Source organism: Mytilus trossulus, chromosome 10 (genome assembly GCF_036588685.1).
Source record: "Mytilus trossulus isolate FHL-02 chromosome 10, PNRI_Mtr1.1.1.hap1, whole genome shotgun sequence".
NCBI classification, from domain to species: Eukaryota; Metazoa; Mollusca; class Bivalvia; order Mytilida; family Mytilidae; genus Mytilus; species Mytilus trossulus.
Window position 1 is genome coordinate 76,624,828 of NC_086382.1, and position 70,820 is coordinate 76,695,647.

At 31.7% G+C, this 70,820-nt stretch overlaps 1 long non-coding RNA gene across 2 annotated transcripts; it reads right to left on the reverse strand.

Moving 5' to 3' along the window:
• Nucleotides 1–39,278: 39,278 nt before the first annotated feature.
• On the reverse strand, nt 39,279–59,195 carry LOC134686651 (uncharacterized). 2 transcript variants are annotated; one of them, XR_010101632.1, is made up of 3 exons: nt 59,114–59,195; nt 41,066–41,124; nt 39,279–40,034 (listed from the first exon to the last, which is right to left on the reverse strand). It is a non-coding gene; the product is annotated as an uncharacterized LOC134686651 (long non-coding RNA). The 2 variants fall into 2 exon arrangements; XR_010101633.1 differs by lacking the exon at nt 59,114–59,195 and adding an exon at nt 49,562–49,617.
• Between the last annotated feature and the right edge of the window lie 11,625 nt (nt 59,196–70,820).

Consider the following 70,820-nt stretch of genomic DNA (forward strand, 5'->3'; position numbering starts at 1 on the left):
ATATTGAATCGTAAACAAAATTCAGTAGTTTTCATACCTCAGACTGACTCATATAATAAGATAATTTGTCCGCAACAACCAAAACTGACCATATAAGCATTCTAGTATGTAAATCTATATAGCCTCATAGTAAATGAGTTATATTTTCATGTAAGGATTGATTGTATAATAAAATAGGTAGCAATATTTGAATATTATGACCAAAAAATTTTGTTCGCATCAATTAAGAGTGCCAGCATGTCCTTTTTGTATTCAAAATATGGAATTGTAAACAAAATTCAGCAGTTTTCATACCTCAGACCGACTCATATAATAAAATTATTTGTCCGCAACAACCTAAACTGACCATATAAGCATTTTATTATGTTAATCTATATAGCCACATAGAAAATGAGTTATATTTTCATGTAAGGATTGATTGTATAATAAAATAGGTAGCAATATTTGAATATTATGACTAAAAAATTTTGTTCGCATCAATTAAGAGTGCCAGCATGTCCTTTTTGTATTCAGAATATGGAATCGTAAACAAAATTCAGTAGTTTTCATACCTCAGACTGACTCGTATTATATAATTATTTGTCCGCAACAACCAAAACTGACCATATAAGCATTTTGTTATGTAAATCTATATAGCCTCATTGTAAATGAGTTATATTTTCATGTAAGGATTGATTGTATAATAAAATAGGTAGCAATATATGAATATTATGACTAAAATATTTTGTCCGCATCAATTTAGAGTGCCAGCATGTCCTTTTTTTATTCAAAATATTGAAATGTACCCAAAATTCAGTAGTTTTCATACCTCCGACTGACTCATATAATAAAATTATTTGTCCGCAACAACCTAAACTGACCATATAAGCATTTTATTATGTTAATCTATATAGCCACATAGAAAATGAGTTATATTTTCATGTAAGGATTGATTGTATAATAAAATAGGTAGCAATATTTGAATATTATGACTAAAAAATTTTGTTCACATCAATTAAGAGTGCCAGCATGTCCTTTTTGTATTCAAAATATGGAATCGTAAACAAAATTCAGTAGTTTTCATACCTCAGACTGACTCGTATTATATAATTATTTGTCCGCAACAACCAAAACTGACCATATAAGCATTTAGTTATGTAAATCTATATAGCCTCATAGTAAATGAGTTATATTTTCATGTAAGGATTGATTGTATAATAAAATAGGTAGCAATATATGAATATTATGACTAAAATATTTTGTCCGCATCAATTTAAAGTGCCAGCATATCCTTTTTTTATTCAAAATATTGAAATGTACCCAAAATTCAGTAGTTTTCATACGTCCGACTGACTCATATAATAAAATTAGTTGTCCGCAACAACCTAAACTGACCATATAAGCATTTTATTATGTTAATCTATATAGCCACATAGAAAATGAGTTATATTTTCATGTAAGGATTGATTGTATAATAAAATAGGTAGCAATATTTGAATATTATGACTAAAAAATTTTGTTCGCATCAATTAAGAGTGCCAGCATGTCCTTTTTGTATTCAAAATATGGAATTGTAAACAAAATTCAGTAGTTTTCATACCTCAGACTGACTCGTATTATATAATTATTTGTCCGCAACAACCAAAACTGAACATATAAGCATTTTATTATGTAAATCTATATAGCCTCATAGTAAATGAGTTATATTTTCATGTAAGGATTGATTGTATAATAAAATAGGTAGCAATATATGAATATTTTGAATAAAATATTTTGTCCGCATCAATTAAGAGTGCCAGGTTTCCTTTTTTTATTCAAAATATTGAAATGTACCCAAAATTCAGTAGTTTTCATACCTCAGACTGACTCATATAATAAAATTATTTGTCCGCAACAACCTAAACTGACCATATAAGCATTTTATTATGTTAATCTATATAGCCACATAGAAAATGAGTTATATTTTCATGTAATGATTGATTGTATAATAAAATAGGTAGCAATATTTGAATATTATGACTAAAAAAATGTGTTCGCATCAATTAAGAGTGCCAGCATGTCCTTTTTTTATTCAAAATATTGAGTCGTAAACAAAATTCAATAGTTTTTTTATATCTCAAACTGACTCATATAATAAAATTGTTTGCTCGCAACAACCAAAACTGACCATCAAAGGATTAAATTATATTATGTTAATCTATATAGCCTCCCCATATCCATTCTCAATTTTATCATAGTAAATGAGTTATATTTTCATGTAAGGATTGATTGTATAATAAAATAGGTAGCAATATTTGAATAGTATGACTAAAATATTTTGTTCACATCAATTTAGAGTGCCAGCATGTCATTTTTGTATTCAAAATATTGAATCGTAAACAAAATTCAGTAGTTTTCATACCTCAGACTGACTCATATAATAAAATTATTTGTCCGCAACAACCAAAACTGACCATATAAGCATTCTAGTATGTAAATCTATATAGCCTCATAGTAAATGAGTTATATTTTCATGTAAGGATTGATTGTATAATAAAATAGGTAGCAATATTTGAATATTATGACTAAAAAAATTTGTTCGCATCAATTAAGAGTGCCAGCATGTCATTTTTTTATTCAAAATATTGAATCGTAAACAAAATTCAATAGTTTTCATATCTCAGACTGACTCATATAATAAAATTGTTTGCCCGCAACAACCAAAACTGACCACATAAGGATTAAATTATATTATGTTAATCTATATAGCCTCCCCATTTCCATTCTCAATTTTATCAAAGTAAATGAGTTATATTTTCATGTAAGGATTGATTGTATAATAAAATAGGTAGCAATATTTGAATATTATGACTAAAAAAATTTGTTCGCATCAATTAAGAGTGCCAGCATGTCCTTTTTGTATTCAAAATATGGAATCATAAACAAAATTCAGCAGTTTTCATACCTCAGACTGACTCGTATTACAAAATTATTTGTCCGCAACAACCAAAACTGACCATATAAGCATTTTATTATGTAAATCTATATAGCCTCATAGTAAATGAGTTATATTTTCATGTAAGGATTGATTGTATAATAAAATAGGTAGCAATATATGAATATTATGACTAAAATATTTTGTCTGCATCAATTAAGAGTGCCAGCATGTCCTTTTTTTATTCAAAATATTGAAATGTACCCAAAATTCAGTAGTTTTCATACCTCAGACTGACTCATATAATAAAATTATTTGTCCGCAACAACCTAAACTGACCATATAAGCATTTTATTATGTTAATCTATATAGCCACATAGTAAATTAGTTATATTTTCATGTAAGGATTGATTGTATAATAAAATAGGTAGCAATATTTGAATACTATGACTAAAATATTTTGTTCACATCAATTTAGAGTGCCAGCATGTCCTTTTTTTATTCAAAATATATAATCGTAAACAAAATTCAGTAGTTTTCATACCTCAGACTGACTCGTATTATATAATTATTTGTCCGCAACAACCAAAACTGACCATATAAGCATTTTGTTATGTAAATCTATATAGCCTCATTGTAAATGAGTTATATTTTCATGTAAGGATTGATTGTATAATAAAATAGGTAGCAATATATGAATATTATGACTAAAATATTTTGTCCGCATCAATTTAGAGTGCCAGCATGTCCTTTTTTTATTCAAAATATTGAAATGTACCCAAAATTCAGTAGTTTTCATACCTCCGACTGACTCATATAATAAAATTATTTGTCCGCAACAACCTAAACTGACCATATAAGCATTTTATTATGTTAATCTATATAGCCACATAGAAAATGAGTTATATTTTCATGTAAGGATTGATTGTATAATAAAATAGGTAGCAATATTTGAATATTATGACTAAAAAATTTTGTTCACATCAATTAAGAGTGCCAGCATGTCCTTTTTGTATTCAAAATATGGAATCGTAAACAAAATTCAGTAGTTTTCATACCTCAGACTGACTCGTATTATATAATTATTTGTCCGCAACAACCAAAACTGACCATATAAGCATTTAGTTATGTAAATCTATATAGCCTCATAGTAAATGAGTTATATTTTCATGTAAGGATTGATTGTATAATAAAATAGGTAGCAATATATGAATATTATGACTAAAATATTTTGTCCGCATCAATTTAAAGTGCCAGCATATCCTTTTTTTATTCAAAATATTGAAATGTACCCAAAATTCAGTAGTTTTCATACGTCCGACTGACTCATATAATAAAATTAGTTGTCCGCAACAACCTAAACTGACCATATAAGCATTTTATTATGTTAATCTATATAGCCACATAGAAAATGAGTTATATTTTCATGTAAGGATTGATTGTATAATAAAATAGGTAGCAATATTTGAATATTATGACTAAAAAATTTTGTTCGCATCAATTAAGAGTGCCAGCATGTCCTCTTTTTATTCAAAATATTGAATTGTAAACAAAATTCAATAGTTTTCATATCTCAGACTGACTCTTATAATAAAATTGTTTGCCCGCAACAACCAAAACTGACCATATAAGGATTTAATTATATTATGTTAATCTATATAGCCTCCCCATTTCCATTCTCAATTTTATCATAGTAAATGAGTTATATTTTCATGTAAGGATTGATTGTATAATAAAATAGGTAGCAATATTTGAATATTATGACTAAAATATTTTGTTCGCATCAATTAAGAGTGCCAGCATGTCCTTTTTTTATTCAAAATATTGAATCGTAAACAAAATTCAATAGTTTTCATATCTCAGACTGACTCATATAATAAAATTGTTTGCCCGCAACAACCAAAACTGACCATATAAGGATTAAATTATATTATGTTAATCTATATAGCCTCCCCATTTCCATTCTCAATTTTATCATAGTAAATGAGTTATATTTTCATGTAAGGATTGATTGTATAATAAAATAGGTAGCAATATTTGAATATTATGACTAAAATATTTTTTTCACATCAATTTAGAGTGCCAGCATATCCTTTTTTTATTCAAAATATTGAATCGTAAACAAAATTCTGCAGTTTTCATACCTCAGACTGACTCATATAATAAAATTATTTGTCCGCAACAACCTAAACTGACCATATAAGCATTTTATTATGTTAATCTATATAGCCGCATAGTAAATGAGTTATATTTTCATGTAAGGATTGATTGTATAATAAAATAGGTAGCAATATTTGAATAATATGACTAAAATATTTTGTTCACATCAATTTAGAGTGCCAGCATGTCCTTTTTGTATTCAAAATATGGAATTGTAAACAAAATTCAGCAGTTTTCATACCTCAGACTGACTCATATAATAAAATTATTTGTCCGCAACAACCAAAACTGACCATGTAAGCATTTTGTTATGTAAATCTATATAGCCGCATAGTAAATGAGTTATATTTTCATGTAAGGATTGATTGTATAAGAAAATAGGTAGCAATATTTGAATATTATGACTAAAAAATTTTGTTCGATCAATTAATTTTTAGAGTGCCAGCATGTCCTTTTTTATTCAAAATATTGAATCGTAAACAAAATTCAGTAGTTTTCATACCTTAGACTGACTCATATAATAAAATTTTTTGTCCGCAACGACCAAAACTGACCATATAAGCATTCTAGTATGTAAATCTATATAGCCGCATAATAAATGAGTTATATTTTCATATAAGGATTGATTGTATAATAAAATAGGTAGCAATATTTGAATATTATTACTAAAAACATTTGTTTGCATCAATTTAGAGTGCCAGCATGTCTTTTTTTTATTCAAAATATTGAATCGTAAACAAAATTCAGTAGTTTTCATACCTCAGACTGACTCATATAATAAAATTATTTGTCCGCAACAACTAAAACTGACCATGTAAGCATTTTATTATGTAAATCTATATAGCCTCATAGTAAATGATTTATATTTTCATGTAACGATTGATTGTATAATGAAAAAGGTAGCAATATTTGAATATTATGACTAAACATTTTTTTTTGCATCAATTAACAGTGCCAGCATGTACTTTTTTTATTCAAAATATTGAATATTGGAACAAATTTCAGTAGTTTTCTTACCTCAGACTGACTCGAATTACAACCAAAACAGACCATATTAGCGCTATGTGACGTTGCGGCCGTAAACATATCTGGCAAATGACGTTGCGTAATCAAATTCTGTTGATGTTTCATTGTCACTACACGTTGATCTGTTCATTGATGGCCAGCAACAAATCAGTTTATTTATTAAAGGAGTTACATCAAATATTAATGTTTCCGATTAAATTTAAAAAGCGTAATTTTTTATCTAAAGATTTAGTTTTTGACCTAACCGAATTATTTGAAGGGAATGACAGGACTTTTACGTTATTTTGAATAAGAAAGTGGCGAAGGAGTGTTTTTCAAGCTTTCAATTTGGCGATAAAAAATTAATTCAGCTTTAAATATAACAGTTATATTTTGTTAATTAACAGACATACGCCTAACATTGGGAATCGAGCAGTACAAGAAATTTATTATTTTTATATTGTTCTATATTTATCTTAATATAAAAAAAAACATGACCTTTAATAAAATGCACATTTACAAAAAAAACCACGAAAGTAATGGCGAAAAATGGCGTTATTTCGAAATTAAAATGTGGACCCTTACTAGATATGTATATTGAAAGTCTTGATATTTTTTAAGGGAGACTGAGTTTAAATCGAGAAATGAAAACATCATTTTGTTAAGCAGGATACATGAACTTAAGACAAAATAATCTAAGACATTAATCAATGCCTTACATAAATTAACAACATGTTTATAGTACGAGCTTGTGAGAAACTTTATGTATTGGTCAGTTGTATTGGAGTAGTAGCTTGAAGTAACATGTTGTTTTATAGAGCTGGAATTTAGTAACGTTTTATATTGGAAGTTTTATATGTGAACCATCAAATATATATTATATATACATGTACTTTTATAAATACGATTAAACATGTGAACATTAACTCTGTGACTTAATGGTGATATATATATACTACATGTATAGCTAGTTCCCTATATTAACGGGCAAGATGCTGTTCTCGTTCCCGGACAATGACAGGTAGTGCCAACACACAAACAAACACACAAGAAAGACCCGTTATATCTGGTGGAGGTACCCGTGGTCAATATGTTAGTAATCGGAGTTAAGATGTGTCTGAAATCTGGACGAATTACAAAGTTACGGCGTGTGAGGAAAACAGAAGCAATTTGGACTTCCGTTCAAGAGAAACTATAGGATAACTGCAGTGGGAAATGCATGCCACGGAGAATTGAGTTAGGATGACTTTGCATACGTATTGATGTAAGTGACTTGCTGTAAATATTTGTGAAACTTTTGTGTCACACATTTTGTTTCCTTGGTTTTATGGAAAAGCATTATCCTCGAACTTTGAAGAACATTAGAAGAACGCATGTGAGAATCTTTGATGAATTCATGGAAACCTGAGATGACTCTAAGATGTTACAACAGACTAGCAGTAATTTAACGTGTATATCGAAGCTTTTGTGTTGGTGACAATGTATATATGTACAATGTAAATATCAGAATGGACTGGCGAATCCGTCGATCCGAAACCGGCAAAGAACCGTTATAAATGACAATTAAGTTCCTGATGAAATATTAGAAGAAGTGGTTACGCAAGTTCAAACCGAGGAAGTCATGTGGACAATATTTTCATTTGTGTAAATAACTTTAAATTTTCATAAATGTTTTTATCCATTCAGAATGTTTTATGCCTAGGTTTAGTTTTTTATTGTATATTTGTTTTTTTGCATTTTATTTTGTATTACACATGTTTGATTAAGCTAGTTTTTAATCTCTTGTTATTACGAGAATGGGCGTATTGGGTGTAGTTAAGTTAACCGAAAAGGGTTGCTTATACTAGTTGGAGGTTCATGGGGGTGTCCATGTGAAGATGATTTACAGTGTTGGTAGCTCTATGGTGATACGGTCACATAGAACTGAAAAATGCAGCTGATTAGTGCTGATTTTCTGAATGGGATTGCCCAGAGATAATAATAAGTTGAATTTTATTGATGCTTTTAATTATTTTATCATTTCGTTTACGCTTGGATTAACGATCAAAATTCGCGATTAGACCTTACCATAATGTATTTGAATAGATTTATAATTGTCAAACTTGTGTTATATATTTTTATGATTTTTGTTAAGTGCCTCTTTTGTAGTTATAAATATCAAGAGTTTGAAGTTGAAAGGTTAATTGCTAATTTAGATTTTAAGAGTAATTTTTTGCAAGTTTTCCACAACTATTCACGACGTAAATTGATAAATTACATGGTTTAGCAATTATCATTATATTTTTTAATATTATTAGTTTAGATTTTTTTAAGTTTTAGTAAAAGAAAAATAAATATTTTTTAATGTTCACATTTCCTCCCCTTATTTTTTTTTCTTTGTGTAATATTTTTGGTATGATTTTTTTTGTGTAATTCGAGTGAAAACGAATTTTGTTTGGCGGGGAGTGATGTGGCGTAATCAATTCCATCTAAGATTTGATGGTCAGTTCTTAATCAGTTTAATGATCTTTCATCTTGTTTAATGTGACACTTTATACGATACATCAGTTGCACAGTTGAACTGCAATAGTTTATCTAAATAATCTAAGACATTAATCAATGCCTTACATAAATTAACAACATGTTTATAGTACGAGCTTGTGAGAAACTTTATGTATTGGTCAGTTGTATTGGAGTAGTAGCTTGAAGTAACATGTTGTTTTATAGAGCTGGAATTTAGTAACGTTTTATATTGGAAGTTTTATATGTGAACCATCAAATATATATTATATATACATGTACTTTTATAAATACGATTAAACATGTGAACATTAACTCTGTGACTTAATGGTGATATATATATACTACATGTATAGCTAGTTCCCTATATTAACGGGCAAGATGCTGTTCTCGTTCCCGGACAATGACAGGTAGTGCCAACTCACAAAAACACACAAGAAAGACCCGTTATACTATATTATAAGGCAAAAATACAGCTGTTATGTTCAGAAGTTCAAGAGGGTATTCATCTCACAATATTTGCGTTTGTATTACACAATGACAAACAGTTCTTTTCAAACAGATTTTATAGAAAACACAAATATATTTGATTAGAAAATGAAGCACAATTGAAAGCAGTATCTTGAGAGATTATATAAACTTTAATCAGTCGGCGATTACCAGTATAAACTCATATTACAAACAATCACTCTTTTTTCTATTCTTAATATAAATAATTAGAAACAAAAAAAAAACTGTTATATTTGAGCTTCAATATAAACATTTTATAAAAAGAATAAAAAAATAAAAATATATTATTCAGTAATATAGTTAGAGTATTGGCAGCTCGACAACTCTTATAAACAAATCGGTCGATATACGTCCCACGGAATATTTTCATTTTGATTTTAACTCATACCAAAAAGATTCACTTCAAAAATTGACATAAACTTTCTCATGTCAAGTCAGATTTTATTTAAATTGAAGACATGTAAAAAACAAAAGATATTAAGTTTTATTTTCATTTTTAATATTTTCCCACGATATCATTTTAAATTCTTTTCTTCATTGCATACATATCTAATATAATCAAGCAATTTTTTACTTTCAATGCTTGCTTAAACAATAAATCATTGTGCGTAAGGTTACTGGGTTGGTCCTCACTACCGGATGTGGTGCAGTATTTTATAACCAAAATATACACTACAATTTATCTTGATTTTTAAAAATGTTCTTTATTTAATATTTGTCAAAACACCGGAAGACGTTGATTGTTTCAATTTCTAGGTGAAGGCTATGAACATTTTGACATGTTGCAGTATTATTTCTATCTCTTCATATCACACATCGTTGTCAACGTAATAGGATATAATGCAACTGTCATGCAAGTGCGAATATTAGCAAGTTATTAAGTTGGTTATATCCTCTACTTTCTACATAAGAACATGCCTTTACCAAGTCAGTAATGTGACAGTAGTAATCCATAAGTTTGATGTGTTTGAGCTCTTGATTTTGCCATTTGATAAGGGACTTTGCGTTTAAAATTTTCCTCAGCGTTTGGTATTTTTTTCCTTTTTTACATTAAGTTAAATTAGGCGAAATTTGAGAGGAAGTTTGAACATTTTTACTGTACAAGCAGAACACATTGATAATCATAATGAAGCGTTATCCTTCGGCTGTTCAATCACATAAAAAAGTAAAACAACAACACCTTTATTTCTGCATACAAGATAACGTACGAAAAGAAAAAAACAGGGGTCAGCAAAAATCGGAATAATGTCGACTTATCGATTCTATTTATATAATAAAATCGTCACAGATATACAAATGATATTCAACTAGTATCATTAGTCCGACGTTTATAAAAGATAACAGCATATGGTCATAATTTTTAACGACAGTCATACAAGTAAGGGGTTTAGCTTTCTATAAAACCAGATTTAATCTGTTTCTACATAGCGAAATTACTGTACCAAGTCAGGAATATGACAGTTGTTCTACATTCGTTTGATGTATTTGAACGTTTGATTTTGACATTTGATAAGGGACTTTCCGATTTGAATATTTTCCTTTGGTATTGTTATTTTTTATATTATGCTTCAAAAACACGTTGAATACCAAGTTATTGTTCATGAATACTCTAAGCTTGTACCGCCAACAATGTTGTTTCGCTTGAATTATCTTATATAGTATCAGTAGTGTTATGTTCCTCGCCATGAATCTTGATACTAAATATAAATTAAAGAATCACATGAATAGAAAGAATAGCTAAACGGTACCAGTAGATGTTTCTCATACACTCTGCCTGTCTATCTTGTCCTCTATTTCGCACAATTTATTCCATCTATTGTTTGTGTCTTCCTGTTGAGGTAAATAACATATACGGTGCCAATTTTAATGCTCCAGATACGCATTTCAACAATGAATGGTTTTCTTAGATTTTCAAGGCTTACAAAATTAAACATCTTAAGTTTAATACAACCTAGAAGAGATTCCTATTTAAACAGCTGAATTGAATATTTTATTTCATTTACTAGTGAAAGTAAATTGAAAAATAACCTCTCTTTTTTTTTTACTTCTATTGGTGTTTGGATTGAAGTATGTTAATGTTTTTAGTAGAACTTGAACATTGCATGAACCGTATCAACTACACAAATAATACACGATGGTCTTGAAGTACAGATACGGCGTACCGATGTTGTTTATCATCTTAATACGTGTTATTGTGTTATTTTACTTGTCTGTACAAAATTACTTTTACCGTTTTTCTCCTTTTTGAGATATTCATTTGACATGACTCTGTACTTATACATCCCTTCATTGTGTTGTTTGCACTTTCGTTCATATTTGCTTTGTTCGTGTAACTTTTTGTGCTTCTTTAATAAATATAACGTGACGACACCTTACAATCGTTTATGGGTACATACCTAAATAAATTTAAAAAATCAAAAGACAATGAATGAGGGTGTTACATTTGATATATGCCTTTGTGTGCATTTTTGTTAAATATTTGTTTGGTTTTATTGGTATTTAGAAGCTTGTGGTAATGGTAAACTATGTCATTACTGTTAATAATATTCTCGTATTCTTGTCCTTCATTTTCCTAATGTGCTTTGTCAATATGACATTAGTTGTTCCTTTGCATACTTGTTTGTTGCTCGTCTTTGATTTTTGCTATGTGCTTTGTCTTTTTGCTTTTTGAATGTTTCTTCGTTACATATATGACGTGTCTCTGTACCTTGTCATTGTGTTATTGTACCATAGTAATTTTGCGAATTCTTGTCTTTAATTTTTACTATTATGCTTGGTCTGTGTGCCATTTTGTGCTTCTTTTTTCATGTTTGTATGGATTTTTTAGACATTAGGATTTAAGCACAATATTGACTGCTGTATTATTGACAATTTACCTATTGTGTCTGTTTGTTTTGTTAACGCATCGTTGTCAATAAAATAAAATAAAATGCGGCAGTCATACTAGTGAGATGTTCAGCTAGCGATAAAGCCAGGTTTAATCAATCATTTTCTACATAAGGAAATGCCTGTACCTAGTTAGAAATATGACAGTTGTTATTCATTCTTTTGATGTATTTGAGCTTTTGATTATGCTATTTGATTGGGGACTTTTCATTTTGAACTTTTTCCGGAATTCAGTATTTTTTGTGATTTTACTTTTTATTGAACTTCTATGATGTCACATGTTTGCAGGTGCTTTCTGCTGAAATATGAATACAAAATGCATGACAATCATATCCTCGACATTTTGACCCGCGTTTATTTTGGTACTTTTGTGGCGGGTATTGCCAATGTGTTGTCTGGTTTTAGTTTTTTTTTCGTTTCATCATGTTAATAAAGCAATATCGTATCGTCCCTCTTTGATAGATTTGATTATAGTAAATCAAATTATCAAAAGTCTCCTTTGAATAATATCCAATAGTTGCAATGAGTTCCTCATAAAAGAGAGACGAAAGATACCAAAGGGACAGTCATAACCTGTACGATTTTTAAATATTTTGATTTGCGTCTGTCAGCAATGAATCTTTCAAGGTTAAATAATGTTTAGAATAAGCAATATTGATTTTGACCCTGTGTTTTATGTGTTTAAGATTAACACGGATATTAATGAAATATATAGAACGTTTTTTTAGATTTTAGCTACTGTAAGATATATAATACTCTGCAGTATGAATGGTGTTGTTATGATTATTGTCATTAATTCAAAGCACATGGCCCTTATAACAATTAATTTCATAAAATATGGTGGGATAATACAAAATAATTATATAAAACCTGAAGTTGAACCGTGAGAGGTTAGATTTATAGTGCACATTTACATTCAATATTTATTTGATGCGACTATTATACACGTTAGGGCTTGAGCTAGCTTTTGGAATTGATAAAGGTCTCTGCGTTTGAATTGTACTTTGATATTGATAGTGTTGTACTTTTATATTAGTGATACTATTTATTGTATTTTATCTATTTCTGATGATTAATGAACATTTGTTTGCAACATTTATTTCTACATTTCGCTAGGTAATAATAAGAAATGAACGGAAGGAAAATATGGCTATCTGTAAACCCTTCTATATTTGCCGCCACAGAAAACCTAAAAACAAAATCTTTTTGACAATATCTAACATCTTTTTCCCGAAATATTTCTTAGCGAATTCATACGTAACATTAAAGGTATAAACACAATAATGGCATTTTTGACAACAGTTAAATAGATATCTTTTCTGCAAGTATGATGGAGTTGAAGCAATCCGGGGGGTCATTTCAAATTCATATTCGAAGAGGCTGACAACACGTAGAAATACATATTTTATGCACACAAATATTCATAAAGATAACCAGGTTGATACCTTTGCACGAAAAACGTGCATGCCTACTACAAACGACTGACACATAACGATTAAAAACAACAAAGTTGACATACCAAAAAGAATGGAGATGAAAAGCCTTGGTAACCCAAAACTTCGAAATTTTTGCCGACAACATTTATCAATTGTGTTGTTTTCAATTTTTATTGCTGAACACATTTAAAAACATTAATAAACAACCACCAAAGAGATAATGTAAAGCTGCCCTATTTGATTGTTGCTCTTAATTTGTGTAAGAATATTGTGACATCGTTAATGTTTCCATTTTTTTGTATCGTTTATTTATGTTACAAGTAATATAATAAAAGTCTGTTCCAAGAGCTGACCCGTTTTATCGACGATTTACCAACTATTGTAACCTCTATATGATCCCCTTCGTATACATCAAATATCCAATTTAATGGAAACTGAGTGACAAAACCAGCAAGTGATGGCTGCGGCTTAAACTGTTGGCACGTCTGTGTACGGTTTTGTTTATGATGATGGTTTAAACAAATTAGACTTCCGTTCTGTTGTATCCTGACTACAATTGTTAATGTCAACTCTATTTTTAGACTTCCATTGTTTCCACAAACTATTGTTGAATTGTCACTACTAAGACTAAGTTTAGATGAATCATGATGCACTCCCCAGTTCAGTGAGACCTGTTTACCGGTTTTATTCAATGTTGAATTGATATCCATATAGAATGTCGCCCAATTATCTTTGAAACTTAAACACAAAGAAACAACGAGACTGTAATGTAATATCATTTGCAGGAATGTCATTATAGATGTTTTTGGCATTCAACGTTCCTCTTTTGATTCCTCCCCAGTTATCTATCACTGTTATGTCCAATATTCTTGTTCAGAAACCTGCAGGAAGAAAATAAAGTTGATTCTTTCATAACACATATTTAGAACAGGCTTGAACGCAGACCTCGGCAAAACCATGAACATACAAAGTTTCCTTTATCCACGAAAGTTGGTACTCACGAACTGTGGAAAAGGTCTCAATGATCATGATGATTTAATGAATATACTAATTACTAGATTGTAGTATAGGGAGTTAGATTTCAAAACTAATTCTCAAAGACCGTATATGAACCATTCATCAAAGTTTTTAAAAACCTTTCGCTAAGCGTTTTGTTTTTATTATTTTATTTGCGTATTAAAACTTTACTTAAAATATGTATGTGGACATCAGATTTGTTTATTTAAAAGGTTAAAGCAAATGTAATAGAGTTATAGAATCTGACACAAAAATACAATTGACGTATTTAACCTATTGTAGACAAAAAAGCAGACAAGATTTCCAAATCATTGAAACATTGTGAACTGATATCAAGGTATTGCTCCTGATCAATGCGTTTAATCTCGCGTTGCTCAGTGATGAAATCTTCCCTTTTTGAAAAACACAGCCATCGCCGATCTAGAAAAATGTGTTTACCTTTTTTTGTATAAACTGCATGTACAACATGATGTCGTTAATTGAAACTTGAAACTTGCATTTACGAGATAGTTTAACATTTGTTTAAATCGCTGAAAAAAGTAAAATCACAAGGGGAAAATTCAAAACGGAAAGTCCCTAATCAATAACTGTCCTAAATGAGAAATAACTATCAATTTGACAATTATATATTGGAGTTAATCTTATACAACCATCGGAACTGTGCAATGAACATATTAGAATATGACAGTCGTTTTTATTCATATGATATGTATTGGAGCTTTTGATTTTGTCATTTAATAAAGACATTTCCTGGTGTCCAGTGGTTGTCGCTTGTTGATGTGGTTCATAAATGTTTATCGTTTCTCGCATTTTATATTGATCAGACCAATGGATTCCTGTTTGAATGGTTTAACACTAGTAATTTTTGGGGGCCTTCGAAGCTTGATTTTCGGTGTGAGCAATGGCTCCGTGTTAAAGACATAACCTTGAACTATAATGGTTGTCTTTTACAATTTATTACTTGGACGAAGAGTTGTCTCATTGGCACTCATACCATCTTTTCTTATATCTATTTCACTTTCGAATTTTCTTTTCTCATACATAAAATAAAAAACGCAACATACAATTGAAACTCGGCTACTATGTTGTTTTTGGTATAACTCCAGATACATATTTGTCAATGTAAAAGATACATTTTGGATACTTTTTAATTTGACTGACCCCTAATCTTTATCATACATTTTATGATGACATTGATTCATTACAATTCCCGTACGAAATATGTAGTACTAGTACTAAGTATTCAACCTAGACACTAGAAGGAATGCAGTAGGAATCTACCAAGAATCAAAGATTCCATATAGAAAGTAGACGGACATGGAAAAGGAACAAAATTCTGACTGGATTTTTTTTATATTCCTACTACCAAAATCCTACTATTTTCTGTTTTGAAAATCTGATTTGATTATTTATTTTCCTACTACTTATTATTATATATTATGATTATATAATTTTTCAGTAATATCTAAAATTTCTCTCGTTAAAATCTAAAACATTGTTGCATACACGAGAGAACCGTACAAGTTGAGATATATAAACACCGTAAGATGGTGACAAGGGAACGTCACATCTAAAAATAGATAATAAACGATAGGAAATGAAACATCATCTCTTTTATCATAAATTTTAGTATAAAGCTTTCCGTTAGTGATATAGATATCAAGATCGAGGAAAGGGCAGTGGTCATTGTTAGTATTAGCTTTATTTCAAGTAAGTTAAACAGGATAAATTTCTTTAGTATACACACTGAAGTCGTCATTATTGATAGCCAAAATATCATCAAAACATCTAAAATTATTATTAAATTTGTTTATCAGATGTTGTTTCGATGGGTCTTTGCTTATTTTTGTCATGAATTGTAACTCATAGGAATAAAAAAAAAACAGGTCCGCAATAAGTGGTGCATAGTTAGTCCCAATTGGAATTCCGATAACCTGACGATATACGCAATCTCCCAAGCGAACAAAAATGTTATCTGGTAAAAATTCAAGGGAATATATAGTATCAAAGCTTGTCCAATTGACATAGTTTTTTTTGTTTATTGCTACTAAAAAATGACATAAAAGAGTTTGAACATATATATTCACATTCTGACTTTTTAAATGCCCATTTAATTAGGTGTGTGAATTTCTTTTTGATGAGAATGTGAGGCAATGTGGTATACAAGGTAGAAAAATCAAAATTTGGAACAGATTCAAAATCATCAATATAAGCATGCAATTTATCAAGTTCTTCCAACGAGTTCTTGACACTCCAAAAGTAATTAATTCCACAATATCGAAGGCCTTATTTGAACAATTTATTATCAGGTTTTTGATTGTACCAAATGTGCTGGTAAGAAGAACGGACAATTTAGTAGTGGAACAATGACTTGAAGACGAAATAAATCTATATTTGTGAGGTGTTTTGTGTAGTTTCGGAAGCCAATACATAGTTCGGACTTTCATTGTATTTGGTTCTGCTTGTAAAGCGGTAGCTAAAAGTTTATGTTTGTTACAAATGTCAGGTTCCAGTTCAAAATTCAAAAGTTGTAGGGGAAAAAAATGAAAAGTTGTGTTGGAACACAATGCTGCAAGCTAGGGTCACACAACTACAATATAGAAATGTAAGAACATATGACTTATGAAGATTAAAGGTAATTCTTATACATTCAAAGGAATTTTTTTATCTGCCTTCCAAAATATTTAGTTATCATTTAACTCAACAATAGTACATAATTTTAATCATTATTTGTTCATAACTCTTAATTTCAACTAGGCATATTTTGGTTTTTCTTCATGTTTATGTATTACACAATTTCATTGAATTTCTAGCTTGCATATATTGCAGTTTCCTTATACATTTCAAAGTCCATTAAAAAAAAAAATTCCATGAATTTCCTTTGTTCTTTGTTGTTGAGATTCAAACTTAAATCATTGACCCAGATGTGTATTTGTAAATATACACTAACATTGTGTATACTTTCAGATTCCTACCAGACACCATTTTTTTCAAGGAGAAATTTAATTTTCCTACCAAATTATTCTTGCTAATTTGCAAATTCCTAGTAGGAATATTGTTAAGAAAGTCCTGATTATTTTAATTTTTCGGCTATTTTCCGTGTGGATTCCTACTACTGTCTGGCTTGAATATCACTTTTTTCTGGTAGGAATTCAGACCAATATTTCTACTATATTCCATATACACTCCACCTGGAATATCCATACAGGATTTGTCACAAGGATTAAAAAAAACATAAATTTTTTAAATGATAAAACTGAAGATGATATTTTACAAATCATAAAGCCACTTCACTAAAAATTCAGTTGAATAAGGAACATAAACCCTTCTGAAATCGTCGTATTCTTAGTGTTTCAATACGTTCTATATCTTGTCTTTCTAATACAGTAGGCAATGAAATCGAATTACTAATAAGAAAACTCCATATCAAGAGTCTAGGAAATGTTATCTATTTAAGTGTACACGTTTTATTCCCAATTATAAAAATAGAACAGAATATATCAAGTGGGAATGTGAATTTAAGCAGTGAATAAACTCATCATATATACCAGGACAAAATTTAACATATACGCCAGACGCGCGTTTCGACTATAAAAAACTCATCAGTGACGCTCGAATCCAAAATAGTTAAAAACTGAATAAACAGATAAGAAAAAAAAATGACAAAAAGTTAAATGAGTACACTTTATCCTTAAAATAAAAATCTGTGTCATAAATATCACAGAATATATGAGAAATTACTCTATCTCGTTTGACCTATTTGTTTCAAAAGACACTGTCATACTATTATTGTTGTGTTATTCTTATCAAGTAGACTTAATGCATTTATTATATAGATGCACACGTACTTCACGTTTCTTTAGATATGCATCGTAACCATGCTAAACAAATAAAATAGAAATAAACTTACCGTTTTTATTGTATTTCGTCTATATGACCATGAAAAATGACCCGGGAACTACCTTTTTATCAGAGGAATATTACACTCCCTATTTAGAAAACAGATTCTATTTTTAATCGCACAGTATTATTGTTATATATTTAAATATGTTAAACTGTGTGTGTTAAATGTGTACCTCTTGTGTCATATATGTTTTCTTTCCTTTACTTTGTCATAAAAGGAAAACACTTTGATAGGTTTGAGTTTTTTTCTTGAATTACATTCGTTACAAACGCAAAGAAACCGACACACTATTTGATTGCGTGGGTGGCTCCTTCAACAGAAAAGCCAAACCAATGGAAGGCCTTATTTGTTTGTGCTTAATTCTGTCAAATGTTTCGTTCAAACGAATAATGACATTTTTATACTATAATAGACATGAAAAATTCGTTTCATCTTATCGATGAAATGAAAATCTTCGCATGAATATTTATCGCCAGACGCGCGTTTCGTCTATATAAGACTCATCAGTGATGCTCAGACCAAACTTGTTATAACGCCAAACAAGTCTAAAGTTAAAGAGCATGGAGGACCAAAAATCACCAAAAAGTGTGCCCAATACGGCTAAGGTAATTTATGCCTGGGATAAGAAAACCTTTGTATTTAAAAAAATTCAAAGTTTTTTTAAACAGAAAATTTATAAAATCTATCATATAATTGATATTTAGGTAAATGATGAATGCTTAGTATTGTTGTAAAAAATCATTACTTAGAACCTTTGATGTCATTAACAACTGAAATCTGTTTTGTATTATTTAGTTAAGACATATCAATTCCGGCTTACAGGCTGGTCTAGTTCAAACCAGAAGTACTATGCATATTTACTCTAACATGTCCCCATCCGGAAATAGTCGTCATCATCATACTCATAATCATTATCGTCGTCATCATCATCGTCGTCATTATCATCTTTGTCATGGGATTAATGAAGGAATGAAGCATCAAATCAAAAGAACAAGTTCAAAAAAACACTACATGGAGAAGCATCACTGAGTTTTATAAACCCTTCAAAAACTAGGGTGAATTTAGGTTTTGCGTTAATTTTTTTTACTATGTCCCAGTGCGAACTATACTTTTCGGTACATACTTAAGGATGGCTATGCCATATGTTAACAACCTTCATGACGGCTAGCATATGCAATCAAATTGATTATAAGTATCTGACAACGCTTTGTCTACTTTCATTTTTAGTTCGTTATGTCTTATTGTTCGTAATAATCATAAAGTTGTCTTTCCGTAACATCATTGTCATGATAATTGTTTGGACGAGTATTGGTAGAACAATTGTATAAAGTTCGAGAATGCATATTATTAACGTAAGAGTGTCATTTTTTTGTATCATGTGGTGTTTGTCGTTGATGGAGTGTGTTCGTTGTTGTTGTTCTACGGTTGACATGTTGTGTCAAATATCATATTATATGGTTGTACGTTTCTTTGTGATGAATACTCTTGCGTGTTCCTGCTGTATTTTTGTCACATTGTGTTGTTATTTAAAAGATATTTTTCTTAATTTTCATAAAGTTGGAGTTAGTTTCTATGTATGTTGACGTTTGTTTTTGATGCCTTTCAAAGTTCCTGTTATTCATTTCCTATTATCGATGATTTGTTTCACTAGGTTTTAGTTTGTTACGCAGATTTGTTTTCTCTCAGTTTCTCTGGCGTATATACTAAATTTAGTCCTGGTATCTATGATGAGTTTATTTACAACCGCTGGGTCGATGTCACTGCTGGTGGAGATTTATTTCCCCGAGAGTATCACAAGCCCAGTAGTCAGCACTTTTTGTGCTGACATGAGTTGTCATTGATATGGTTATATTTATAAATTTACTGTTTGAATTTTTTGAAATACTAAGGCTTTTCTACCTCAGGCATATATTACCTTAGCTGTGTTTGGCAAAATTTTAAGGAATTTTGGTCCTCAATGCATCGTAATTATTTTGGCCTTTTTAACTTTTTTGGAATCGAGCGTCACTGATAACTCTTTTGTAGACAAAACATGCGTCTGACGTATATACTAAATTTAGTCCTGGTCATCTATGATGAGTTTATTTACAACCACTGGATCGATGCCACTGCTGGTGGAGATTTATTTCCTCGAGGGTATCACAAGCCTAGTAGTCAACACTTTTTGTGCTGACATGAATTGTTATTGATATGATTATATTTATAAATTTAATGTTTACAAATTTTTTATTTGTTTTTAGATACTAAGGCTTTTGTACCGTGGGAATAGATTACCTTAGCTGTATTTGGCAAAACTTTTAGGAATTTTGGTCCTCGATGCTCTTCAACTTCGTAATTATTTTTGGCCTTTTTAACTTGTTTGGATTCGAGCGTCACTGATGAGTCTTTTGTAGACTACATTTAGTCCTGGTATCTATAATGAGTTTATTTGATTTATGACTTTTGAGCAGCGGTATACTACTTTTATTTATAGATTTAGGAAGAAGGTTAAATGTATTACATAATATAGTATACGATAATAAAGCAGACGATTCTTTACATCTTAAAAAGTCAGTAACCATTGAGAATGGAAATGGGGAATGTGTAAAAGAGATAAAAACTCGACCAAAGTGCAGACAACAGCCAGATGCCAACATTGGACCTTTAATGCAGCGAGAAATAACCGCATCTAAAGACGTGCTTCAGCTGGCCCAAAAATCAAAATTTATACTTGTTCAGTGACAATGGACGTCATAGTAAATTCCGAAAACTAAAACTAAAATTCATACAAGGCTAACAAAGGCTAGATGCACCTCACTTGATGTCGAAGAAAAAATAACTAGACATTGATAAATATCAATGTGTAAAACCGACGAAGAGTGATTTACAAGATGTTTTCAAAAACCTGTTTCGCTTCTCTAAAATATCATGCTTGTGTTGGTTATTTAATGTCATTTCAGGTTATTGTATTGACCTTTAGAAACATAAGATTTATGTTGTCTCTTGTGAACTTTCGCCCTTACAACATCCCTTTCCGGTAGATAATATCGCACAGGGTTGAAGGCCATTGCTTGCTCATATATTTATGAATTGATCTCTCTGGTAGTTTTCACCTTGGCCAACATACCATACTTCTTTTACATTTCGTAACATTCAATCATTGAACTAAAAGAGCAGTATTGTTTGTCTGTTGATAGTAGATTTTACTTTTTTTTAAATATGAGTTGTAGAATAGATAAGCCTAAATCTTTTATCAACAAATATTGGGATAACGTTTTAAAAAAGTACTTTTTCAACAATTTTAGTTCGTCATAACAAAATTTCATGTCCTTAGAAAAATATTTTATCTTAACTGTTCCTTTGGATTATCAACTACAACATACTTTTAACAAATCTTATATCTAGTAAATGAAAATATCTATTAACGTCTGTTTGATTTATTCACAATACTAATAAAACGTGGCACTCCTTTACACGGTACAGGTAACTGAGTCATTCCATTTCGTTATATTTGTCCGAGTCTTTCAACGAAATGTCAGGGAAAAGTCAAATTGTACTTGTTGATTTTTCATAATGAGGCTGACTTCATTAGAAAGTATGATAAGAAGTTAGAAATATCTTTTAATTTTACCTTCCGGTATATATATGATGTACTTTCATTAATTAATTCAAATATGTTGAACGTATGTATCCCATCGAACTAGAGATAAAGAATACAACATATACATTGGCTTTATAAATATTTTGATATGAGCGGCACTAATGAGTCTTATGTAGACGGAACGCGCGTATGACGTACTAATTTATTAACCTGGTACCTTTGATATCTATTTAGTCTGCCTCATATTTTGACTTACATTTTAAAATTAACAATGAGGGTCGTTGAAAAAAATCGAGCTGTACGAAATAAGATATGATTTCAGTTTCCCAATTGTAATCTTCTGATAAAATTGATCCGAATTGAATCTTTTTCTATTATATTCATATCAATACCTTGCCCAATATCATCATCGGCAAATTTAGTATGCACAAATGTAAGTCTTCTCGACGAAACGCGCGACTGGTGTATTAAATTATCAGCCTAGTACCTTTGATATCTACGAACACATTCAAATGTGAACATATTTTGTAGGTTCGCATTTTCCGTCATTCTTTTGTTCTAAAAGCTATTACTCCATAAGATGTAAAAGTGCTTCGGAAATATTTTTTTCAGTATTAACCAATAAGTTTGACTTTCATTTTATTCAAGTTGTAAACTTTTTATCAAGTGTAACATTAATATTTTTAGTGAAAATAGCAATAAAAACTTAACCTTTACCTTGATAAAGTCACTGATAACAAAATGTGTGGTTACAATATATAAAAATAGAAATCCAACACTTACGTTTTTATTGTTTTTGGGTAGAAATGAGCATGCATACTGACCCGGATGTAACTTTGTATCGCATTCCTTTAACACAATCCCACTGATTGCTATTTATATCTGACACATTAATATAACAGATAATATTTAAACCTATTGACGCTTGTTTAAAATGTGGGTCTTTTTTGTGTCATATTGGTTCTGTTGGCATCTATTACACACGTGTAAGTGTGTAAAAGAAAGAAAAGAAATTTACATTATTATTTCATTAATGACTGAGGGACAATAAGACATAATGAAATCTAATAAGATATATCTTTAGTTTTTTATTATGTTTTGTTTCGAAAATAAAGATAGAGCAACGTTAGTTCTACTACTTGCAATAGACAAATAAGGAATAGCTCCATGAGTTTTCTTGTAAATCGTCATCAAAACTTAAAAATAACTCTGTATGTCACTACTCCAAAAATATCAAAATAACGTATCGAAATAGACATCTATGCAATTTCGCAAAGCTTACAAAATTCAATGTAGATTGAAATTAAAAATCCTTTAGATAGATTTTGTCTAGTGCTTAGTTTGTTTCTGTGTGTGTTACAATTTAATGTTGCGTCGTCATTTTCTTGTATTTAATGCGTTTCCCTTGGTTTTGGTTTATGACCCGGATATGTTTTTGTTTGTTTTTGTCTATCCATTTATGAGTTTTGAAAATCGGTATTGTTGCCTTTATTTAGGTAGAAGTTGGATTTGGTTTTAGACTTATCGTAATGGTTTATGGTGTACTTTATATTTTGTCAACTACATAACGAATACTTTTTTACTTTCCATAATATATCTACTGCCATTTTTGTTATCTAGAAAGTGTTTAATCTATAAAAGCTGTATGTGGCAAAATTTTTAAAAAAAATTGCTCCTCAATCTTGTCACCTTCTTACTTTTAATATTCGACGTTTTTAATTTTAGTGATTGATTCAAATATCGCTGATGAGTCTTTTGAAAATAAACACACTTCTGGCGCAGATACAAATTTTAATCCTGGTATCTATGATGAGAATATCTACATTTCATTATGATAATGGAAATATAACTCTGTAAATTGTATCAATATTGTTTCCGGTTTATATATTTTAATGACATTTTGAAGTTGGCAGTTTCACAATGTCTATCCAATTTATAGTGCCCTTGTTTTAAAAAGACACATAAGTTATATTAAATTGATGTCAAATGTTAAATCGCATAACTAATAAATATTTGAATTCGTGCCATGCCTTTAGATTCATAATCTTTTGTTTGAAGAATAACTTAAATATTTAAACGAATTTTTTTTTTGCTATTATCTAATCGCTTATTCTTATATTTTTCTAATGTAAATGTTATAGCTCGATAAGTCATATTCATATTAAGAAAAAAATTAATTTTCTGTACGAATACTTAGAAAATTGGGTACAAGTATAAACTTATAGACAACTTACAGTTTAATTCATAATCATTATCATAAATGGGAACAGTTGTGAATCAAGCAACGATGAAAGAAACTGTCGAAAAAAGGCAACAATATTACTCCGATGTTCAATAAAGGCAACAGTAGTATACCGCTGTTCAAAACTCATAAATCCAGATCAAGTCAGATATCAATTGTCTGTCTCCTTTCAATGACAGACCACACAGTAAACAGTGGCGTACTTAAGTAACGAATATGTAATCCTGAATTTCACACAATTATATTCATATCATCCAGAAAATGTTCACCACAAAAATGGCATTCAATTTTGATAATAAAAACATTAATTGTGCCCATTTTTACTTTTGTTGGATCTGCTTGCAGAGTTCTAGAGAATTTTTTTTAAAGAAATAGAAAAAAGTTGTTTTAAATTTGTTTGAGATAATAAACCAGATAAATTCAATTATTGGTCCATATGAAAAGGGTGCTTTGAATATGATAGATATCAGAAGTTATTTTACTGCTTTAAAAGCTATGTGGGTAAAATGACAAGTAAATGATTGTGAAGGAGGGTGGACAATTATACCTCAACACTATTTTTTATAATTTTGGGTCAAATTGGTTAGTGTTTCAAACAAACAGTGGGGATAAGAAAAACGAAAGCATTGAAAACATCCAAGATTTTTATAAAGATATAATTAAATGTTGAAAATTAACTGGTGGAGGTCTAATAAAAAAAAACAGAAACATTTACAGATATAAGAAAACAAATATTACGAAACAATGAAATTATTACAATGAAAAAAATAAATGAACAAAAGAACAGTAAAATAACTTTTAAGATAAAACTAAGACACTACGAATTTGGATATAAAACTTATGAAGAAAAATATTTTGACTAAAACTATTTTTTAACAATTGTGGGTTTTCCAATTAACAAGGCCTACTACATATCTGATCAAAAGACAAAAAATGTCAATTGTTTTACAATTATTCGCAATGAGTTCAATAGAAGAGTATGAAAATTAAAAGTAATGTTTTAGCAACTATTAGAAAACATATGAATAGTCATATTAAGTAATTAAGTGATATTATCTGATATATATATGATGTAAAAACTGTAATAAGTATTTTACAACTTATCACTACCCTGAGTGATTAGTGGATTGTAACAGGGAACATCAGGATGAGCTTGGACACCTGAATGATATTGTAACAAGCCATTATTTGAAATAAATATTTATTGATGTTGTTAAAAACAAATGACATTCAAAGGCTTTTGTTTGGACTACAAACTATAAGACATAACACATCATCTAACCGAAACCATAACAGAAACAACAAAAATAAATGCAGAAATGTCGGTTGTATAAAATGCCGACACACGTCATAAAGCAATGCAAATTCACACTCATGGTAAACAATTTTCACGACAATGATGGTATTAAGGCTTTTTTTATTATTATTTGGACTTCAACGAAAATACCTTATATAAATAACACATAGCTGAGAGGGTTATAGATCAGATTGTTACTCCGGAAAAACATTATCAAACGAATGGAAGCCAAGGTTAATAACGCTTTTTCGACCCGTACCAATTTGTCCTATGACTATCTGAGCTATGTGTAATTTGGTTATCATACTGAATGTCCTATTATTATTGTAATTTACTATTGAATGTTAAATTTTAAAGTATTTTACTATGATGTTACGTAAAAAACGTTTCAACATAATCAACATAACTTTGAACTTGAGCATGGTCTTTAATTCAATGATGTAAAATCAATTTATTGTCCTTTGAATTATCGAATTTTGATTGGTCTGCATAACAAGGGTGGCATTCCGAAAAATTGTCTTCCTTTCAGCAATGTGATAGAGTAAAGTTTTTCCCTAGTATTAGCCTATCGAAATCTTGAATTTTAACGTGAAGAATAATAAAACACCTAATCGTCCTTTATTTCGTCTATATCGACCTGTTTGTTGTTCCGTTATCCTTGTATCACGGCTTTTAGACGAGAGCAGTCATTAAAAGAGGGACGAAAGAAACGATACCAAAGGGACAGTCTAACTCATTAATCTTAAAGAAGCTGACAGCGCCATGGCTAAAATGAAAAAGACAAACAGGTAAAACAATAGTACACATGACACAACATAGAAAACCAAAGAATAAACAACACGAACCCCACCAAAAGCTAGGGGTGATCTCAGGTACTTCGGAAGGGTAGGCAAATCCTGCTCTACATGTGGCACCATCAACTGTTGCGACAAAATGGCTTCGGAGAAGTTATAAGGGACGTCCCAATGTGTGAGTAGACGATATCAAGATGCCTTTCGTCAAGAGTAAAACTTTGTTAAAGAAGGGAGAAAGACCAGTATTAGAACAATAAATAGATTATCAGGTTTTATTTCTATAGATATCACAAAATCCTGAAAATATCAGCCGCTTGAAACAATTTGAATTATTTTATTTCGATATTTTGGTCATAAAATTCTATATTCACCAGTCTATTTCGGTTGAGAAGTTGAATATCCACTATTTCATAGTGTGGCAGGTGTTTTCTATCCATTTGCCTGTTTTGGTCCATCAAATAATTATTCAATGGTTCAGGGTATGTCTATTTACCCTGTTTATGTTTGGTTGAATGCATATTACACACAAACTATATTTATATTCAAAACGAAGGTTTTTTTTTACCATCATGTATAGATTGCCTGGACAGTTTTTGGCACAATTTTTCAGAGTTGTTATTGTAAATGTCTTCGTAATATTGATTGTCTTTGCAACTTCTATTATCAAAGCGCTGAGTCTTTTTCTTTGTTGTTGATCATATGCGTTGTATGTAACAAAGCGCCATTGATGCGTCATATTTAGACTGGTGTACTAAAATATAAGCCTGACATCTATGTTGTTGATCATCTGGGTTGTTTTTTGTATGTTTTGTACATTTTATATATTGTTCAACACTCTCACAGGACTAGTTAGAGGATTGGTAGTTCGAGATTACTCTGACATAAAACGGCTTTTATGCCAGACAAGCTGGGGCCGTGAGACGTCAGAGCTCGTTCCATATCAAAAAGTGGATATTTGCCATCCTAAAATAGACGCGTTGCTTCGTCGCTTCTGGTGCAAACTGACGGCCTTGTGATTATATAAATCGGGCCTCTGTGAAAACTGTTGAAATATGGAAAAATAAAGGTTGGCAAATAGGTGAAACTTACATGAAGGAAAAGATCAATGAAAAAATGAACAGATTGATGCCCGATTTATATAATTCCAAGGCCGTCAGTCGGCACCAGAAGAGACGAAGCAGCTCATCTATTTTGGGTGGGCAAATATCCACTTTTTGATATTGTACGAGCTCTGACGTCCCAAAGCCCCAGCTTGTCTGGCAAAACAACTGTTGGACGTGAGAGTAATCTCATACTAGAGGATTGAGTGACCATTAAAACTGTTAACACCACCACATTCTTTATATATAAAAAAGAAGATGTGGTATGATTTCCAATAAGACAACTATCCACAAAAGACCAAAATGACACAAACATTAACATTATAGGTCACCGTACGGCCTTCATCAATGAGCAAAGCCCATACCGCATATAGTAAGCTATAAAAGGCCCCGATAAGACAATGTAAACAATTCAAACGAGAAAACTAACGGCCTTATTTATGTAAAACAAATGAACGAAAAACAAATATGTAACACATAAACAAACGTCTGTCCCTAGTCAAGAACCTGTAAGTCAATGCTTGTCGTTTGTTGCTGTTCTACATATTTGTTTTTCGTTCATTATTTTGTACATAAATTAGGCTGTCAGTTTTCTAGTTTAAATTGTTTTACATTTTTTATTTCAAGACATTTTACAGGTGACTATGCGGTATTGATTATGTTGAAGGCTGAACGGTGACCTTACGTTATTAATTGTTATGTCATATTTGTCTTTTGTAAAGACTTGTCTCATTCGCAGTTTTACCACATCTTCTTTTTAACATTTGTCATGCACATCTTTTGGTTCTCTCTCTGAGCCCAATAGTTAGCACTTTAGAGTTGACATGAATATCAATTCTATGGTCAATGGTCATTTTCATATATTGACTGTTTGTAAACGTATGAACTATTCGAAATACTATGGATTTTCTTATCCCATGCTTATATAACCTTAGTCGTATTTGGCACTATTTTTTTTAATTTTGGGTCCTCAATGCTCTGAAACTCGGTACTTGATTAGCTTTCTTACTATTTTTTATCTGAGCGTCACTGATGACTATAATAGAAACGCACATCTGGCGCATTAAATTAGAAACTATCTGATCATGCAAATGTCTTTTGAATTAATAAATATAACAGCAGATTTTATACACTCTTAATAGAAAATATGTGACAAACATTGTAAACACTCTAATTAAAGTGTCGATCAACTTTATAATTCGAAAACTAAGATCACAAAACAAATTAATTGTTCCTCATATATGAACGTAATATACACAATAATTTATTTAATGAAGAAATCTTTCTATTGTGTATGCTTAGATTATAGACCAACTCAAAGTTACGGTAGGTAAAATATTCTAGTCGAGACTGATGACATAATCAAATATTCAAGGTCAGTACAGAAACATGATCATAGAAGTCGTATACACAATATTCATATCCAGTTCTCATTTTCTCGTGTTCATATCTACCCCTTGAATAGACTTTCCGGATGAAAATTCAAAAATAGATGAGACGTAAAGATTCTACCTTTGATTCATTTTGTAACCATTATCAAATGATTTGCATATAAATATAGATTCCTACACTTTTTCGAGTGTGAAACAATATTTATCCACTCCAGATCGTTAATTTTTTAAACTTTGGCTCGACGGTCTTTAAAAGATATAAAATATAACTTTCAAAAGTGGATAAATATTCTAATGCACTTAATATAGTGGGAGAATGTGTCTCTGTATGTTGACAAAAATCCTTCCGTTTGCATTTGCAGAATGATCTGAAAGAAGATGTTTTCTTTCTCAGTGACGTTATCAGACGTGGTCGCCTTTTGTGTAGAGTACCAAAAAGAAAATCAAAGGATAGCAAGAAAATATGACATCTTAATCCAATTTTGGAAAAGATAGAACGGTGATCAATCGAACCACACGATGTTACAGTTAAATCGATTACTGTTCTCTTTTTTTATTGAAAGTCAATAAATTTGTTATTTACAATACAATAGCTATTTAAATCATTCTTCGCTTTGTACTTTAAATCATAACTATGCTAGGTAGCCATCTAGATAGTAATCTGTGTAACACTTTCAATTTTATAAATCGTTGAAATAGAAACGCATTAAGGTAAATAAAAGAACATAGTAAATGTCTCCTGCTATGCATGTTATCTTTGGTATATCACTTAAATGGTTCATAATCTCCTACTGTTGATTTTTTGGCAATTATATGTTTATTTTACTTATACTTTTATTACGAGTATACACATTGTATTATATTTTGGCGTAAATGCACGCATAGGTTAGTGAGAGCGATGAGTTGAAGGTATAAATAAGGTACATATATAGACAAGCATAAAAATGAATTGTAATACATGTTTCCACTTTAAGATGATCATACTCGGATTTTACTCCAAGCGCTGGTATTTATATGATAAGCAGGACAAGAAATGTATGTGCGCTGGAGGCATGTTAGTATTATGTTGAACGAATCGAAGTTCAGCCACTTCAATGTCATATTTGTTGCGTTTACAATTAGTGTCCCTATTAACCGTGATTAGGTCATTTAAGCAACTAATTACAACATACGTGTATTAATAACACTTCCTTCGTCTAATCTCTAACTCTACAGATGGTGGTATACTTCCGATGTTGTAATATCATGTATTGTGGATGTGCCTGGATGAAAGTGTATGCATGGCTGTCAACACACGCGGTCTCGCTATTTTTTTTGTTTTTTTTTTACCATTCTCAATTTTTGTTTGTTTTATGTCTTTTTAAAAGATTCATCGATTTGTGAAATATGAAAATTCGAAAATAGTTATCAAAGGTGCCAGGATTATAATGTAAAACGCCAGACGCGCGTTTCTTCTGCGAAGACTCATCAGTGACGTTTATCAGATCAAAATAATTCCAAACAGTTTTGCGAAATGCATCTAAGATAATCTATGCCTTGGATAAAAACATATTTAGTTTTCTTAAAAAAATCAAAACGAAGTTGTAAACAGGAAATTTATAAAAATAATCATATGATTGATATTCATGTCAGCACCGAGGTGCTGACTACTGGAATGGTGATACCCTCGATAACGAAAACGTCCACCAGCAGTGGCATCGATCCAGTGGTTGTAAAAAAAGTTATCAAAGGATCCAGGATTATAATTTAATAGGGTCGGTTGAAGACAAAACCTTACGACAAAAGAGATGATTTCAGCTTTCCAATTGTGAACTTTCCATTTCTAAGTAGCAACATTCCAGCAGCACCTGCATACGGGATATATATCTCTCAATTGATACGATATTCCCGTACTTGCATTTCCTATCATGATTTTCTTGATAGAGGGTTACTGCTCACAAGGAAGCTATTAAATCAAGAGTTCCAAATGGTGAAGTTGAAATCATCCCTTCGTAAATTTTACGGACGCCAACACGAGTTGGTTGACCGTTATGGAATAACCGTTTCACAAATGATATCGGATATGTTCCTTACGTCGTAACTACAATCCCCTTCCCTTTCATGAATTTGACCTACCGAATTAGACTATTTACCAGATTTGTAATCACATAAGCAACACGACGGGTGCCGCATGTGGAGCAGGATCTGCTTACCCTTCCGGAGCACCTGAGATCACCCCTAGTTTTTGGTGGGGTTCGTGTTGTTTATTCTTTAGTTTTCTATGTTGTGTCATGTGTACTATTGTTTTTCTGTTTGTCTTTTTCATTTTAGTCATGGCGTTGTCAGTTTGTTTTAGATTTATGAGTTTGACTGTCCCTTTGGTATCTTTCGTCCCTCTTTTAATACGCCAGACGCGTAACTATCACTACTCGTATGCGAATGATCGAAACGTAAAGTTACGGTTAGCCGAAAAATAGAGACAACTCTATAGGTCAGTTTTTCTTTTCCGATGCTTTTAAGGTATATATTTATATTTCATTTAATGTTTTCACCGACATATATAACGAAATTAATACGACCTTGATCCGAAATTATCGCGTGGTAAGTGCTTTTAAAGTGTGTAACATAAAGACTCTCACATAATTTTATAGTTGAAACAAAATACTTAAGTACAGACATAATACAATATAATATTTTGTCACAGATAACTCACAGTTATTGAAACATAGTAAGAAAGGTTAATCAACTGGTGTTAGCAATTGTAAATCATGCAACTGTTAAAATACAAAAACAAAAGAACATATTTCTTGAAAACCTATAACCTTTTGTTTCAGAATGGGCACAAGATAAAAAAAAACTTTCGGTAGATAATTGTACCATCATACACATACTTTTAATTATTCTATATATATATATATATAAAGATGTGGTATGATTGCTTACGCGACAGAAATTAACAACTATAGGTCATCGTACGGCCTTCAACAATGACCAATGGCCCATATCGCATAATCAGCAATAAAAGGCACTGAAATGACAAAGTAAAACAATTGAAACAAAAAACTAAAGGCCTTACTTATGTACAAAAAAAGAAGGATAAACAAAATTTGTAACACATAAACAAACGACAACCACTAAATTTCAGGCTCCTGACTTTGGACAGGAACATTCATATAGAATGAGGCGGGGTTAAACATCTTAGCTGGATCCCAAACCTCCCCTAACATGGGTCAGCGGTATAAAAGTACCAACATAAGAACGAACTATAAAAATAAGTTAAAAAAGCTTCACTCATCAGATGGATAAGAATAACATGGACATGGACGATTACTTGTACATATTTGAAGTCCGCTCTTCGGATATACGAAATGATATCTTGATGCCATAACATATGGGAAAAACATATGCATACCATTTATGATTGATGTAAAGGTTGTGAAACTTAAGTAATATGTGTAAATAATCAATCGATCGAAAACAAATAGGCAAAATACAAAATATAACGAGAATACAAATAAATAACTTCCAACAAATTGACAAAAGATTGATAAATCTGAAACCACCGTATGCTTCAGAAGGGTTATTAGATCATGCTCTTCATATGCATTCTGCGTTTTTCTCATGTTAATACAAATTGGGATATAAATAAAGGCAACAGTAGTATACCGCTGCAGGAAATCCAATATGAAGGGTTGTTACAGATTTCAATGTAAACAATATGCACATGCATATTTACTGGTAACATTACCAAGTTATGTCTCTATGTGATGTCACACGCATAGCATAACTGGGACCCAGTGTGTAAACAAAATTTACTTTCTATGAAAAGATTTCTAGATTTCCCCAAAGAGGCGTGGTTTGAGAAACGTCCGTAATTACAAAGTACAACCTTAACAATCAACGTCTTTACCAAAGGTTAAAAAAATTATTGTAGGAAATTATTTATTATTTATTTTAGTACGCTTAGACATGTAAATCTCCTTCGTAAGTCATTACAAATATATATAAAATAAGGTTTGGTAAGTGATACTAAGCTTACCATTATAAATCAAATAAATATATTTACGGATGCAATTACGAGTTGATTGATTGATTATCTGTTTCATAGATTACGAAGCATATGCATGAATTGTAAAACTACATTCCTGTTCCCTTTCCCTGATTGTAACCTATCGAATTAGACTGAACGTAGGTTTTGTACTCACATGAGCAAGACGATGTTTAACACATCTGTCGTCTCTCTTCTACGGCCATCTTCACGTATCGGTTTATTGATATGATATATCTGTGTCTCAATTTAATACTGGCATGTTTAAGCTGTCTTAGATCTTTAAAAACCATACCAGTCGTCGTATCTGTGACTTAACAGATTGTGTCCTATTACGGATTATGTGTCCATATGCACGGAGGGTAGTTCATGCAATGTCGGAGACCCTTACCCTGTCAACGCACGCAGGTTCTATCATTGTTATGTATGTGAGATTTTCTCAATTTTTGTTTTTATCTCAATTTGCCATCTAAAACAAGTCCTCGATTTCGGAAATATAAACATCGTTAGGTAGTCCTGTCATATTATGTTGTCATTGCAATGTTATATTTAACATTGCCACTAAAATGCGAGGTTTGGCTTGCCACAAAACCAGGTTCAATCCACCATTTGTTCCTATAAAAATGTCCTGTACCAAGTCAGGAAGATGGCCATTGTTATATTATCGTTCGTGTCTGTGTGTGTTACATTTTAAAATTGCGTCATTTGTTTTCTCTTATTTTTAAGTGTAAATTCACACTGCGATAAGACGTGGCACGGTACTTGTTTCCCAAATTCATGTATTTGGTTTTGATGTTATATTTGTTATTCTCGTGGGATTTTGTCTGATGCTTGGTCCGTTTCTGTGTGTGTTACATTTCAGTGTTGTGTCGTTGTTCTCTTATATTTAATGCGTTTCCCGCGGTTTTAGTTTGTTACCCGATTTTGTTTTTTGTCCATGAATTAATGAGTTTTGAACAGCGGTATACTACTGTTGCCTTTATTTAACTATCATTGTGCCTTATACTAGACATTATTAGGATGTTATTTCTTAATATATTGATTTGATAATATACATGTATGAATAACAGAACAACTCATTGTTATACGGTCGGTAAACTTACCTTCAGGTGACAGTTAACATAATAAACAAAAGTTCAAGGTGAACCAGAAACAAGATCATAATCGTCGCGTAGGTTTTATGCAATAGATAACATTCATTATACATAAATCAATATTTCATAAAATTTGTAGGAGATCCAAAAGCAGTTTAATAACTTATACACTGGCTTTACTGTAGTGATTTGAAAATGCCTGTACCAAGTCAGGAATATGACAGTTCTTGTCCATTCGTTTTGGATGCGTTTTGTTTTTTGATTTTGCCATGTGATTATGGACTTTCGAAATTGATTTTCCTCTGAGTTCGGTATTTTTGTGATTTTACTTTTTATGCCGATTAATACTGCAATCTGATGGTTATCGAAACAGGGGATATGAGCCCGTTCAAACTCTGGAGGAAAACATAGAAACAAGTTCTTAGTGTTGCAATAAAGCATAATATGATTGCTACTCGGCCTCCATAGAAATTTAGGTTAATACAGATCAAAACTTTAAATCAAATATTTTCCTTATTATAAAATGAAAATAAAACAGCTTTTGTGAAATATTAAACAAAAAATGGTTTATTGATTAATTGAGTATTTAAAAGTTTGATTATTTTACAATCTTTATCGCGTTTTTATGTCTTTATACATTTCATGTTATGTTTTCACCGACATTGATAACAATAATATGTACGGCCTTGATCCGGAATTGAACAATATCATAGCGTGGCAAGCTTAAGTGTACTCAAAGGATGTAAAGTGAGGCCTATTACATAATGATATAATTGATACCAAATACTTAGAAACAAATAATAGGCAATACAATACCTTGTTATAGAAAGTTCACAGTATATGAAATATATAGCAGAGAATTCAGCCTTATTTTAAATTGAAAATTTATATTTTTGGAAACCCATTAATTTTTACTATGTGTCGTATAAAATTATACCGTCAATCACTCTATTATTTTTTTTTAATATTTTATATTATAATTACGTTTTACGGGTAAACAAAACACTCTTTTGATTCTATAGTTTATGAAATAGCATATGTATATCCCAAATAATTCAGGTAAAGGTTTGTTTGTGGTATGGTTACTTTTGCTAAGTCTTTAGCTTTCTGTCTTGTATTTTTTTTTTTTCAGGTTTTTTCTTCTTTTCTAACCATTTTCATTTTTGACTTGTGTTTGAATATCCCTTTAATGCCTGACAACATAAAATCATTACCTAATTTAAGTAATGTTCTACCTTCATTTTACTTGAACATATTAAAGAGCTGGTATGAAGCAAATAATACACCAACAAGTAATACGCCTATCATAAATTTTAGAAATATTAGGCAGCAAATATTGTGGGGTAATAAAAATATAAAATTTAAAGGAAAATGTTTAGTTTATCCAAATTGGATAAAAGAAGGTATTATTTTCATTAATGATATAATTGACCAAAAAGGGCACATATCACAAAAACTTATATTGGAGAAACTAACCTCAAAAACCAATTGGATCTCAGAACTTTTAAAATTGAAAAATTGCATTCCAAAAGAATGGGTTAGTACATTAAAATCTGACAAATCTTTGAAAACTTCTGTAAAAACAAAATTAAACTTGTCCTTGACTGTTAACAAAAAAACAGAACTAATTGAAAATATGTCATCCAAAGATATATATAACTATTTAAATAATAAAAATGAGGAGAGACCACTAGGGTTCTCCAAATGGAAAAATATCTTTCATCTAGAATCAATCACTCCAATAAATAATGTGCTTCAATTTACTTTTACCTATTTAATTAATAACAAATATAAAATGTTAAGATGGAAATTACTCCATTTCATCCTACCATGTAAACAATTATTACTACAATGGCACATACAAGAAACAAGTATGTGTGACTTGTGTAACGTGACTGAAGATTACGAACACTTTTTTCTCAAATGTCAATTCTTTCATGAATTTTGGAAGAAAATATATGTACTTGTAAGCAAAATCAAAATTGGGTCACATATTTTTAATTTTAAAACTTTAGTACTTGGCTATAAAATACATGATCCTATGTATAATGATATAAATCTCTTCCTAACTGTCTTATTATATTCAATTCATAAAAGCATTCATATATCAAATTATAAACAAAAAGACATAGACGCTTATGCAGTTTTCAGAAATGAATTTTTAAAAACATACGAAATTAACATATATATTAATGCTAAAAACAGCAAATTTTTAAATGATGTAAAAAGATACATATGATCATGAATAGCTAGATATAATATTTTGTTTCATGTATAGAATTTGTGTAGCAAAAGTTGACAATATATGATCTGAGCACGTGGTAATAAACCAAAACAGCATGCTTCGTGAAAATGTACAGAATTTGTCTCAAAATACTTTTACACACACTTTATCACTTAATCAAATGAATTTCCAACTACAATGTCGACACTTACCACATGTAATTTTTAACTAAAGTTGAAGTTGTTCGTGTGTATCAATAAAACATATAAATTAATCCGGACAATTGATTAATCAGCTTCAACGGTTTTCATCAATAAGGTTAAGGTCAACGATCGCGATCATAAAGTTTTAATCTTTTGAAACAAAACCGGACAAAACTGTACACTTTCCGTAATCATGAAACAATATAGTTTGTAAAATGTATGTAATAACCATGAACTGTAAAACTAACAAGATATGATCTTATATGTAAATTCACTGAATAAATTCCCTGGTTATCCAGTGACTGATTCACAGGGATACTCGGCCAACTGCTGTAGGTCGAGTAATTTGTTACAACAGCAAAGAAAAGTGCAATAAAGACATTATTTTATTTAAAAAAAAAAAAAAAAAAAAGAATATCCCTTTAATTTGAGAGCGGAAATGGGGAATGTATCAAAGAGACAACAACCCGACCATAGAAAAAACAACAGCAGAAGGTCACCACTAGGTCTTCAATGTAACGAAAAATTCCCGCACCCGGAGTCGTCCTTCGGCTGGCCCTTAAACAAATATATACTAGTTATATACCTTTAGTATCGTTCGCCTCTCTTTGACGTTTAATTCGATGAAACGTTAGTGCAAATACAGGTTTGTCCACATTTTATCAACGACCGAAAATTGATATAACTTGGCGAAACTTGCCATAAAGAGAAAAAAGGCATCATTCATTTTTTTAATAGTATTGGACTATCGGCTGTAAACTTCCCTTAGAATACATGGCGAAGAATATGAAATATCTAGGGTAAAAAATCGTTAAAGAGATGTTGATAAACATGATAACATCATATCAAATCAATTATCTGCTTACCTCTCCAGAGCACCTAAGATCACAACCAGTTTTTAATAGGGTTCGTGTTGCTTTGTCTTGAGTTTTCTATGTTGTGTCTTGTGAACTCCTGTTTTTTCTGTTGGTCTTGGTCTTTTTCTTTTTAACTACGACGTTGTTAGTTAATTTTTTTATGTATTAGTTATAATGTCCCTCTTGTATCTTCACCCCTGTTTTAGTACAAACATGTGATAAATGGTAAATGTGGAACTTTTGGATAGGAGAGGTTATTTTAAAAATTCTTCTTTGCTCAGACCAATATTAGAATAAATACATTTGTTTTGTTTTCTTGATTATTGTTTTCATTGAGCCTTAATGGCATGTTGTTTAAATTTTCTTTTGATTTTCTTTTTTCTATATCGTCGCTGTCGTATATGACTTTTTTGGCTAAACATACATTTTGACACCAATGGTCTGGGCGGGAGGAAATCTTTGGTATTACAAAATAGCATACAGTTAGACCAATCAAAATACGCGAAATAAGACATATTATAAAATTGCCAATGTCTGTTGTTTGTAAAGTTTGCTTCCAAAATGTTATATGAAAACTTGAAAATCGTTGTAGAATGGCTTTGAGAAAAAAATAATTGTACATTTCTTTATTTCTGTGAAAATAATTTAAGTTCTTGGATAATCCAGAAATGTCAACATTTTTATTTCACTGCTATTTACAAAAATGTTTAAGTTCATATACGACATTTTGGTAGCATGCATTTTGCAAACATTTTCAAAGCCTGTTTGTGAGATATTTTTTTCTTGAAAAATGTATAACTTACAACATTTTAGAAGCCCAGCGACGATTTGTTTCTTCTTATTTGTGGCATATTACGTTAATCAAATGTACCCTTTAACAACCATGTTACCACCTTACTGTTAGGGGTGGTTTCTAAAATTGAATATTGAAAACCATCGGATCAATGTAGGGATGAATGAATACATTGACATTTTGTTAACGACATCTTATCTCATCACCTGTTTTCATTCATATAATGTGTTTATCAAAGATGCTAAACACAAATGCATGCATTAACCTGAATCAGTCAATTGATAAAATTTGTAAAGTTTAACTAGTTTTCATATGAGACCTTTCTAACTAACTCTGTTTATGACAAGATCTACATGTATCGTGATGTGCATCGAATACTTGCGACTGACCATTAAATATTTAAAAATAAAATCATGAATTACAAAAAGACAAACAACTTTCCACAAAAAACAACATAAAAAACTAAGGACTGGGCTACGCAAACTTCATCAATGGGGTTATTCTCGTGTGTTTAAGAATGATTACCTAATTGTATCTTATTTGTGTGCTTTTTAATTAAGGTGAATTTTTTCTGAATATTACTTTTATTCTAGGGAATTCGGTGGTCTAATTGGTACATCTACAGTAATGACTAGCATAGTGATTTTGATTTGTCAGATTTTATGGATAAACCGGTTGTGGAGTTACCTCGGAATTTTAGTAGTACTTTTTTCGTTCACTACTTATCAAAAAAACGGAAAGCGTCCTTTAAGAAATCTCTTATGTGAATAGATGAAACTGTTTTACTGAAGCAAATTATCGTCATCAAGCAAGGGAAAAATATTTTTCTGAACTCCTAATGGTTTGTGTTGCTATTCAAAACAACTATGTATAACTTTATACAAACATTCATTGGTATAATTACTAGTTGTGGAGACTTCATATGGCTGATTGTTACGTGCAGTTTAATTTAAGTGTTGACTTTGATGAATGTATCTGCATCAGGTCAAACCGTCAATTTTAACGGTATGGATGTATAAAACGACTAAACCAATACCGATGTATTGCGGTTAAATAGTGATTAATCGAAACCATATCCGAATTCATCGAAGGTAAACTTTAGGTGAGACATTTTGGATCCTAAAATCCTTAATAATTTCTAAAGTGAGGACTCGAATATTGTCGCATTTATTCATTACAAGTACCAATATAACATGAAGGATAGGGAGTGTATAGTACAAACTTAAAGGTTCCAAGAGACAAAGCCAGTTCCGCTTTCCTTAATGTTCGTGTAACTCTTAAAGTTTTTGTATCTTCATTCAAATAGCCATGCTGGAAAGAAAAGGGGAATATTCGACACTTAACAATGACCAACAGCTATACCATATAGAAAGCTAAAACGGGTTCCGGGGGCTCAACATTTGACACAAGTTAAACGAGATAAGAAATTACCTGATTTGTGTACAAATAAGACGATATCACTTTATGTTTTGCATTGTCAATGGTTTTATGTGACATTATATATAATACATAAGAAGTCTGTTGAAAACCCTGTATCTATTGATCATGTTTGTCCCTACTACTGTTACGTGGATCTTGTCACCTTCTATGACATTATATATACAATTCAATTGAATGCTAGTCACATAACCGGCTTGAGATTTCAGGTATTTAAATTGTTGACATTCCTGTTCTGTTCTTTGTTTTTCTTGATTGAGATGATTAACACACAGTAGCACATTACTGGGATTGTCTTTCACTAGGACGGTCATAGTCAATTCTACTTTGATCGTACCATTCTCTGTGCATTCAATTTGGGATCTTTCTTTTTCAAGAGTAAATAAACTTTCGGATTTTTCTGTACAGTTCTCCCAAATCATGGCATTTTGATTTTTGGGATCGACGTTTTCAAGACTATCCTTCACGTCGAGATGGAAAGATCCTTTATTATGTTTTTTACTTTCACAAAACGTAACCGATGTTACCATAATAAATAGCAAAAACGGTTTTATGATCCTCATCAAATTTGGAATATCTTAGAAGTTTATATATCATTTATCACAGTTAACACATTTACACTCTTCTTGGAATGCTCAAGTAAACACTTTGCTATACGTTATCCCATTTCACTTCTGTTTTATACCTGCAATAAAGTCCAATTTATAGCTACTCAGTACAGTCATTGTATAGACTTTCCAAGAATGTGCAGATTTCAGCTCGGATAAATGAAAGTATGTGTAGGGTTACTTTGAAGGCCTTTATTTTTAAATTAAACACTCCCATATCATTTTACTTTTTTTCAAAGATGTTTATTGTCATCTATTAATCATGCTTTTCTTTGTCTAATATGCTCTCCTTTTTATTTGTATTGTAGTACTGTAATATTATGTTGTCATTTCAATGTTATATTTAACTGTGCCATTAAAGTGCGAGGTTTGGCATGCCATAAAACCAGGTTCAACCCACCACTTTTATTCCCCTTTAAAAGTGTCCTGTACCAAGTCAGGCAGATGGCCATTGTTATAATATTGTTCGTTTCTGTGTGTGTTGCATTTTAACGTTGAGTCGTTTGTGTTTTCTCTTTTTGAGATATTGAGATAAGACGTGGCACGGTACTTGTCTATCCCAAATTCATGTATTTGGTTTTTATGTTATATTTGTTATTCTCGTGGTGTTTTGTCTGTTGCTTGGTCCGTTTCTGTGTGTGTTGCGTTTCGGTGTTGTGTCGTTGTTCTCCTCTTATATTTAATGCGTTTCCATCGGTTTTAGTTTGTTACCCCGATTTTGTTTTTGTCCATGGTTTTATGAGTTTTGAACAGCGGTATACTACTGTTGCCTTTATTCATTACCAGTTCGAAGCAAAATATGACAAACATAGGTTAAGTTTTAGTAAATACATAATTACGGTGATAAAGTATAATTTCCATAGTATAGCTAGCTATAAAACCAGGTTCAATCCACCATTTTCTACATTAGTAAAATGCCTGTACCAAGTCAGGAATATGACAGTTGTTATCCATTCGTTTGATGTGTTTGGACTTTTGATTTTGCCTTTTGATTTTCCTTTTTGAATTTTCCTCGGAGTTCAGTATTTTTGTGTTTTTACTTTTTTCCAATGATATCAATGTTCATCAGATACCAAATGACGTGAATATAAAAAAAAATATGACTTACGGACAGGGGTCAAACTGGAGTCAGCTTTCCAGTCGAAAATAGGCTCAGCATTGTGAATTCTGCAACGAAAAGATGTGATTAAAAATGTTAACGATTTTGTATGAGTTGTTATTTGATTGGAACTACCTCAGATTAACTGGTAGTACTCTCAGATTTGCGTCTTTATTGTTTTTGTTAGATTGTTTTTGTGATTTGTATCTTTATGATGAGACCATCCTTATTTGATTGTTTTTTATACTGTTACACCTCAGTTTTAAGTTTGGGCAAGGTTGGGCGAAACTGACCACAATAGACTAGTCATTGGTGTTCGTAAATTTTTTTTTAATGGGGAAATACGTGCCAAATACGATGGAGCCAATTATGATAAGAAAAACAGTTGTGCTTTGAAATAATTCAAAATGGTGTAAACAGGTAATTAAGGTGGTATGGGAGTCTGAAATAAAAATGATAGAATTTGTTCATACTTTGCCAAAATATAGTATCTATTGATACATGTTGAAAAATATTATAAAAATGATAGGTCACCGTGCATTTTTTCAAGCTACGGGTCGTGACAAAATGACACATTTTGTATGGATTATACAGGAAAAACACCATTTTGTGAATAGAAACTAAACGAAATGATAGAATTGTAAGATAAATTAGGAAAATATAGCTTTCAAACAATGCTTTGATAATATCAAAAGAAAAGATAGGGTCACCGAGCGTTTTTTCCGGCTAAAATACAAAGTAGGAAAATTCCATGAACAATCCAACAGAAAATGCACTATTTTAGAGTTACCTCCCCTTAAAATTACAATTTCAAAATATTTAAAAACAACCAAAAGTAATATACACTTGTACATATATTTATATGTATAAGTTATATTCTTATAAATTGGATCTTTTAAATGTAAAAACACATGAAAAATCTGCATACTTGCATCAAATTTTGCTAATTTGATAGAAAAAATATGGACCTTAGATTCTCTGTTTTTTACAATCCAAGATGGCGAAAGACACCCATACCACCTTAACAGTAATTTAATGTATCAAATATAGCTGCGTACTAGGATTGTGATACGCTCTGTGATGTACCGACCTAACATAAAAGGCCTATAATTTATTTCGCCTGACACATGTTTTTGTCCGATTTTATCGCTAGTCAAACCTTGGTTTTATATGGCAATAATTACGTCATAATCCATGCATTAAGCAACGAAACTTGGCATAAATACTAGGCTGATATTTCTACGCCAGACCAGCGTTTCTTTTACAACGGACTAATCATTGGTGCTCGAAAAAATATTAGAAAGATAATTACTCGAGAAATACGATAAAGCCATCTATTCTTAATGGAAAAACCGAGTTTTGAAATATTTAAAAAAGTTGTAGACAGGTCATTTATCATCATTTACCATATAATTGATATTGCATGTAAAAACAAAATAGATGAGTACTAGTACAGAGTATTATTTTTTCTATAAAATTACTTAACTTTGTTGTAATGAATCATTTTAATCTACAATAGTCCCCTTAGATTCCATAAGTTGAAACTTTTAAATCACATACAGTGGATAAAGAGGTTTACTTATTTATATCAAAATCTAACTTATTCATTCAATACATCAAAATGAAAGAAAACAACAAAACTTTAGGGAAATCGTATGCACTTATTTTTCAATAAAAATAATCTATAAAAAAAAAACTGGCAACAACGTGGATTAAAAAAAACAACAGACCAAAACTATTACACAATACACAACAAAAAACATAACGACTGAACAACACGAACCCAAGAAAAAACTGGGGGAGATATCAGGTGATCCGGAAGGGTAAACAGATCATGCTCTTCATGTTGCACCGTCATGTAGTTCATGATATTACAAACCCGGTCAAGGCTAATTCTGTAACTCACAATCGTGAAAAGGGAGGGGGATTGTAGTTATGACATGAGGAACATATCCGATATCATCAGTGAAACGGATATGTCATAACGGTCAACCAACTGATAGGGTCCGTAAAATTTACGAAGGGTTTATTTTAGCTTCACCATTTGAAACTCTTGGTTTAATAGCAACCCTCTATCAAAGAAATCTGATAGGATATACAAGCAGGGAATATCGTATTAGGAGATGTAAACTTCGTATATAGGCACAGTTTGAATGCTGCTCTATAGTAATCAATTAATCAGAAATAAACGTCCGTCCGCCTTCGTATGTGACGTCATTTTTATGATTCATTGCGTTGAGGCCTGGACTGAATCGAGTGTGTCTATTCTGTGTTGATGTTGGCATTATGTATTCGGGTTTAGTTTTCTGTAATTAATTAATACTTCAGTTTCATTATGTATATCTTTTAAATTCATTTGATAAAATTTACTGTTTGCAATAGCAATTATTATCTGGGCGTCATTGGTGAGTCTTGTGTGGACGAGGCGCGTTTTTTGCGTATTGAATTTTAAACCTGATGCTTTTTGTTATCTATTAATCATGTGTTTCTTTGTCTAATACGTTCTCCTATTTATTTGTATTGTAGTCCTATAATATTATGTTGTCATTTCAATGTTATATTTAACATTGCCATTAACGTGTGAGGTTTGACATGCCACAAAACCAGGTTCAACCCACCATTTTCCCTTTAAAAATGTCCTGTACCAAGTCAGGAATATGGCCATTGTTATATTAGTGTTCGTTTCTGTAAGTGTGTTACATTTTAACGTTGCGTCGTTTTTTTTTTAGTGTAAATTCACATTGCGATAAGATGTGTCACGGTACTTGTCTATCCCAAATTCATGTATTTGGTTTTGATGTTATATTTTTTATTCTCGTGGGATTTTGTCTGATGCTTGGTCCGTTTCTATGTGTGTTACATTTCAGTGGTGTGTCGTTGTTCTCCTCTGATATTTCTGAGTTTTGAACAGCGGTATACTACTGTTGCCTTTATATATTTTATGCATTTCCCTCTGTTTTAATTTTTTTACCTCGATTTTGTTTTTGTCTATGGATTTGTGAGTTTTGAACAGCGGTATACTACTGTTGCCTTTATTTATAGTGTTTCTTTACAAAAAAACACTTACACCTATTGATGTATAAATGCTAAGAAATATTGTAAGTATGACCTTCTTCCGTTACTAAATAAACAAATGGAGGTCGTGCATTAGTAATCAATGTAAATGCAAAATTAAATAATGCATTCATAAATTAATGTTTACAGTTACAAAATATATATTCACACCTAGTGTCTGAAACTCAGATTATTGATTGTAAACTTTGACAGAATATTAAATATAAAAGGTTTTTTTAATATATTAAATTGTCATACCTCCATATATAATAATCCTGCTTATTCCATTCATTTTGCAACAATGCTTCAAATAGTATTTGTTTCCATTGAGTTATTTAGACTGTTTTTTATGAATAAACCAGAATGAACTAGACCACATTTCTTTAACTGTTGACTGGATTAAGCATGTTATTCAATGTGTCTGATTTATATTTAACTGAAAATCCCCACATACTAAATTCCTACCCCTCATCGTACTTTGAATATGTAGGTTCAAATAATAAAGAATTTAGAACATTTGTATTGTCAAGAACCCTTATTGACGCATAGGTTATACTTAATGATTTTATTAAATGATATCTTTTTCAATATCATATACATGTACCACCCAATTCAATTTACTTTACTGTCATAGTTTGATTTATTAAAAAAGTAGTAATGTCCAATTAGAGAGAAAAAAGAGGGACGAAAGATACCAAAGGGACAGTCAAACTCGTAAATCTAAAACAAACTGACAACGCCATGGCTACAAATGAAAAAGACAAACAGAAAAACAGAAAAACAATAGTACACATGACACAACATAGAAAACTAAAGAATAAACAACACGAACCCCACCAAAAACTAGGGGTGATCTCAGGTGCTCCGGAAGGGTAAGCAGATCCTGCTCCACATGCGGCACCCGTCGTGTTGCTTATGTGATTACAAATCCGGTAAATAGTCTAATTCGGTAGGTCAAATTCATGAAAGGGAAGGGGATTGTAGTTACGACGTATGAACTATGAGAACATATGAGGCATAATATATAGTAAATCATCGAAAATACTATATGCTCCAGATATGGCTAGGTTTATCCCAACCAGTGTAAATTTTAATATTCATACATTTTACTATTCATTGAAACTCTTCGAAGATACCAGTTTTTTAGTTTTATATCCAAGTCCGACGTTTCGTTTTCCAAGACACATCATTGACTTTCGAATAGAAATTAAGAAGGCTACTACACGCCTCCGGGTGCGGGAATTTCTCGCTACATTGAAGACCTGTTGGTGACCTTCTGCTGTTGTTTTTTATTTGGTCGGGTTGTTGTCTCTTTGACACATTCCCCATTTCCATTCTCAATTTTACTAAGTATAATTTGCACATAATCATACGAAGTATCCATGCTCACTTATGTAGATACCAATAACCAACACATTTTTCACTAGTAATCAGTTGGAGCTTTTTGTAGCTTGCTGTTCGAAGTAAGTCAAGGCTCCGTCTTGAAGGCCGTACCATGACCCATGATGGTTTATTTTTATGAATTGTTACTTGAATGGATTTGTCTCACTTGCACTCATACCACCTTTTCCTATTTCTATTTAATTAAACGTTGAAAAGGCGACAGCAGTTTCCTGTTGTTTTTATCTCGTATATTGATAAGGACAAATTAAGGTAACAAACCAATGTAAACAGGTACCAGTTTTTTTAACAGAAAATATCGTTCATAAAGATAACCAGGGTCCATAGAGGGTTAGTAAAATACATCGGGGGTAAGGCCGGAGGCTGAATCTCCGATGGATTTTATTCACCCTCTTTGGTCCGTAGTTAACCGTATAAAGAGTTTATCGCACTCTTGACTTTTCTGCTGCGCTATGTTGAAAAATGAACAATGAAATAACATTAATAGATGACGTCACCATTAACGCGTCATGACCCCCCTATGACATTTACTAACCCCATACGGTCTCATAGGGGGTCACCATCATTGCGTTAAATCGATCATAACGTGAAATTTTACCCGCGGTGCCATAATTCTTAATATCGAAAGTAATTTTCAATGGTTAATACTAATCATTTATCAAAGCAATTTTGAATGACTATCAAAGGGTCAGAAAATAATATTGAAAGAATTTCATGCCAGTACCGTAGTGGTAGTGATAAAAGGGAATGAAGGCAAAAATTATATAAAATTATTAAAAACTAATCGAGGAAATGGTTCTAGCTGTAGTTGGTCAAATATAGTTTTGGAGTTCAGTATATCCATCTCATTTATATTACATTGCAAGTATAAAGTTCTGCAGTTCAGTTTTTAAAAATTAGTAAAATCATCTGGCGGACTTTTGAGTTGAGCAGACTCGAAGCAATATGCAACTGACGCTAGAAGGACACCTATGTAACCTTTATCTAAATTTACATCCAAAACATATTGCTTTAATGTAACGCTTTGGGTCAGTATTGCGGACTAACTCATATTCAAGTTTCCGGAAATTTTTGTACCAATTAGTTTATTGTCAATTATCTAGCTTTAATAAGATTCCTTTGCCATTATACATATTCAAATCCTTAAAACATATTTTTATTAATCTAGTTATATGACACTGAGATTACTGTCGGCCTTGATTTCTTTATTATGTAATATTGACTACCTGCTAGTAACAATGTAATCTTAATCTAAAATTATGAATGATTATATTTACCATTCTGAACCGACGTAGGTAGGTACAATAGCTTTGAAAGTCACAAAAAATATCCCTTCTTGGAAATTAAACTTCCTTCTATAAATCGCGGTCGAGTATGTATTATCAGCTCCTAATATTAAGTCACATAAGGTATGCATATATTCTATCCTTATTCAATCAATGCAAATTTATCGCATAAGATAATGGTTTACCGACCATTGGATATAGTAAAGACTTTACAGATGTTTTAACCCACGTGGTATTTAGATAAACCTGTGATTGTCTCTTACCACCACTAAACGTTCAAGTTAGCATTAATGATTTGTATGTGCTGATCGTCAAGGGTATTGGAGATAAGTCTTGATAGAAGAGGGGTAACCTATTCGTATGTTTTTCTCCATTTGAAACATTTTACAAATCGTATCGGTCAACAGTTCAGTTCAATTGTTCTTTATAATGATTTCTTTGAAGCTGCCTTTAAAAAGGCAGCACAACCCATGTCAACTGGAAGTCATGAAGACCATACATGAATGTATGCAATCACTTAACGATGGATCAGAGCGTGTTTCACTGCTAAGAAAAGAGAAGTTCACTATCTGAATGTATATCATTTTGCAATGTATTTTAATTCGTAGTTGCCCATATATTTCAAATCTGAGGGCAGGCTCCAGATTGCAGTCCTTATAGTTTAATATACGTATCCTTAGTTCAAGTTATCTGGGTATATGATATGCAAGCACTAAAAATATATTATTAAGCAAATATCACAATATGCTATAAAGTGTATGTATAAACACTCATTGTGATGTGGTTTATTGAATTACGGGACATTATCAATATGTATGATGATAATATCAAAGAACTTGCAAAATGCCTGATTCCTTTTCACACAAATCTATAAACTATAAAACAAGACAAAAATGAAAATAGTGTGTTTTCAGAGGTATTCAAAAAGTAAAATAACATAAATATCGGAATCCATGGGAAATTCTTAATGGAAAGTCCCTATGTAAATGGTAAACTCAAATGCTCAAACACATCAAATATTTTTAAACAACGAGTGGATAAAAACTGTCGTATTCGATTGAACATCTCTTGAAATAGTTTATTGGAATAAAGATACAGTACATATTCGATAATATCAAATCTGTAGTATATTTCTTCGATATAATCATATCTCATGTATTATGTGTTCACCGACATTGATTAGAGCATGAGTTTTAAGACCTTGACATCAAAATGTACACAACTAAAGTATAGCAAATTTATACTAATGGTGTAATGGCTCTTAAAATTTGATATGATTGATATCACATACTAAATTAATTGAATATACTATGTTGAGTTAGAAACATCTCATATTTCTTGACAAATTTTGAAAACTGTAAATTATTCGAAATTTTCAAAACAATATCGGATTGAAGTATTTCGTTAAAATAACACAATGTTTGAACCTACTAATATAAAATCCTTTCGACTCTAATATCTTTCTATTTCGTTTATAATCAGATATCGCCTTACTGATAAAGGAAACAATCCTCTGTTTCCATTGTAAAAGAGGAACACATAACTATATAAGTAAATGTTTCAGATAAAGACCTATTTATTCAATTTTAATGCAGTATATCTGGATACTACTTCCCATTTCTGTGTTTGCTAATTTGAAGCATGCCTTCCTCACACTAATCTTAAACAATCATTACGTATTAAGGTGGTACCTCACACTACAGGGAAATAACTCTGTAAAATCATCTGAACGTTTTAATTACGTTGTGTTGTTGAGAGAATATGAAGCTTCTCAATGATCAAAATGAGGGTTTGTCAAACTGCTATATAACCATTGTAATTTTTCTGATAAAATTGTTGGTTCAATTTTTTTTTTAATTTTATATTTTTTTTAAAGGGTCAAAGTAAATTCTTTGTCAAAATTTTATGAAAATTAAACAAGCCAAATTGATTTTAGTGAAGTGTAAGGTACCACCTTAAGTTATGCGATACTTAAGGAGATTTATGATAAAAACAAGTTAAGTTTGGTCCAAACTAGAATGTTGTCATGAACAACATGTCGGTAATTATAAGTGTATAAGCTTTTACTAACTCATTATGATCACCTGTAAGTTTTTCATTTCGGGTTTTTTTGCTATTTGGTTGAGGATATAGTTATCAAAGGTACCAGGATTATAATTTAGTACGCCAGACGCACGTTTCGTCTGATATAAGACTCATCAGTGACGCTCATATCAAAAATTTTATAAAGCCAAACAAGTACAAAGTTGAAGAGCAATGAGGATCCAAAATTCCAAAAAGTTGTGCCAAATACGGCTAAGGTAATCTATGCCTAGGATAAAAAAAAATAATCTTTGTGTTTCGAAAAATTCTAAGTTTTGTATACAGGAAACTTGTAAAACTAAATTATTGATATTCATGTAAACACCAAAATGATGACTTCTAAGAAATTTTGAAAGTCATCAGCCGTGGACCTGCCGCCTCTTTATAGTCAGCTTGTTCCACTAGGTTTCTACATTTATTCTCGTTTTTCAAACTTATCCTAACCATATTGCATCTTTATTTATTTTTTAATTTTGATAAATACAATAAGCGTATTTTTCTCGGACAACCTAACATTGTATGAAGGCTGGATGAGGACTATAAAGCTATGTGTATTTACATAGCATTTTAGTGGGGGTTTTTCTTGAATAACTAATTTTAATAATAATGTCACTCGATCTTCAATTTAATGTTGCCAGATGCAATATAAAATATCAAAGTAACAAATAAATATCTCACTTACCATGTCCAAGAAACGAGTCGGCGAACTACTAACTGTGTTTAAACAGGTAAACTATTTTTAGAATACAATCATTTAAAAGTTATTTTTATAAAGACAAAAATAAAAATTTGAATTTTGTTTATTGCATTTTTAAAATTTTTAAACAACGGATAAATTATTTAAAATAAAAGAGTAGCGAAATATACCAGAGGGATTGTCACAACTCAAATCCAAAATAACTGACAACGCCATAGCTTAAAAGGAAAAAGACAAACAGACAAACAATAGTACACAGTCACAACATAAAAAAATAAGCAGATCCTGCTCCACATGTTGCACTCATCGTATAAAGTAAGGTACATTGCTACCAAGAATTACTTCTAACCTTAATAACATTCTGTCAAGGATAAATCAAATTGATATTAAGTTTAGATATAAACTAGAGGCTCCAAGGCGCCTGGGTCGCTCACCTGATATGTGTATTTAACATTGGTGCATTAAATAATCAACCATTAGGATTTTGCTTTAGCTTCAGAGATATAATGCAAAAACATCATTTTCCCCCAATGTGCTCCTTTTAGCCATGTCGGCCATGTTGGTTGGCAGGTGGGGTAATTGCACACATGTTTAACATCATGTCAAATTTACTCTATGTTTATATATGTTTTGCTATGACGGCCTGATAGCTGCCAGGCGATGGTGTCGGGCACCTTTTTTTAGAGTATATACCCCAATAATGATTATGACTAAAAAGAGGCGAAATGTATCAAAGGGATAATCAAATTATACGTTATAAACTATACGACAATATCATGATAAAAAGTGAAATATAGTCTAATTAATGCTAAATAAATGTAATTATAAAAAAGAAGTATTTTAACAATTTCTCTTTTTTTTTACTTTCAAAAATGACATACTTAGCAATATATATGTACTGGATTAACTCGTACAATTTTACTTGAAAGCTTCAAATTATGCAGTTTTTAAATTCAAAGGAATTAATTTAATTATATCATTACCTAAAAACTGGTTTCAATTCGTCCAATTATAATTATTTAAAAATTCGACAAGTAACATGCACACCTTGTCACCTGTAGTTCCACACGTTCATTGTCAACAAATATGAGTCAAACTATAAATTTGCATTACAATTATCTTTAATCTATTAAAGAAAATAAGGTCATCAGAAAGACTAACACTTAACTATCACGTAAGATTTGAATTCAGATATGTGAAGCTTTTTCAAATTTATAATTTTGATTTTGCATACAACGCATGACTCTTAAGTCTCTAAATGTACAAAGATGTATTCTATTCTCACTTGCATTAAAACTGAACTGTGTTGAAACTTTAAAGGTGAATATGGGTTGAAAATTATAACGCAGGATAATATCGTACTAATTGTATAGAAAATAGGTTTCTGTTGTAATAATGTCTTCACGATATAACACCATACATTAATGATGCTTCATCTGTTTGATACCAGGTGATTTAGATCTCTATGGTTGATGAAATAGTATCAATCAGTAAAATTCATTTAACAACTACAATAAAGTGTTATAGGATACATGACTAATGTATGTAGATTAGTGTATCTCTTCTGCAGATTGTGCAACATTTTAAATTGTCAATTTATGTTATTAATGTTAGGTTGAATCAAAATTAAAGAAATCGCAGAGTATAATAGATCATACAATTAATATAAGATAAACAAAAACCAACCGTTTTAAAATATTTACTTTAGGTCATTTTGACAGGAAACATAAAAGTCGTTTATAAGGACAATTTATAGCTTCATATTTATCATAGAAACATTATTGACGACGAAATTTGATTTCAGTTATTTGTGACGTTAGGTCGTCCATTAGCTGACAAAAGAGTGAAAAGTACCTGTTCAATTCTCGTAAAAAAAACAAATCAATGTACCAAACTAACACTTATGTATGAACTCCATATTACACTACACAGGCACTTTCTGTCTGTAGTAATACTAGATCATTTGAAGTATGCCTTTTGCTGAATACATGGTTTGTTGGTAATTCTATATAAGGTACATGTACAACGAAATATAACATATAAATAGAATAAAAAGTAAAATCACAAAAATACTGAAATTTCAAAATGGAAAGTCTCTAATCAAATGGACAAATCAAATGATAAAACGCAGGATCAACGAATTGATAACAACTGTCATATTCCTGACTTGGTACATGCATCTTCAAATGTAGAAAATGGTTGATTGAACCTAGTTTAATAGGCCAAACCTCTCACTTATATTAAAGTTGCATCAAATTCCAATATATTTTCAACAATGCGTAACCAAATTAGACACAATCGGTAAAATAGTCAAAATATGGGTACAGCCGTCATCACTGTGTCACAATCTCAAAACAAACAAATATCAATTGAATAAAAGTTTAATTTATATTGATAATATCTATGTATTGATAGTTATTAACGTCATCGTTGCATATTGTTTATTTTGTCAAATGTCTTAACAGATATGTTGTCTGGACATGTTGTGTGATGTCCCTATCTCAATTTCTCCATCTCAACATTGAAACATTTTGACATTTTTACCTAAGATGTATGTTTGTGTTGTTCATGCATCGTTTTCAATATAAAGAAATTTGATGCGATTGTCATACAAGCGAGATAATTAACTAGCTAGAAAACCAGGTTCAATCCACCATTTTCTACCTAAGAAAATGCCTGTACCATTCCGGAATATTAGTCGTTATTTATTCGTTTGATAATAAACTCATCATAGATTGATGTGTCTGAGCTTTTAATTGTGCCATTTGATTAAGGACTTTTCGATTTGAATTTCCCTTGGATTGCAGTATTTTTGTGATTTCACTTTTGACTGTTACATAAATTGTTACAACAGAAGTTGATCAAACATAAGTTATACGGTAAGCGTTTTGAACTACTTGATCGATGTTTTGTTATTTCACATCCCATGCGACATCACATGCGACATGTTTTAGCGGTCTTATATCTTCAGTAGTAATGAATGTAATGTTACTGATTGTGTCCTACACTCGATTATGTCATGTTTACTGGAGATTTAAGCTACTTTTGGAGTTTATTCAATTCCTTTTGTTTTGTTTATTACCTTGATATGCCTCTCAATGAATACGTGAATACTTTTAGATAATTTCTAGTTTGTCTTTATACAAAATTAAGTAATGTATGTTATAAACACAGGCACTTAACTCGCATTTTAGAAAAATGTCAGCCGGTGGCGAAATTCCGTTATATGCCTGTGGTAATAAATAATTTCAATGGCGAATAACGGACTCTTAGCTTGTGATATTTTTTGACAATGGCAGTAAACCGATGTGTATAGATAAAGGCAACAGTAGTATACCGGTGTTCGAAAGTCATAAATCGATTAAGAGAAAACTAATCTGGGTTACAAACTAAAACCGAGGGAAACATACCAACTATAAGAGGAAAACATAAGCCTTACCTCGTGCTTTAATGGCAATGTTAAATATAACACTAAAATGGCATTAGATGATAGAAATACAGTACAAATAAATGCAAGAATACTCAGGACAGAGAAATTCACAAATAAACAATACAATCGTACATTTCGAAATGCTAACCACAGAATAAAAACGAACATCGATTAACAAGAGGCACCCAAAAAATATAAACACAACTTGAGGGAAATACATAAACTTCAGCCGATTCCAGCTTCGTCGACAGTGGAGAGTTGTATGCTATATATACCTGACTCGCAACAGTCAGTTAATATATCACAAACAGGAATAATACACAATCGGTAAAATAACTGGGAGCTTATTCACAAAGCATCCGTTAGCTAACGTATCCGTTAACGTCTCCGTTAAGTTAACGGGTCAGTTAGTTAACGGATGCTTCGTGAATAAGCTCCCTGATCAAACAAAGATATTGGTATCGAAATATAAAAGACCACGACAAACGTCACTACTTTGTTTACATATATTTTTTTCTCAAAGAGACCTTAACTGTTGATATTGGTTATGTAGTTGTATATAAATATTCTGCAATAGTAAATTAACAAAAATAATTGCAAGGGAAATTCAAAATATAAATTCAAGCCATCATAAAGATACAAAAAGAAAATACAGAAAAACAAATGAACGCTACGAAATAAATAATCATTCAGTAATAATTTGTCGTATTTTTATATAAACAAAACGGTTAGAAATTTCTCTTTTCAAATTGATACATTTCTAATTAAAAATAAGGCTAAAAGGACTAATGATAAATCGCTAAATGCTCTTTTTGTATCATTCCGAGAACGTTATCTCGCTTAAACACTATATCGTATTTTACTTTCTTTATTGAAAACCTTGATTTTGTAAAAAGATAAAGGTTAGAATAAACTGATTCTAACACATTTGTTTACAGTCTAGTAATCTTATACTGTATCTTGAAAAGGGTTGCATTTCTTGTTATATGTTGCAAAAGTTTTATGTTACATGTTAAAGGAGAATAGTATCTGATCATGTATAGAATATCTTTTATTAAAATAACTTCTTATGTCTTGTTAAAATTGTAAAATTTAAAAAGAATGGTTGATCTCAAATATCCATCTTTCGTCAATCTGACATTATAACGCGCTTTACGTGTCCTTTATTTTACGTAAAATTGAATTTTTACTTTGGTACAAGATAGTGTAATTCTAAGCCTTGATCATCGTGTGTCCCTGTATATTTTTTTTGTACTTAGTTGTAAGGTGATGTTATTTTAATCTTGGGTATGTTATGTTTCTGCGCTGAGTTATTTGTACTTCGTTGTAAGGTTGTGTTATTTAAAGACTTGATCATCATAAATTCCAGCATAGTTTTTTGTACTGAGTTGTAGGATTGTGTTATTTAAAGCCTTGATTATCTTCTGTCCTTGCATAATTTTCTGTACTCAATTGTAAGATTGTGTAATTTTAATCTTGAGTATCTTGTGTTCCTGTATAGTTTTTTGTATGAGTTGTAAGATAGTGTTATGTTAAGCCTTGATCGTCTTATGTTCCTGCACAGTTAGTTGTACTGAGTTGTAAGATTGTGTTATTTTAAGACTGTGTTATCTTATTTTCCTGTACAGTTAGTTGTACTGAGTTGTAAGATTGTGTTATTCTAAGACTTTATTATCTCATTTTCCTGTATAGTCTTTTGTACTGAGTTGTAGGATTGTGTTATTTTAAGACTTCATTATCTCATTCTCATGTACAGTTAGTTGTACTGAGTTGTAAAATGCTGTTATTTTAAGCCTTGATCATCTTATGTCCCTGCATATTTTTTTACTCAATTGTAAGATTGTAATATTTTAAACTTGAGTATTTTGTGTTCCTGTACAGTTATTTGGATGAGTTGTAAAATGCTGTTATTTCAAGCATTGAAGATCTTGTGCTCCGGTACAGTTATTTGGATGAGTTGTAAAATGCTGTTATTTTAAGCATTGAAGATCTTGTGCTCCGGTACAGTTATTTGGATGAGTTGTAAAATGCTGTTATTTATAGCATTCAAGATCTTGTGCTCCTGTAGAGTTATTTGTACTTTCTGTGAATTTACTTAGTGGTATGGTGCAAAAAGTGAAAACTAATACCAAGGGGGTAACCGAATTAAAACTGAAAGTTATTTGATATACCATGATAATATCGTTAATGTACTAAGTGTTCATTTAGAATAGAAAAGAATGTGTCAAAAAGATAATCGAAACCTATAGAATGAATGGGTGGTATATAACATTAGATGACTGTGCATATATTAAAAACTCAGGTATTTCATTCTTGAAAACTAAAGGTTGACTCGGTTTGTCTCTTGATGTTTTAATTTTTATATTCTATTTGCATTGAAGTATAATCCCTGGTGTGTTTCTAATAACAGATAGTTTTAAAATAATTGTTTAGTTTAAACATATTTATTTAGAGTGGATTGGGGGACAGGTTATTGCAACTTATATTAATCTCTTTCCACACTGTTGGTGCGAGTGCTGCCTTGTAGCAGCATTAGCCGTTTTTTTTTTATCGAAATCTACAAGGGTGTGTTTTAGATGCAAAAGATATTGCTCTCTCTTAACACGTGTAAGCCATTTATCATTTCCTTTCGACGGACTATCTTCGTTTCTCAAGATCATACTTGCAAAAGAGGAACGAAATATACCAAAGGGACAGTCAAACTCATAAATCTAAAACAAGCTGACAAGGCCATGGCTAAAAATGAAAAAGACAAACAGAAAAACAATAGTACACATGACACAACATAGAAAAACTAAAGAATAAACAACACGAACCCCACCAAAAACTAGGGGTGATCTCAGGTGCTCCGGAAGGATAAGCAGATCCTGCTCCACATGCGGCACCCGTCGTGTTGCTTATGTGATTACAAATCCGGTGAATAGTCTAATTCGGTAGGTCAAATTCATGAAAGGGAAGGGGATTATAGTTACGACGTAAGGACCATATCCGATATCATTTGTGAAACGGTTATTCCATAACGGTCAACCAACTCTTGATGGCGTCCGTAAAATTTACGAAGGGATGAGTTTAACTTCACCATTTGGAACTCTTGGTTTAAAAGCTTCCTTGTGAGCAGTAACCCTCTATCAAGAAAATCATGATAGGAAATGCAAGCACGGGCATATCGTATCAATTGGGAGATATATACCCCGTATGCAGGTGCTGCTGGAATGTTGCTACTTAGAAATGGAAAGTTCACAATTGGAAAGCTGAAATCATCTCTTTTGTCGTAAAGTTTTGTCTTCAACCGACCCTCATTGTCAATTTCTAGATGTAAGTCAAGATATGAAGCCGACTAAACTGTATCTGTAGTATCCTTTATCTCCAATTCGATGGGATAGATGCGTTTCACATAGTCACCAAATTTTGAATTGTTTAATGAAAGAACGTCATCTATATAGCTGTGGAGTTAAAGGATATTGCTAACTTCTTATCTTTCTTCCTACGAAGTTCCTGCATGAAGTCAGCCTCATAATAATAGAAAAACAAGTCAGCAAGTAGAGGGGCACATTTTGTTCCCATTGGGATGCCGACAGTCTGTTGAAAAACACGTCCTTCGAACGTAACAAATATGTTGTCAATCAAGAAATCAAGCATCTTGATATTACGGGTTTCAGAGATTTTTTTGTTTGAATCAGAGTGATTCTTTACAAAGTAGGATTTATCCCTCCCTAAGACAAGATACTTGTATCTACGTTTTGAATGTGGAATACTAGTGTAAAGAGTAGAAAAGTCAAATGTTTTAATACTGTTACAAGATGAAAGAGAGTTAGATTGTATGTACTCTAAAAGATCTTTGGAATTTTTAAGTATCAACATGTGATTCACGCCACCTCTAGAATAGGCAGTTTCACAATAACTTTGAAGCCCGTCTTTGATTGCTGATAAAATACTGTGGATTCATTAATATTCGCTGGATACCAATTTTCGTGGATTTCGTGGGAACAGGGGAACCACGAATTTAAATGTTCAACGAAATACAAATTTACCAAAGGAATGCAGGCAAACTTTTCAAACACAACGAATTTGACTTTTACAGACAAAAACGATGTTATTTGGGGCTTTGTCTGCGGGGACAACAACATATTTATCATGGAGGTCGGATAGGTGTTTATCAACATTTGGGTCTTTGAAGATTGACGTAGCATGAGCATTGATGGACCCATTCAGTTTCTTAATTCTGATTTGTATTACCTTATTGTTTAAACAGTGTTCATAGAACACAATGACCCGTTTACACCATCACATGTCGATGAACCGGGAAATTTGGGTCAAAACCCTAAAAAAAATTTGTCTGTGTAACTTCTTACTTTGTAATGTCACAATGTCCGTTGTTTCACGTTACAAATAAAAGAACATACTTTTAATCAAAACCTTAACCGGTATTTTGCCAACACTAATACAACTTCTATCCATGTTTAACACTTTATTAATGGTATGCGTTAAATTTTGAAACTTTTAAGAAATATACCGTTATCTTCATGTTCCCCTATCAAAGATATATTGTGAAACTTCAAATATTTCCTCGTATATTTATTGATGTATAACCTACAACATGTTCGTACCGCAGTAATTCAAACAATATTCCGTATATAATGGAATGTTATGCCGCTCTCATACAAGCTTATCTAGCCATTAATAAAGGCAACAGTAGTATACCGCTGTTCAAAACTCATAAATCCATTGACAAAAAAAAATCGGGTTAACAAAATAAGACCGAGGGAAACGCATTAAATATAAGAGGAGAACAACGAGTCGCCGGACGATTTCCTCCAAATGGTCTATATTGTAGATCTTGTCTTGATAATCATCTTGATAGTTTCTATCTATCTATTTTAACTTTTGAGATATAAAGTAAATGAACTTATTTGTAGAACCTGTCTTGCTGGTAACTTTTTGCAATTATAAGTTTTCCGTGATCTTGTTTTAAAGATAATAGGCAAAAATGATTTAAAAAGGACTACATTTGTCCTGTAAGGCCAATAACTGCAATAAAAAGTGTTTTGATACTTGTGATATATGAGGACAATCTGAACATTATTGCCCTGTCAGATTTTCACTATTCGTAATTTTTTTTAAACTTGCGTTTGCCTGCATGTTTTATTTACGCAATGCTTATAAAATTGTTTATAAAACTCCATTGTGACTTATTTGGTTTATCAAAAATGGACCAGTAAGTTTCAGAGGATAAGATGTTGCTTAAAGATAGCGACAGACGACTGAAGACGACGACAACGACGACGACGGACCAAATACGACCGCCGACGATGACCGACAGACGACTGACCACATACGAAGAACGAAGACGACGGATGCCAAGTGTTGCGAAAACTCACTTGGCCCAAGGGCAAGGTGACCTTAAAATAGGATGCATTATTTGTCCTTCCAAATTGATCTTCCAAATCTAATTAATATCTTATCCGATGCAAGAGGGATAATCCATACTTGAATTGAGAAACTTATCCTATTAAAGATTTAATCATTTATACTTTTCTATTCTATAGTTTCACATCTTAACCATTAACACTGTTTATAATTATCAAATGTAGTTCAACTAAAGTTATAAATGAAAAAGTCTTTACGTCAAAATCCGAAATACTGCCAAACTTCGTATATTAATATTAGCCAACAAGGTGGAAAATAACATTAATGAAACGTTGTTTGTTGTTGTATTTTTTAACGAATAATTATGTTACATCAGCTGTAAAACTGTTAAACTTTGTTTAACTATTTAGGGGTCCTCATTTCTCTTCAATTTCGTACTATTCGTTCGGCTTTTTTATTGCTTCTGACTCGACCGTCACTGAAGAGTCTTTCGTAAACAAAATGCACGTATGAAGTACCACATTTTAAACCTGGTATCTATGATATGTTGTAACTCATATCGTTTTTCACGCAGTGCCTTCACCCTCCCCAATACACAATTAAACACAGTGCCTCACACCACTTATACGCATTATTATTCCCCAGTATTATGCCTTATGAATGAAAATACTCATCAATAGTCACAACTTATCATAGCATTTAAATAAATAAATATACGATTATAAGATACATGTACTCACCTTTCATCTTCTATCTCAAAGATAAACAGTGAATATGCAGTACTACACGTTTCACAGGTGTAACAGGTAGAAATGGATCTATTTTGAAAGGTGACCTAATAAACTATTTAAAGTCAGGAAAATACCAGAACAAAAATAGATTATTTAAAAGACAAAAAATCGTTCACTAGAAAATCCCTATTTAGATGGACAAATATAGATTTACGTACAAATATAGATTTATGACAAAAATAAGCAAAGACCCATCAAAACAACATCTGATAAACAAATTTAATAATACTTTTAGATATTTGGATGATATTTTGGCTCTCAATAATGACGACTTCAGTATGTATATTAATGAAATTTATCCTGCTGAACTTACTTTAAATAAAGCTAATACTAACAACGACCACTGCCCTTTCCTCGATCTTGATATCTATATCACTAACGGAAAGCTGAATACTAAAATTTATGATAAAAGGGATGATTTTTCATTTCCTATCGTTAGTTATCCGTTTTTAGATGGTGACGTTCCCTTGTCACCATCTTACGGTGTTTATATATCTCAACTTGTATGTAACAATGTTTTAGATTTTAACGAGTGAAATTTATGTATTACTGAAAAATTATTACACCAGGGTTTTTGATATCACAAACTAGTCAAAACATTTACTAAATTTTATCATCGGTATAAAGACATCATTCGTAAATATAGCTCCACATGCAGACTTCTTATACGTTCAGGTATTTCACATCCATTTTTTTATGGAAATATTCTTTATAAAGCACAAAGGTGTCAGTATTCACCTCAGAAACTTACAAAACCTTTGAATAGACTTATTAAGAAGGGATATAATTACGATACTGTTGTCAAGTCATTAAAGATTGCATATTTTGGTGTTAATATTGAGTCACTAATAAGGTCTGTGCGTCGTAACTAAACACATTTATTCTAAAAACAGTTGTTGGCATGACACGGGTTATGTTCTTCTAATATATGTTATGATGGTATGATACTAAACCCCTAACGGGAAGGATTGTGCCTTATGTTCATATGATGAAATCATAATCTTTCAGTCAGTTTAGTTGAAGTCTGGAGCTGGCATGTCAGTAAACTGCTAGTAGTCTGTTGTTATTTATGTATTATTGTCATTTTGTTTATTTTCTTTGGTTACATCTTCTGACCTCAGACTCGGACTTCTCTTGAACTGAATTTTAATGTGCGTATTGTTATGCGTTTGCTTTTTTACATTGGTTAGAGGTATAGGGGGAGGGTTGAGATCTCACAAACATGTTTAACCCCGCTGCATTTTTGCGCCTGTCCCAAGTCAGGAGCCTCTGGCCTTTGTTAGTCTTGTATTATTTTAATTTTAGTTTCTTGTGTACAATTTGGAAATTAGTATGGCGTTCATTATCACTGAACTAGTATATATTTGTTTAGGGGCCAGCTGAAGGACGCCTCCGGGTGCGGGAATTTCTCGCTACATTGAAGACCTGTTGGTGACCTTCTGCTGTTGTTTTTTATTTGGTCGGGTTGTTGTCTCTTTGACACATTCCTCATTTCCATTCTCAATTTTATTACGTATAGACTTTACAAATAAATAGTATTATTTGTTCGTCGATTCTTCATTCAAAACATTTATCCTTCATAAATATAGAAATTTTAGGTCGCAATTTAAATCAAAGAGCTGAAAGCTCTGAGAAAAACTGACGCCACTGTCTCTAATATTGTGGTATATGTTATGCAAATTTTGATTTTCCCATAGCGTAATTAGTTTAACATTGCAACATGTCTCGCTATCATTTAATTGATATTCATATATGTGTGTGTTTGAAGTGGAGATGAGTGCATTATTTTAGTACAAATAAATAGGTCAAGTCTACCGGAATGATCTACAATTTAGCTTTTGTACATTTTAATAAAGACTATATGTACCTGATGAATGATTTAAAGTATTCTAAGTAATGTGATTTTTTCCTTGCAATTACATTTTTCTAAATCAAGAATGCAGACTACTCGAGTATCATTTTCAAACCAAATGATTATGAAGAGCCTGTTGTAAGCAAGCTTTTACACCCCACATACTCATTAAATAAGTTACTAGTGACCTAGTTATTTCTGTAACTTGACGCAAATTATATTTGTGTAGATTTAGACAAGAGTATACTGGGGATTCATTTATTTTCGTGGATTGAACAAAACTTGGACTTTCGTGGACATTTAATTTCGTGGTTCTGCAAAAGTCTACATGCAAGTCTATCGAAGATTTGAAATTCGTTGATCATTTAAATTCGTGGTTCATCTGTACCCACGAAATCCACGAAAATTGGTATCCAACGAAAAAAGATAAATCCACAATCTTAAGATTAGTAATATTGTTTTGTTTACATTTATAAATATTTTGATATGAGCGTCACTGATGAGTCTTATGTAGACCAAGCGCGCGTCAGACGTACTAAAAGAGAGACGAAAGATACCAAAAGGGACAGTCAAACTCATAAATCTTAAACAAACTGACAACGCCAAGGCGAAAAATGAAAAAGACAAACAGAAAAACAATAGTACACATGACACAACATAGAAAACTAAAGAATAAACAACACGAATCCCACCAAAAACTAGGGGTGATCTCAGGTGCTCCAGAAGGGTAAATTATGATCCTGGTACCTTTGATAACTTTTAACACCACTAGGGCGATGCGACTGCTGGTGGACGTTTCGTCCCCGAGGGTATCACCAGCCCAGTAGTCAACACTTTGGTGTTGACATGAATATCAGTAATGTGGTCATTTTTATAAATTTCCTGTGTACAAAACTTAAATTTTTTTGAAAAACTAAGGATTTTCTTATCCCAGGCATAGATTACTTTAGTCGTATTTGGCACAACTTTTTCGAATTTTGGGTCTCCAATGCTCTTCAACTTTGTACTTGTTTGGCTTTATAAATATTTTGATCTGAGCGTCACTGATGAGTCTTATGTAGACGAAAGGCGCGTCTGGCGTACTAAATTATGATCATGGTACCTTTGATAACTTTTTACTAGTTTTATTTCACCTTGTCAATCTGGTCGCTTTATATGAAACTTGAAACCACTTATCTGCCATATTGTTATTCTATAACAATTCTGCCCTTGACCAATATAATTTATATACATTGTTTAACCATATGTCATAGTCAGTTAGTTTTTGATTTTGCAACCCCTTTCAGGTCAAATGCCTGTCTCTATTAAAGTTAAAGGCATTGAACCATAATTGTAATAAACATAATTTCAATAGTGATAATGCTGTTATCGTGGATCACCATATATTCAACTTGGTTGGCATTCCAGTTATTGAAATATGTATCAGATTAGAAACCTTAAGGAATGGATCTTATAATTTAATATGGAGCCATAGTATGAGACTCCTGCATTGTCACAAAAATAAATAAGCTTGCAACTGAAAGGATACAACGTCAAGCGGCTAAATTTATCAACAGAATTTACTAATAAAAAGGAAGGATACTTCTCCAAAATGCTGGCCAAACTGGAACTACAACAAGATCATTAGACAAGACAAACAAGGCGTTGAAGCCAGAAGTTACTGATTATGTTAAAGGTAGTTGAGGGGCTGATTCCCGTTTTTGAACCAGACGAATTCCTCGAAAAGGCATGTTCGAAGAGAGCCATAACTGCCGAGAAATTTTAAAAAAAATACCAAGCAACAAATATTGTGAAATAAGTTAATAATAACTGTAAGTGTATTGACATTCCACCAAAGTAAACAGTGTGCAATATTCAAACCCATTCTTTGTAATACAGTGATCGCGTGGAAACCACATGAAGACGACACTGTAGTGCAAGTTTCAAGAGTAGAGAGCTTCAAATCTGATCTCACGCCCCGGCTAAGATTATTTACGAGTACTAGTTTGTCTACCGATTGCCAATCATTTGAGTGTAAAAGTCCAATACCATAACAAAACGGATCTATGTATGCATACCGATTTTTTCCGATTGTAAGACATGTGCATAAAAGAGAGTCTCGTAAAAATAGGACAAAGGGATAGCTCCAAATACCATTTAATAACAAAAAAACATATGGACAGGTATACAAGCAGATTCAAGTTATTATGTTGAATAGTAAATATGAAATCGAGTGCGGAAAGCGGAGAAAAAAACTTCAATAAGTTCTGATCAATGGTATCGGAAACATGCCGCTGATAGCATCTTTTTCCAAAAACTGTATTAAAACGCCTAAAAAAGAGGGAACATTATTTTGGATGATTTTATTTCTAAATAAAATTATCTTATTTATCGTGCGAAACCTAGGCCTTTAATTTGCATAAAGTCTTGAAATTTTAACCTGTCGTGGTGGAAATTATCACTTGCCCATTAGTAAACTGAAATAAAAAAAATATTCATGTGGTAAGTTTCTGAAAATACACTACTTTAAAATGTTAAAATCATTCAAACCGATAAACGTCTCTTTAAGAAATTGATAACCTTTCAAATAATTCGGCAAAAACTGATCATTGCCATTATTTGGTTTTGGAAGCTAACCAACTTCTTTGTCAGCTATTATGCATCGATCATCACTGGACAGTCGAAACACACGTCTGTACTATCTTAATGATAATAAACTTAAAATAAATTAAAACTGTCTAGATACCTACCCCCCCCCCCCCCAAAGGAATCGGTCTGATTTATGTGGTGTCTTTTCATGACCACTTGGTCAATCGCCATTTGACTACGCACTTTCTGTATTGAATTTTCTCAGAGTTCGGTATTTTTTTATTTTTTTTTACTTTTCAATACTATTTTAAAAGACAAAATATGTTGGAAAAGAGGACGGAGTTTGGTCATGAAAAGTGAAACAAGTCCATTTCAGAAACAAAATTGCTTTTTTTTCGGAGCATATTCGTACGTTATCTCCCGCTTTTTGGTGTGATTTGTGTTGCTCAATATTAGTTAACTGTGTTGTGTTTCTTCTCTGTCATTTGACGACTCGTCTTTTTTGTTTCGTTTTGTGATGTATTTTTTTGAGACATGCTAATTGATTCACAATTAACAAGTTGATCGAATGTTTAAATAAGAGTTTTTTAACATTTAAATTATTAAATTTCCCATGCATACAATTTATTTTTGACTATGTGATATATGCGGTTAACTTATGTTGCATATTAAAATATTCTGATTGAAAATGTTCAATTCCTATATGACATCCTGAAAACGCTTCGTAATTAAAACCATTATCTAACGAGCACAAAATATGTTTGATACATTCGCACAAATTTAATGTTTGATAAAATAATATATACTTTAGCAGCTCACAGGTGTCACATGTAGGCAATGATCTTCTAATGATCTTAAAGTACACAAGAAAACCTTCTTTGTGTAGATATAAGAAGATGTGGTATGAGTGTCAATGGGACAACTCTCCATCAAAGTACATCACCATATGTGAAGGTACGGTCCTCAACACCGAGCCTTTGCTCACACCGAACAGCAAGCTATAAAGGGTCCCAACAAATTAGCATATACTGTTTATCAAATATTTACTTATTAAACTTATATTTACCCTGCTTTTCGAGTTTAAACTAATTAGATATGAAAATTTAATGTACAGACTCTATAGAGCGGAAACGAGAAATGCCAAACATTTTTAAGGTATTTGCATGCGCTCCAACCTATAACACATAACTTCTTCGTGTCATGTTCTATAGAATTGAGAATGGAAATCACGCGACTTCCGGTCGGCATTCTTAAGATTTTTCTGCTCTTGCAAAAATTAAAAAAATATGTTTTATGTGGGTTTTTGTGAGTCAGTTGTCTAATAAGTCAAAAAAAATCAGTAAAATAAATGACTGTATATAAATGTAAATATGGATTAATTAGTGACGAATAGTGAAAAATCTTCTTTGAAAATTGTGCATTGACATTAGGCTTGTTGCCGCCATATTGGATTTTTTTCCGAAATGGAAATTTTGAAAATATATCCTATTTTTGACATTGCATAAACAATAAAAATTCATATCGGTGAAAAAAATAATAAAAGAATACAAAAGGGTCTATAACCTATCTAAAAGGCAGGGCCTTTCACAAGAAATCGTGCTTTTCACGGACAGCAAGGGGTTCAGTGTAGATGTAGCGTCAGTGAAAAGTTCAACATAGAAGCCAAAAGCGGAACTACAACCACCACTGATGAAAACTTTTAAAAAAATCTTTGCAAAACTAGAAGAACTAAAAACTAAAAGAACCAATCATTTTAATCCGGTTTGGAACTTGCGAAATTACCACCCATATCAAAATGCTGACAGGCTACGGAGAATTAAGAGACAAAATACTGGCAAGATTCAAATATGTCACTATGATCTTGAATATATGTAGGACGATATGGTGTGACTGCAAATGAGACAACTTTCCATCCAAATAATTGAATGTCCATATTACTCCACATTTAGTAAAACAATCAGAGAAAGACATTAGATCAAAATAACAATCAGACAAAACCAACAAATTACTCCCTAAAAGTGAAAAAAGTATAGTGGTACCAGAATTGTAACATAAAGGGAAAAAAAACAAGAGGCGCTATCCGGCATTAGTAATTGGCAAGACAAAAGGGTATAGATCAGTAACACAAGCATGTAGCCAGGATAAAGAATTGTGTTACCAAGTAGACTACTACAATAGACAATTAAAATTACTCAATAAGAAGTATAGAGCACCCCGATTCTCACAAGACCAAATGATATCGAATTAACCAAAAAACAAAACCAGGGTGAAGTATAGGAAAAACTATAAACTATTGTCAGACGGCATCCATCCAAATAGTACATAACTAAACAATGGGTTTATTAAATTGTGGAGCTGTCCGTAGAAGTATCTGAAACCAGTTAAGGGGGAGTCACTGAAATAGGATAAGCCCTGTTTCATTTGCATAAGGTAAAAGGTACCTGTTATTATGTATAAATAAACCCAGATATTGAAGCCTTGTCTAAGCAAAGTAATAATTGGGGAGACAAGACAGAATACGGAAGCCCTGTTCTGGATATAACTAAGTGAAATAGTAACGTTCCGTAGACAATGAAACCTTGTCTTCAGATTTAAAGCATATAAGCATATTCTAACAGAGAAATAATAATAAAAAAGGATCAAAGTAATAGGGAAGCCCTACTTATTACATATATAAATAAGAAATAAAAAACTGCAATGACGATATGGTAAAAATGATGATTACAGAGGAAGTTGGCAAAATAGAAGTACCAATCAGAGAAGAAAGTTTTAGTGAGGAAAAGTAAAAGCCATAATAACAGAAGAAATAAGTAAGATACAAAAGCCAGACAATAAAGGAGATAGCGTTTCCACTAATAATGAGGTATATAAAACAGCTAATCATATAACAAGAAAAGAGACTATAACAAATGTTCTTAAAGAAATTAATTAGAAAAAGTCAAGAGAAACCTGATCGTCTTGGGCATCCCTGAAATAGATGACGAGAGCAAAGAATTTAGAGATAACGCTGACGAAGAAAGACTAAATGAGCTCTTTAAAGACTGCAAAATACAACTGGATAAGGAAAATTTAAAAACGGTTTAAAGAAATTTAACAAAGAAAAGCTAAATAGACCAATCCTAGTAAAATTACCAAGTGCAGAACCAAAGATCCCCCTATTTAGATACATTCATTATATAAAAACAAACCCAAAATACGAAAAAGTGGGAGTCAGTAACGACCTTACCCAAGCAGAAAAAGAGCAAGAGAAAAGATTATGGGGTCAAGCGAGAAGACAAACCAAAGAAGAGGTTTCTGGGGACTACCATTTCAAAGTAAGGCCTTGGGCAAGAAAGGTTGTCAATCAAAGGAAGCTAGACTGAAGATAGAATGTAAATAATTTTATGGTGAAAAGGTTTATAAAAATGTAAAAACAGATAATTATATAGTTTTACCCAAATTAAGCTGTATAGACACAAATGCATACCAGTAACTTTAACAAGCTGTCTGAATTAATAGTAAGAACGAGAGACGTTAAGCCAAAAAATAATCGGTACAAACAAGGAATTTCAGAAGATTCTTTAGCCGATGTATCCGATTACAACATGTTTGGTAAAACCTTGGGGGTCGACACAGGCAGATGTCTTTTACTGTACATAGATAAACAACTGGACGAATCACAGGTCCAAATGAATACAGAATTTCAAGAAAACTTATTTATTAAGATTAGTTTAAACCAGTCAGACCAGCTATAATCAGGCCTTATATATAGAACACCATCAAACAGATCACAGGAATACACTAAACAATTAAATACGCTTACCACTGAAGCTTGTAGTGAAGACTACTTACATATCCTAATAAAGGGAGATTATTATTTACCAGAACTAAACTGGGACAGATGGAATTCACCAGGTGAAAGAACAAAAAGTAATGAATGCAATTTTTTAGAACATCTACACAAAAAACTTCTTATTTCAACATGTTACAAGACCAACAAGATGGAGAGGTACCAATAAACCCCATACCCTAGACCTGATTTTAACAAATGAGGAGAATATGATCTCAAACTTAAACTACTAAATATAAAAAAGAAGATGTGGTATGATTGCCAATGAGATAACTATCCACGGCCTTCAACAATGAGCAAAGCCATCCACTGGGAAAAGTGATCACTGTACCACGAAATTTGACTTCAGTTGCTACACAAATATTAAAAGCAAACCAAAAATAATTAAATTATCCAGTAGAGGAAACTACATAAAAATAAAAGAAGAATTAGATAAAATCAAATGGTCAAAATTACTACAGAAAGAAAATGATATAAACGAAAACTGGAGATCAGTTTTAAGTATAATTCAAGATATGGACAAAAAGTATATACCAACAAAAGAAAGGAAACAAATCGGTAAAGGGAAAACAATTGTCCAATGCATAAAAATACCATAGATAAAATTAAAAGGAAAAACATCCTTTCAAAAAGAATAATGCATAATGAGGACTCAGGTGAGGACGCAATCAAGTAAAAAGTAGAGTAATTAAGTTGAAAAGGTAATATGAGAAAACCTGAAAGCTATCTGGAGTTATATCAAGTCAAAAACTTAAACCAAAGAAGGAATTGGGGACTAACATCTGGATCCAGAAGACACAAAATCAGATAAAACGGAGGACAACAGCAAGAAGGCCAAATTACTAGTAGAGTACTTTTCCAGTGTATTCACCAAGGAAACTGACGGCGAAGTTCCATCACCAAATATTACATGATTTTATTATAGAGCATATGAAAAAGTCAAAACTCGGATATCCAGTTCATTATCCTGCAACATATATGCCAGAATATACCTGCACTAAAAATTGGAAATTGTTAAAAAAAAAAAAAAAAAAAAAGATATCGAGACAAAAATATATCAAAGTATTATTGTTGGTTAGACATCGGATATTTCCGTTACCTTGTCGACCGTAGAAAGAAGTTCTATATTTGGAGGTTCCTGGGGATTTTACTGATTCAAAAATAGGATTTACACAAGTATATGACAGATATTACGAAAAAAATTCAGTCGAATCTATTTTGTTAACAGGTAATATTTGGATTGGTGGTGGTTTGATATTTGGCAAACCGGATACTCTAAAATTATTCGAGACTCATTTTGAAAAGAAAGTTGAATATTATTTATCGCAAGGTTTAATGAATGACGATCAGTGTATTTTCTACGCGATGTATACGACCACGGAAAGGCATAAACACCCAATCAATATTGAAGTTCAACTTTACGTACTGGATAAAAAGAAAAACATTATATCTGGAAGGAATAACAGCAAGCCTAATGATAAAGGGTTTCACTTGGGATACTTGACGTACCATGAATTAGAATAAATCAAAGTATGAATATTAAAAAAATTGGTGACTATGTTGAATGCATCTATCCCATTGAATTATAGATAAAGGATACAACAGATACAACAGATACAGCTAAGTCGGCAAACCCAACGGGAAAGGTACAGTTATCATTGAAAAAAAAAGATTAATCGAAGAAATGCGCATAACGGGCAGAAGAAGATGAGGTATAATTGCCAATGGCATAATGCTCCACAAGAGACCAAATGACATAAAACAACAATACGTCATCGTACGGCCTTCTACGATGAGCAAAACCAATACTGCATAGTCATTTATAAAAGACCACGAAATGAGAAATACAGTGATATTTCCTCTACCCTTTTTTATTGAGAAAATATGCGTCATTTTTATCAAATTAGGAAAATTATATCAAAGCATGAATTTGAATGGAACTTCAATTTGCAGACCCCTTTTCAAGAGGTAAACCCTCATTTGAATTAAGACCCCCTTTAAGTTAATGTCAGTTATGATACATAAATAGACCATCAAATCTGCAAATATAATCATTTTAGGCATGAAAATGTTAAAATGAGTGTTTTTCAGTTTGTATCATGCACAATTACCACTGAGGTTGCATTGATTGGGTAAAAAGTTGTCTTTTTGGGAATAATTTTGAACCATTTTATTTTCAAATTGGGATTCTTCTCCAGGGGAATAAGCCTTTATTCTCCGGTAATTTAGGGCAAACAATATCACTGAAATATAAGATGTAAAATGATTCAAACAAGATAACGGCCTACGTATAAACCGCTCTGGAAGTGGTCCGAGAACACAATTAATTCGTAGTGCATTTCTTTTAGAACATAAATGAAAATTAAAAAAATCCCACCTGCGCTTTCTCAATGAAACTTTTACAGTGTGTTGTACTACTTTTGGGACAAATTATATCAAAATTATAGAAAACTTCATCGTCTCTTACTCAAAATATGGACAATTTTATCTTTAGGGCGTCTTGAAATCTTTTGACAGCTTCCGAAGTCCTATTTTTCAACCTTTTTCTCCTGGACCAAATCACTACTTTCCTTTAAAATTCTGAACCCAAACTTTTTTACAGTGTAATTTCACCCCCCTACTTACAATTTGAGGCATTAAACATGGAGAAATAAATTTGGAAGGGGTATAAAAATTAATGGCAAGTAACCCACTGTTAACACTAGGGACTAACAACGAAAATCAAGGGACGACAATTGTGGTCTCGGACCACAGGCCCCAGGCTTTGGACAGGCACATATAAAATGTAGCGGGATTAAAAATTCTTGGGACGTCCATATCTCCCTTAACCGCACACAGTGGTGTAACATATGAACAAACTGTAAAAATCAGTCGAAAAGGACTCAACTCATCAGATCGAAAGCACACACCGGATGTGAAAGGGTATTTATACATCCTCAAAACAAAATTAAAAAAAATAAGTTCATATCTGAGAGGACTAGCACTCACTGACAGCTATTTTATGACCAATAACATCTAAAAAATCATTTATCTAAAACTAAAATGCATATTCAAGATAAGAACAAACATAAAATGCACGAATTAATCAAAATTCATTCACATTTGACCACAGGAAAAGTTGACTTTTGTTTGATTTGACTGTATTCTTTAGGTCCCTTTTGATCATGCAACTCTTCGAATATTTACAAAGTCCTTACACATCCTTAACTTTCAAATATTTGGGATTGAGTGTTCTAGATGTGGGACGTTCAAACTCATAAGTCGTAAATACATTGACAACGCCATGGCTGAAAATGACAACATGTGACCTAGCCAATTATACTTCATACTTACACGAGTAACACGACAGTTGCCACATGCAGAGCAGGATCTTCGCACCAGCGATACCCCCTAGTTTTGAGTGTGAG